This window comes from Phocoena phocoena, chromosome 1, assembly GCF_963924675.1.
Source record: "Phocoena phocoena chromosome 1, mPhoPho1.1, whole genome shotgun sequence".
Lineage (NCBI taxonomy): Eukaryota > Metazoa > Chordata > Mammalia > Artiodactyla > Phocoenidae > Phocoena > Phocoena phocoena.
This window is the reverse complement of record NC_089219.1, coordinates 96,935,708-97,006,051: the sequence shown is the minus strand read 5'-3', so window position 1 is coordinate 97,006,051 and position 70,344 is coordinate 96,935,708. Positions and strand designations below refer to the sequence as shown.

The 70,344-nt window shown below is 51.6% G+C and overlaps 1 protein-coding gene across 3 annotated transcripts; it reads right to left on the bottom strand.

The window, feature by feature from the left end:
* Nucleotides 1-10,470: 10,470 nt before the first annotated feature.
* CSF1 (colony stimulating factor 1) lies at nt 10,471-24,697 on the bottom strand. 3 transcript variants are annotated; one of them, XM_065876141.1, is made up of 9 exons: nt 24,491-24,529; nt 21,231-21,353; nt 19,901-19,963; nt 18,164-18,334; nt 13,669-13,816; nt 11,915-12,460; nt 11,439-11,569; nt 10,867-10,919; nt 10,480-10,525 (listed from the first exon to the last, which is right to left on the bottom strand). In XM_065876141.1, exons 1-9 carry the CDS (start codon nt 24,527-24,529, stop codon nt 10,480-10,482), a joined length of 1,320 nt encoding a protein of 439 aa, XP_065732213.1. The 3 variants fall into 3 exon arrangements, with proteins under 3 accessions (XP_065732222.1, XP_065732213.1, XP_065732205.1); XM_065876150.1 differs by lacking the exon at nt 11,915-12,460 and having other exon boundaries at nt 10,471-10,525; nt 24,491-24,697; XM_065876133.1 differs by having other exon boundaries at nt 11,439-12,460.
* Nucleotides 24,698-70,344: the final 45,647 nt, after the last annotated feature.

The following is a 70,344-nucleotide window of genomic DNA, read 5'->3' as shown; positions in this document are numbered from 1 at the left end:
ACATAGGGCCCATACTTTCTTGTATTTTTACATGCCTTGTAATTTTTTTATTGTTGTTAAAACTAGACAGTTAAAATGACATAATACAGCAACTCTGGAAATCAGATTTCTACCCCTTCCCCAGGATGTTTTTGCTGTTGCTGCTATAGAAAAATACTCTGAATATAACACAGGCCTTGGGCCAAATTCCCTTCAAGCCTGAAGCTCTTCTTCGGGTAAGTAGACTGTCAGAGTGGGCTTCTTGCCTATGGGCATGGAGCTCATTTTAGGAAAACCAGCACAGATTGAGCACCTCAGTGCACTCTGATCATGATGCCTCTTTGAGGCTCCCCCAGACATCACACTCGGGGGGGGGGCTCCTGCTCCTTCCACTCCTCAGCCTTTGGCTTGTCTCTCCAGAATCACTAGAGTGTGTTGAACCTGTAGATGTCACATTCAGTGGTCCTGATCCAGCCTTGCCCACACAATCCTAGCCAGGCCTGGATGACCTCCCCTGGGTGTCTGACTGGGTGTGAGGAGAACAAATTTCCAGCCTCGTCATCTGAGAAGGTCACATCAGGCAAAATAAAAATGATGCTAAAAAGACTGTTACCAGCTAGAGTGATCAGTGCCCAGATGTCTCCTGGGCCAATAATTAACCAGGGGCCTGGGAGATGCCCAAAAGGCAGGCATGGAGAAAACATATGGGTTACAAAGGGTCCAGGACAAAGGAAGCCAATGGCAGGACTGGTAGTCAAGAAGGGCCGTTCCCAGAGGCCCAGATGGTGGGCACATTGCCCAGGAGGGGCCTTCCTCCTTTCATGGTGGATTCAGGGTTAGGAACAGGGTCAAGAGAGTAGAAATCTGTCATAGGCACACCCGCTCTCCAGTGCCAGACTAAACAGTCCTTCTGAGGGGAATAAGGCAGAGGATGCTAAGGCCCTGGGGACCTTCAACCCCAGGCTGGCACAAGCTGTTTGCGCAACAAGTATCTGTCACTAGGGTGTGATGTGACAAGAGTGTGGGCTTTGAAAACACACAGACCTGGGTTCAAATCCAGACTCTGCCACTTACCAGCTGCTGTGACCTTGGCCAAATTTTATGCTTCTCTAAGAAAAAAAAAGAGGATGTTAGCACCTAGCTCATGGGGTTGTTGTAGGGTTGAGTGAAATTGCATTTTTATAGAGTACCTCACACATAACGGGTAGCTGATCAATGAAAACTGTTTATCCTTGTTGGCGGCATTGAATAAGGGAGAGGAATAGACCATGCCACACTGCTTGAAACCATCCTATGGCTTCTTCTGCCTTAATCATTCTGAAGGCCTGCAAGGCCCTGCATCCTGGGTCAGGCCCCCTATTAGAAGCTCTCACAGCACTCGTATCTTCCTACCTCTATTTACATTTTATGATTAGATACTTATTTGTGTGGTTGTTTGGATAATACCTGTCTCCCCCACTGGCTCTTCTGCTCACCATTCTGTGCTCAGTGTCTAGCAATCAATGGGGAAATGAATGAGTGGATGAGGATGAGGCTCCAGCCCTCACAGACCTCACTAGGTGCACACATGCAAAGAGAGGCTGGGGCAGGAGTCCAGGACCTCAGGGTAGTGATGGGGCCTGTGGGCCAGAGAGGCTGGAGTCCAACATGGAATTCTCACCCAGCCATCCTCCAGAAATTCACCCGACAACTCCCTTGACCCAGCCTCCTCCACTCCCCAATCCATAACATCTTCTGCCCCACGGCCACCCAGTCCCGGAGCTGCATCCATGTGGACTCTACACAGGGCCATGGGGGTCAACCTGTGGGCTTCCCTGTGGTCCCAGACCAGGGGTGGGACCACAGCTGCCACAGCCCCGGCAGGGCTTTGGGAGCGAGCGTCTCTGCAGTTCCTTACTTTGCCAGGGGGCCTTCGAGGCTGGCACAGTCCTCTTTGTTCCCTCAGCAGTCCCAGCATCCAGGGCGGCAGAGCCTGGTCATCCCCCTTCCCAGAAACTGGCCCAGGAAACCAGGGGACAAAAGTGCTGCTCTGGTAGAGGGTGCCTTCACTGGGGGCTGGGGACCCTTGTCGGGAAACATGGTCTCTTTCCGCAGGGCTGCCCTGCAGCTGACCTGGGCCTCAGGCTGCCTAGTCACTGCCCACCCCCTAATGACTTTAGCTCCTCATTCAGGGGGTCATCAGATACCCACCCAGGCCCTGCCCAGACCCTAGGCCACCCCAACCCCTTCCTTGCCATGGCCTGCAGTCTGCATGAGGTTAACCTCAGGCTTCTTCCTGGTTGTCTCTGATTCAGTTTCCTGGCTCTGGACGGATAATGGTTTGGGGTTTGGCTGGGCCCTTCTGCTTGCATACTCAAAGCCAGAGTTCCTGACCCTGCCTGTTAACAGGCACCCGCTATGTCCCAGGGCCATTTCCTGCTCAGTCTCCCTTCAGCCCCACATCCTTGAGCTACAAGGTATCTGAATCCTCATCCCAGCTGGAAGCGCCTGGCTCTGCCACCTTCTGCTGAGTACAGCCAGGCTCTGGCAGCATCCCGGGTCCCCAGTGCCTGCCCAGAGTGGAGCTGTGTTTGGCTTGGGCACCATGGGACCAGCTGGCAGGGGCAGCATCAGAACACACTTTATCTGAGGGCAGCCTTTAGAGTCCACAAGGTGCTTTGGGGTTTGTCCCTGCATTTGAACCTCAGGCCAGGTATACCTGGCTTGTATTCTTAAGCCAGTTCTAAAGATGAGGAGAAACCTGAGGTTCAAAGGGATTAAACACTTCCCCAAGTTCACACAGCAGGAAGAGATCCAAGCCAATGGCTTAAGTTCTTTGGCCCTGAATCCAAAGTTGATGTCGTTCCACAGATACGACACTTCTGAAGCAGCACCTGTAGCACATGAAGCCCAGGAAAGGCTACTGAGATTCTCTGGCATTTCTTCCTGGATACCTCCTGGGGTACCTCCTGGGGCCTCCTGGGATACCTCCTGGGGCCTCTGGAAAGGCAAGTGAGGGGCAGGGGCATTTGTTTGTTTGCCGATCCTTGCTTAAAGTCCTTGAAATTACATTCCATCCACTGCCCAGTGATCAGTTAGGGTTCTAACCTAGCCCCATCTCCAACAGAAGCCAGGGAGACCTGCTGAAAATACCTCCTCGACTAATGAATTGTAGTTATTAGATATATATTCCACTGGTTAATATCAAGTAAGGCCCTAGAAAAGGCCACCATTAAATCTGGTCAGAATTTGCCTTACTATACCTTTGTTCATGTATTCAGTATTAACCTTTTGATGCACATTTATTGGGCACTTACTGTGTGCCAGATACTCTCAGGTACTGGGATGCAAGGAGGGATACAGAACAGTTCCTGCCATAGTCAGTGGCCTGGTGGGACAGACAAATAAACAGGCTCTCAGTCTGTGGGAGAACAGGGGAGGAAGGAATTGAGCTAGGGTGGGCCTCCGGGACCTGGGTCAGGCTGGGAAGGCTTCTCAGAGGAGGCAACTTTTAAGTTGTGACTTGAAGCTTTTGATAGAAAGGGAAGAGCTAGCTTAAGGGAAATGATGAGAGACAGGGTGGTAGTGGGGGCTCAGGGCACAGAGAGGGGTAACTGAGATACCTGGGTACTTAGTTCCAGGCATGTTTGCTTGGTGCCCACTCTGACCCTGTAACCTTGGTCTCCTAAGTCTGGGGACACAAACTTTTGTGCAGCGCTGTCCACTATGATTTCAGAGATGATGCAAATGTTCTGTTTCTGTGTTATCCAACATGGTAGCCACACGTGGCTATTGAACTTTGAAGTGTGGCTAGTACTACTGAAAAACTGAATGTTTACTTTTATTCCATTTTAATTAATTTAAACCCAAATAACTTCCATATCAGACAGTGGAGCTCTACATGCTTCTCATCCAGGATCACATCTGAATCACTTGAAATGTCTTGAAAAACTTCTGATGCCTGGTGTCTGAGCCTCACGCCTGAGATTCTCATTTTGTTGATCTAGGGTGGGGCTTGGGTAGCAGTATTTTTTGAAACAACCTAAGTTAGTTTCAGGTGAGCCAGGGTTGAGAACCACTGATGCAAAACTTTGTCCACCACATTCTTAGCGGTGGGGAGGCCCCTTTTATCCCAGCCTTGCCCAGGGTGTGCGTTTGGGCTATGCTGGGCCTTCAATCACTCTGAACCTTCCGAACACCCCTCTGCCCCTGGAAGTCTGCATCCTTGGTCTCCTCTCCACTCCCAGAAGGAAGATCAGGGCTTAAGGCCACTCACAGAGCTTGCTGGCTCTCCCTCTGCCAGCCTCCCCTAGTTCCCAGTCCAGAGACAGTGCTCATTCACCTCAGAGCCTGCGAGGACCCGGACAGCAGGGGTCAGTGGTCAAGGAGCCTCATCCTTACAGGCCCCTTGGGCCCTTGGACAGAGCCCAACCAGCCATGCTGGGCTAGGCTGGGCTGGGGCAGGGGCTGGTGGGCAGGCCTGACGTTTGGCTGGTTTCTGTCCGTTTTCCTGTTAAACAGATATACAGATGAATGTGTTTGGGACAGCGATAATGCAGGAGGTTTTGGTAACAAGACTGGAAGTTGGAGAGAACCCTCCTTCCCCACGTACCTTGAAAAATGCTTTCTGAGCTGGGTCTCCCCCAGCAGCTACCGCTCACCCCTCCGACTCCATTTTCGCCATTCACACACCAAAAGCAACTTTTCCCATGACTCACACGTGGCAGCTTGCGCACTTCTTTTATTATTAAATATATAAGCAGCTTCCTATTTTTTAAATAGATATTTAAATGACTTCATATAAAATTCACCACTTCCAAGTATAAAAACAATATCTCACAGTGTGTGAGCCAATGTTCCCTCTCGGCTTTCTCAGAGAAAAGAAGGGTTCCTGTTCAGGTAGCTGGGGAGCCACCCAGAGGGGGCTCTGAGGCCCCTCCCACTCCTGTGTCACCAAGAGCCCACAAAGAGTTTCTGTGATGGATTGGACTTGCTTTCACGACCTTTAAAACACCATACGTTTAAGGGGTGGGGAGTGAGGGAGGAATGCTTTTTCTGCGGGGTTTTTTTCCTTCCACTTTTAAATATATATTTTTTCGTATCAAATATAGAGTCTGTGACTAGGAAAAGGGACCCGAAGGGGAAAGTTCTCCACTGCCCTTCCCTCAGCTGACAGCAACAGGGCAGGGGAGGCAGGGACCAGCGGACCCTCACTTTTAAGGGCAGGAAGGGAAGCTCCTAGGCCCCAGTCCAGTGGCCAGGTAGGGCAGGGTCTCTCAGTGGAGGGCCCAGGGCGGCAGGAGAGGAGGGACACAGTAGCACAAAGGGACTGAGGGTAATCAACAGCCCTGTCACCTGCTGCTCAACTCTCAGAGCCACAGCCATGGGCTGACCCAAGGAAGCTGAGGCCCTCAGGCAGACTTGGAAGCAGATGCCTGGATTCTCCAAGTCCCTCTCTCACCCTGGCTTGCCTGGTCAGAGAGATGGTGCTAGCAAGGGGTGGGATGAGAGCTGGAGGGTGTCACTGCCTCCCGGGCTCCTACCAGGGACAACCACTCACCCCAGGTGCCAGCCAGCAGCAGCCTTGGGGTTGTGGTTGGGGCAGGGGCCTGGTACAGGGCAAGAGCACAGGCTGGGGGGTCAGGGGTGCAGACCCCTTCCCCCACCTCAGGGCCATGCCCTTAACTTCAAAGACCTATTTTCCATCAGAGCTCACCCTGCAGCCTCTCTCTGTGTCTGTCCCTGCCCTCCTTTTCTCCCTCCCACTAGTCACTTCCCTCTCGGGAATGTCAAAGTGCAAGATGCAGAAACCTGGGCGAACAACGCAGCCTGAAGACCAGCTCTGGCTGGTGGCCCGGGCAGTCCTCCCACCCTAATCCACCGCAGGGATTCAGAGCCAGGTCAGCAGAAGGTCGGGGCTCAGGGGCTCCCTCAGTCGACGGGCGAGGCCGGCTCGGGCACTCAGTGCAGGAAGCTGGGGACAGAGGCTGGAGGGGTGGGAGGACGGATAGGTGTTTGCTCTCGGGGATGGATGGGGCAGGCTGTTCAGCAGGCGGGTTCAGTATTCACAGTGCAATGGCTTCCTTCAAGAGGAGAGCCTCTGCGCGGCCTCCTGGAGAAGCTCTGGCGGGGCTGGGGGGACGCTGGGGCCGAGGCCAGAGCTTGGTCTTGCCCTTGGCATCACGAGCCAAGCCAGGCAGGTCCTGAGGGTAGGGCTGGCATCCCCTCTCCGCCTGGCCACCAGCAGAGGGCAGTTAGGCAAGTGGAGGGTGCAGACCCGCTCTGGGCTGTCAGTGCAGACCAGCAGGCCCGGAAGCCTTCTCTTCTCGTCTTTCGGGCTACACACCTTTACGGGAAATCCAGTGACACTGTCCTGCCCTGCGAATCTCATGCTTCTCTCTCTGGAGACGAGTCCCTGCTTGTCGGTGTTGGGATCCCTTGGCACCAGGCGGGTCCTCGGGCACAAGGGCTCTTCCATTCCTCAGCGCCCACCCTGCTCTCCCATGTCCCATGGGCTTCTGGGTCCCTGGCCCAGGTGTTGGCTTGGAGGGGAATGGGAGGAGGACACAGCCCCTGAGGGGAAGAGGGTCCTCAGCCGGGCTTCCCAGCCTTCCTCAAGCGGATGGGAGCCTCCAGGGCCCCCGATAAATAGCAGCGTGGGGGGCACCTCCAGCCCTCTCTTAGTCAGTCCAGAGTCTGAGGGTCGAGGGCTGAGGGCCCCAGCCTCGCTGCTCTGGTCCAGTCTTGCTCTCCTGAGTCCAGGAGCTCTCATGGTAGGCAGGCCACATTCCCAGGAGAATGGCTGGGGAGGGGTGGTGGTGGATGTCCCCATAATGTCTCCTCGCATGGAGAGACTGTCCTGTGCGCCCAGCTGTAGGGGAGAGACAGAAAGGCTGGTCAGCCGGGTGGGAGTGAAGGGAGGGGTCGCCGAGGACATGGGTGGGCGAGGTAGAGCATTCCTGTGGGCCGTTGGTGGTGCTGCAGACAGGACTCCCCCCATCCTTTCCCTCGCCTTCCCAGCCATCCCAGACACCACAAGGGGCCGGGCAGCTTTCTCTGGCAGCAGCCCAAGCCACTGGGCAGACTGGCCTCACCTCCTACCTCCTCCTGGGGAACCAGGGACCATAGCGGGAGGTAACAGGGCCTGGTAGAGGTCTCAGCAGGGCTGGGGTAGGGGGCATTGCTCAAGTGGAGGGGTCTGACAGGGACGGAAGGGGGCACTTGCATGTCCTTAGACCCCTCCTCAGGGAAGACCATCTCACTGTCCTTGGTCTAAAAAAATCAAAAGTGAATCCTGCTAACTCTAGCAAAGAAGAACTGCTCACTCCCACCTCCTCACCGCTTATCACAGAGGGTCATCACACATGATATTCAGGACAGCAGGGCAGAGGTATCTGAAGGGGAAGAACCGGAGGCAGTTCTGGACAAGGAAACTCCCACCCTGCCATTTGGCGTGCTAACCCCTAAGCAAGCCAGCCTCCTGCCGGACGGACCAAGGGACTTGCCTCCCTGCATCATCCGTAAGAGTCAGGGCCCTGCTCTCTCCAAGCCCTCCCCCATCCTTGTCCTCAGAACGCTTTGTTCCCAGAGCAGAAATCCCCTGGACTCCATCCAACAGTTTGACTTTGGACCCAGTGTGGAGCTTCCCTCCCGGACTGTCCATGGGCCCTACTAGCAAAACCCGTGATGGGTAAGGAGGAAGGATAGGACCACAGCTTCTGGCTCCCAGCCCATTCCCATGTTCTGGAAGGGGAAGAAGGGAGGACCATAAACTGGACATGAGCCATGCTGGGTGCAGCCAGGCCACAGGCCCTGCTGGGGCCAGGAGGGAAGGAGAACCAAATGGGCAACCTCCAGCCCATTGCCCCTATGTCTTGGTTCCTTGGAGTGGAGGGTCTGGTGTCCATGTTTCCTTTCTGAGGGTCCCTCTCTCGGACCTCTGCCTCTGTGTTTCCCCCTGTCATTTCTCTCCCTAGAGCAGCAGTAAGTCTTGAGGCTGGTCCTGAGTCTCCCTGAGGCTCCTGCCACCTGGCCTGGAGACCACTTTAGGGCTGGATCCAAGTGGAGGTCTGGATGTGGCCCCCGCCCCGGGTTCCTCTCTAAGTGAAATTTTAAGGGGAGGAAGAGGAAAGCTTGGGAGGGCCTGAGATTAGGCAGGCAGAGGCCAAGACCAAGGGGGGAGGCAGGGGACCAGTCAGAGGGTGGTACAGCATTGAGCTGTGAAGTCCCTAGGGACCTTGGTCCATCCTCTACTTGCCAGTCCTGACGGGATATGAGTCATTCTCGCAGCCCTGCCAGTGTCCCATCAGACCCATCTTCGTTTACCCTACCAACAAGGTGACCCCAGGATTCCAGATGTGTTACTTCTTGCTGTTTTCTAAATAGGCTCCCCTGGTTTTCGGCATTTGGCAGATCCCCTATCTCGCTAGGAGCGGCCCAGACACATGAGAAGGCCCTGAAGTGCTGGCTTGCATTTGGCATGGGATGTGGCTGGAAACTTGAATGGGTTCACTCTAGCTAGTCAGCCAGCCTGCCAATGAGCAACTCAGGCAGGCAGCCAGCCAGTCAGTTAGCCAATCAGCTCACCAAGCGACTAGCCAGTTAGGCAGTTACTAGCTAGTAAGTGGTCAGAGTCACCCAGCCGACTGGTCAGCCGGTCAGAGTCAATTAGTTAGCTGGTTAACTGGTCAACCAGAAGGCTGGACAGTTAGAGACAGCCAGCCAGGGCCAATCGGCCCGTCAGCCCTGAAGCCAATCAGTCAGCATTTACTGAGTTCTTAGCGAGGATGAAGAAGCCCTCTCTGTTTAGGACTCAGCATAGAAAAAGAGATGCAAAAAAAGTAGAAGACACAGTCCCTGCCCTCAAGGGGCTTACAGACTTCTTAGGGGTACGGAACGTACACGTATGCATCAAGTAAGATTTTAAAATGTATAAAAACAAACAATAACCAAGTAAGTGCAAATCGATATAGTATTAACCGAATACAAAAGAGCAGAGGAGTACGAGCTAAAAGAGAAACCAGAGGGTGATGGAGACCGTCAGGAAGGGCTGATTCCTGCAGCCTGACTGCGGTCTGAGGGGAAGGAAGGGAGGAGGGCCGTGGGCTGCCTGGAGTTGGGGAGCCCAGGGTGAGGAGTGATAAGAGTCACACGTTTATCAAAAAGGTGTGCGAGGACAACAGAAGGCACTCATCTGTCTCCTGTGTGCAGGAGACACAACTGGGAGGGCTGTGAAGACAGAATTAGGATTTAAAACAGTTTCAGTAGGCTCGGATGACAGGCCTGAGCCCACAAGGTGGTTTTAACAAGGACGAATATAAATTCCCGCACACTGGTAAAAACATTAAATTCTCCAAGTACAGGATAGAGTCTGGCTTGACAGAGGTTTATGGGAAATGGAACTAGGGGCTTTAAATAGACCACAAGCTCAACATATGACAACAGAATGATGTGGTTGTTCAAGAAACAAACAGACACGAATGCAATCTTAATCTGTACGAATAGAAGAACACTGTCCAGATCAAGGAAGGCAACAGTCCCACTGTGCTCTGAGCTGGTCAGACATCTGGAGCACTGTGTCCGGGGCTGGGCGCCACATTTTCAGAGGGACATTGACAAACGAGTGTGTCCAAAGGAGGGCGAACAGGATGGTGAGGGGTCTGAAAACCATATCATATAAGGAATGTTTGAGGGACTTGGCCACACTTAGCTTAGGGAATTCTTAAAGGGGATATGGATAACTGACTTTAAATACTGGAGGGCTCTCGTGAGGGAGGATGGGGAGGGGGCAGGGAAGCCAGTTATGCCTCTAGTGAGGAAGGACTTCCCTACAGTGCTACTGGGAGAGGGCAGGGAGCGTGCCTGTGACTGAGAGTGTGTGACCAGAAGCTGGCTGACTCCCCATCTGGGATGCAGAGACACTAGGCCAAATGACCTCTGAGAGCCCTTCTAAGACTAAGCCTCTATGGCTCCTTGCATCTAAAAGCAGGGAAGTAGAAATGATCTTGGTTGGGAAGAAGGGTCAAATCAGGGCGCAGACAGAGAGGAAGCTGGCAAGAGGCGCGTGTTAGGAGCAGCTGCTGGAGGAGCTTGGGTACCAAGCTGAGAATGTTGGGTTTGAAGTAGTTGGTGATACAGAGCTGCTGAAAGTCCCCAAGAGGCTAAAGACCTTACATAAGAACAATTTGGTTGCTCTGCGATGGAAGGTGGCAGCAAAAGTAGAAGCCCAGTGCAGAAATAATAGCCCGACACAGAATTAACAGTGCCTGGCCTCAAATGGGGTGGAGGGAATGAAGGGGCAGTGGGAGGCCTGAGGACTCAGGGAGAAGAGGGTTGGCCAGACCTGGCGATAGATGGAAAAGGGAGTAGGAGAGAGAGAGAGAGAGAGAAGGGAGTCAAGTGTGGGTGCCTCCGGGTAGTTGGTGGTACCACAAACAAGTTAGGGTGACTGGAAAATTTGGGTGTAACTAATTTTAAGGGGTTGTGAGAGATCCAGATCAGAGTCTTACCTTAGAATTCCCTCTACACTGGCAGTTCCACCTGTCTGTCCTCATCCTGGGTCAGGGGGCTGCGGGCAGAGCACAGGCTGGCATAAGACTTCAGCAGAGGCCAGGGAGTGAGGGGATCCCCTAAGTTTGCCCCCCAAGCCCGCACACACGTGCTCCAGCCCTCCCAGATTTAGAAGACCCAGAACTGCCTAACCCTAAGAAGAAACTAGGAAAAGTCCCAGATAGCTAGGAAAGAAGAGACACCCTTCCTTCTCCCCACCCACCCCGGAATCCTGTTCCGAACCTCATCTCCTTAGAGCAAGTGGGAGAACGTCTCCTCCAAATCTAGATGGGAAACAGATGCCAAGACAGGCCCCCCCGTGCCTATCAGAGCCCACCCCCCCCAAAAAAAACCTCTCACCTGCCCTCCGGTTGTTCCACGGGAGAATCTACTGTCTGAGGCTCTCGATGGCTCTGGGGACAGAAAAGAGCAGGCTCACTGAGGAGCTGAGGGAGCGTGGGGACGCCGTGGCCCCATCCTCAGGCAGGGCTGCTCAGGGACTCTATGAGAGAGTTGCCAAGCTTCCCCACTCTGGATCAGCCAGAGGGCCAGGGGGCTTCCAGAGGCCTCTCCTATCCTCATACCCCAGCTCTGCAGAGCTCCCAGGCAATGCCCTGCCCTGACCTCACACGCATCACTTTCCTCCTCCATCTCCCCTCCCATCTGGGTTCTCATCCTGCTTTAGTCCAAGCACAGTGTCTCCTACTCTTCTGCCCCAGTCCCTACCGGTTCTTCGTGTAAGCCTGAGCCTTCCCTGTTCTTGAAGAAACCCTCCATTTCAACCTCCCATCCCCTGTGCTCAGTCAGCCTCCTGTCTCTCAGCGCCTGAAGAACCCAGTCTGAGCCCAAGTCGTCCTCCGACCTGCTCCTCCAGCCAGGCTGTGCCCTGTCCCCATGCGGAGCCCTTCTCTCCCGCATCGGGCTCTTCTTACCCGCCGCCTCCGCCTGTAGAACAGGAGGCCACCGACAGCCAGCAGGACCAGGATGATGCTGGGCACCAGCAGGCGGAAGACAAAGCCGGGGAGCTGGGGGTCGGAGGGTTCCTTGTGTTGCCTCTCATGGCCTGCGTCAGTCAAAGGAACGGAGTTAAAACGGGCTGGGGGCTTGGCCGCCCCCTCACTTGCTTGTCCTCCTTCCAGCTCTGCGGTGCTCCTCCGGTCCCTGGTGCTCCTCTTGCCTTCCAGCTCCCCAAGGGGCAGCACGTTGCCCCGGGAATGGCTTCTGGGAAGCCTTGGCTGAGAAGAGGGGGCAGAGGGACTGCCGAGGCCGTGCGGGCGCAGTGCTGGGGTCCCGGCAGAGCCTGGCTCCTGGTGGCCTCTGGGCGAGGCAGATGAATGGTCTGCATTCTCAGGTGTGTGACTCCATGCCTCAGTGGCTCTCACGGGGCCCACTGTGGGCAGTGGTGTGCTAGTTACATCCGCTGGCTGCCAGTCCTTTCCTGACCCAGAGAGTGGTGAAGGTGCTGAGAGGAGACGGCTGGTCCTGGCAGTCTCTGCCTGGACGCTGCCTCTCCACAACGTGCGGGAGGCAAGCTCTGTCCCTTGGGGTATAAGACCCTCGCTAGCCTCTCCGGAGGCCTCTTCCAGGTCCAAGTTAGTGCCCAGCACAGAGTCAAGAATGTCTTCCATCCCAGTGACAGGAGCTCCGACAGAGGGCTGGGGCTGAGGTGAACCTCCAGTGGGGTGGCCCTCGACGCCCAGGGTCTCTGGTGACTCAAAGCTCTGGCAGGTGCTCCTGGGTGGTCGCTGTTTGGCACTGCCCGGGTCCACTGTGCGAAGGGCCTGCTCTCTGGGCAAGAGGGAGCTGCCCTCTGTCCCCTCAGAGTCAGCCCAGGTCAAGCCAGCCATAGGGGCCATGGAGGGGGCGAGGGGCTGCTGAGGGGAGACAGAGGCCGGGTCACTGCTAGGGGTGGCTTTGGGGTACAGGCAGTTGCAATCAGGCTTGGTCACCACATCTGAAAGAACCACAGAGAGAGGGAGAGAGAAGGAGGGGGAGGAGATAGAGTCACCAGCCTCCAGCACAGCTTTCCCAGAGGGATGGAGAGGGGTATGTGGGTCTGGGGGTCCCCTCATGCCCTAACTCAGCCCTGGGGCTGAGGAGAGGACAGGACTGGAGCCAATGCTCATGACACAGGCCTTAGACAGGGAAGGTGCAAACTGCAGGAAGGTTCTTTGCAGGAGAGAGCAAAAAGTGGGGTTTAGACACACAGATTGGGGGTTGGGGTCAGGCAAGAGCAGAGAACAGCCCTTCCTGGAGTTCCAGCTGGCCAGACGCCAAGCCAGGGGTGACAACAGCCAGCCAGGAGGTTGAGTAGTGGCCTCCAGGACTAACACAAGACACCCTCAAGCCCCAAAGACACTGTTGGTTGGAAAGCAGCAAGGCGGTTTCATGCACAGCAAGGGGCTGAACAGTCACGGCCACAGGCGGGAACAGGCTGGGGCTGGAATGTGGCCAAGGCTTGAGGCCTTGGGATTGAAGCAACGAGACTGGACTTGGCCATTGGCAGGTCGCAGGGCCTCAGCCCCTGCCTCGGGGAGCAAGGTTGAATGTAGGTGGGCACACGTGGCACAGGACGCAGAGACGAGGACAACGCAGGGTAGACATGTGTGCAGCCGGGCCAGCACTGGGAGAGTTTGAATGACGCTCAGACTTCAAATCCAGCCTTGTCCCTTGAGGGGACACTCAAGGCATCCTGGGGGCTTCTGGAGCCAGGGTATCCTGGTGATTCGCAGCAGGGCTCCCGGAGCAAGGGCCCTGAATCCCCGATGGAGCCTCTGCTCTCTCCACGGTACCCCCCATACGTTCAGCCAGCCTGCAGAGCCGGTGGGAAAGCCTCCATGCCTACAGGGCTCTCTGAGAGGGCCCCCTTTTCCACTCCCTGATCTCACAGCCACCAGCATGATCCTTCTTGATGCCTCAACATGCAAACATATGTAGGTGTGCATGCACACACATGTCAGGAAAGGCATGGGCCTAGGACCACCCAGAGGTACACGAAGCCACATATGTACACAAAACAAGCACGTCTACACACACAGGAGCACGAGTAGCAATCAGGCTGCCTCCCAGGGGTCCCTCCAGCCCCATGCGTCACCTCCCAACGCAGCTCTGTTCCACATGCCCTTCCCCATCCCCACACTTGCTGGCCCCTTCTGTGCTCACCTTGGCTGGAGCATTTAGCAAAACTATTGTTGCAGTCCTTGCTGAAAATGTTCCAGTTCTTTTTAAGGAGATTCTTTGTTTCATTAAAGACATTCTTGATCTTCTCCAGCAACTGGAGAGGCGTCTCATAGAAAGTTCGGACACAGGCCTAGAAGGAGAGCAGAGACCCCCTCGATGAGGATGAGCATTGGTCCCACGTCTCTAGCTTGTTTGTCAAACTCCCTTGGCCTTTCTTTCATCTGTCTTCTTTTTCTCTTGTTTTCTCCCTCCCCTCTACCCTGGTTTGCAGGACCCCTATGTCCTGAGTTGGTGAAATTTATCATTTATTCATGGCTCCATTTAACCCATATTAATGTGCCAGGCATCTGGTAACTACCCGGAAATCACGCAGTGAACAAGAGGGAGGTGGTCCCTGGCCGATTTGGACATTGAGTCCAACAGGGCATCGTTATTAAACATATTGTTACAAGTGTGGTGAGTCCTAAGAAGAATGATCTGGGCTCCCCTGGTGGCGCAGTGGTTGAGAGTCCGCCTGCCGATGCAGGGGACACGGGTTCGTGCCCCGGTCCGGGAGGATCCCACATGCCACGGAGCGGCTGGGCCCGTGAGCCATGGCCGCTGAGCCTGCGCGTCCGGAGCCTGTGCTCCGCAATGGGAGAGGCCACAACGGTGAGAGGCCCACGTACCGCAAAAAAAAAAAAAAAAAAGAAGAATGATCTGAGAGTGTATAACAAGGGGAACTAAATGAGGGCCTGGGGGAGTCCCCAAGGAACTGACCAGACGATGAGCAAGACTTAACCAGGAAAGGAGGCGGGGTTGGAGAGAGCTGTCCAGGTGGTGAGAATAGACTGTGCAAAGGTCCTGACGCAGGAAAGAGCCTGAAATGTTAGAAGATGGAAAAGAAAGCTACAGTGGCTATAGCACAGCCATCTAGGAGGAAAGTGACAAGAGATGCAGCTGAGAGAGGTCAGCAAGGACCAGGTCCTGCCGGGCCTTGTTGGCCATGCCAAGAACCATTAACCTGGGCTTCCCTGGTGGCGCAGTGGTTGAGAATCCACCTGCCAGTGCAGGGGACACGGGTTCGATCCCTGGTCCGGGAAGATCCCACATGCCTCAGCGCAACTAAGCCCATGCGCTACAGCTACTGAGCCTGCGCTCTAGAGCCCGCGAGCCACAACTACTGAGCCCGCGTGCCTAGAGCCCGTGCTCCGCAAGAAGAGAAGCCACCAGAATGAGAAGCCCGCGCGCTGCAACGAAGAGTAGCCCCCACTCGCCGCTACCAGAGAAAAGTCCGCGTGCAGCAACAAAGACCCGATGCAGCCAGAAACAATAAATAAATAAAATAAAATAAATAAATTTATTTTTTAAAAAAAAGAACCATTAACCTTATCCACAGAGCAAAGAGAACTGAGGGGATGTTGGGGAGGTGAGTGGAGCATAAGATTCCAGTCTTTTAGAGAGATCATCCTGTGTGGTGAGGAGAATGGCCTGGAGGAGGCCACGGGGCTGTGGGTCCTTCTCTGGCACTGGTGTATCTTGGAAGGAGAGCCAAGGCTGCCCCAGCTATGTCTGTTGAGCTGCTCTTTTCTCTTCTGCTCGTGGGACCCAGGCTCCCCACACCCACTGGAGCTCTGAGAAACTTCACGCACTCCTGGTTTTCCTCCCACCCCTTGAGCTGCTCCATCTCAGTCTCCTTACCAGGCTGCCCCCCTCCACCTGACTTCCATAGGCTGGCACTCCTCAGGGCTCAGTCCTGGGCCCACCCCTACTCTCACCCCAGACACTGTGCCCAGGGCTTCATCACATCTATGGCCCACCTGCTGATGACTCCCAAGTCCTTCCTTAAACTGACCTGCCTGGGGAAGAACTACGGGCTTTACTAGGTGCTGAAGTCCTTGAAGGCATCACTGGATGCCCAGGGACCGTGCATAGTAGGCCCTTAGTAGATGTTTACCAGATACAGGAGAGAATGAATGCGGGAATGGGAAGACCTGGACTTGGCTGCATCACTCCCCAGCTCAGCAACGCTGGCCAAATGAACTTTCCAGCTTGGGCTCATCTCTTCATTTGTAAAGTCAAAACAACAATCCCTGCCTGCCTCCCGCCCAGGGCAATTGTAAGGAACAGGAAAGTGGCTTCTTCTCATCTTTCTTATAAAATCTCTGTGTCCTTCATACCTCACCTCATACTTCATAGAGAAAACAAGGACAGAAGGTCCCGATGTCTACCTGTCTCAGCAGAGTCTGTGTCTTCTTGCCTCCCGAGCTCTGAATCCCTGCCCTGCCGGCTCCTCAGGAGACCAGCTCCTCCAGCTTCACTGGCTCCCCGCTCCTGAAGTCTGCCCCCCTGCCCCCAGCATCCCATACAGTGTGCAGGGTGGGTGGCTTGCTAAAATGCAGATTCCAAGGCCCACCCACAGACCCAGTGAATCAGACTTTCTAGGGGTGCATACTGGGAATCTGCATTAAAACTTTTTTTTATTAAAAAATGTTTTTTGAGTTTTTATTTAAAAGGAAGGTGTTTTCTTTGGAATCTGCATTTTTTAAAATGAAGACTTCCTTTTTATTTATTTTTTGGCCACGCAGCATGCGGGATCTTAGTTCCCCAACCAGGGATCAAACCCGCACCCCCTGAAGTGGAAGCGTGGAGTCTTAACCACTGGACCACCAGGGAAGTTCTGGGAATCTGCATTTTAAACAAGCTCCCAGGTGATTCCTACGAACCTCAACATTGGAAAACCACAGATCTAATACCTCTCTTATTTAAAAGTCTTCCCTCCCTCCATCCCACGCTCACTCCAGCTACCTCTCTTTTTCTGCGGTTCTTTGGGGCCAGGTTCTTCCACAGTGTCGCCTCTACTTCCTCACTTTCTGTTCACTGATTGGGCACCTGCCTCCAACAGCGACCTCCACGTTGCCAAATCCATTGGACACTTTTCAGCCCTTCTCTTGCTTGGCTTCTCAAACCCCGTGTGATAAAGTTGACTACTCTTCCCATCTGGAAATACTCTTTTTCATGTGCTCAGGGATCCCACACTCTCCTGGGTTCCCTCCCACCCCTTAGACCGCTCCTCAGCCTCCTTGCCAGGCCCCCTCCGGTGCCTGACTTCTAAATAAATGCTGGGTTTCCTGGGCCTGTTTCTCTTCTCACAGTGGGCAGTGTCATACAGTCCCCTGGCTTCACCGATGACCTACAGACCAACACCACCTACGTCTGTCTATCACCAGCCAAACTCAAGACCCATACGTCCAGCGGCCTGCTCGACATCTCCACTCGGCCATTTCACGAACATCTCAAGTGTAATGTACCCCAACCTGAACTCCTGCCCTTCCCCCAAACCTGCTCTGCCCCATTTCAGCATCACGGGAACTCCACGTGCTGGAGACAAAACCATCACGACCCTTCCCTTCCCTCAACAACTCACAGCCGCTGCATTACCAAGTGCTCGGGTTCTTTCTCTAAACTCAGGAATGCGTCCCCTTGTGTCACCTTCACTGCACAACCCTAGTCCAAGCCGCCTGGACTTGCACCTCCTGCTGGCCGCCCAGCCTCCATCCCTGCTCCCTACATACCATGGCCCGCACAGCAGCCAGAATGGTCTCCCAGCGCAAGTTAGACTGGGTCCCTCGCTCTTTAGACAAAATCCCCCATCTTTAAGACCCCAGATGATCTGGCTCCCACCTCCCTGGCTCTCTCCCCTTCACTCCCCTGCCTTGGCCGTGCTGACCCTACCTGGGGGCCGAATGTGCACTTTCCCGCTCACCTAGGGCTTTGTGCCCAGCGTTCTCTGTTCTGGAATGCTCTGACCAGCCTGATTTCTTCCTCTTACTCATCTTTGGACCTCAAGTGAATATTTTCTTACTCAGAAGCCTTCCCTGTCTCTTCTTTCCCACTGCCTTTTAAATCCAAGTCCTGTTTCTCTCTCCCGGAGCCCCACGTACTTCTTCCTTCCTGGCTCACTCCCTCACCTGCCTGCTTCAGGTCTTCCCTCTCTGGTTTTCTTTCTGCAATGCAGTTATTGACACTTTACTTATGTATTTCGTTAACTGTCTCACCACCCCTACATGTAACCTCCATGAATGTGGGGAATTTTGTTTGATCACAGCTGTATCCCAGAGTCTAGAACAATACCTGGTATGCAATAAGCACTCATTAACTATTTGTTGAATGAATGGATAGTCCTCATGGGTTAAAATTCTATTTACTTGTGTCATTGTTTGTTTAATGGCTGCCAACCTCACTTAACTATAAGCTCTTAGAGGGTGGGAACCATGTAGTGCTTGCTCTTGAGACATCGTCAAGGCTTAGCACTGTGCCTCCTGCACGGTGAGTCCTCGGCAAAGATTTATGGGATGAATACGTGAGTGAGAGAGCCAGTGAGCAATGACATGGGTGAGGCCAGTGAGTGCCTCTGTGCCTATGGGTAGGGATGGTACCACCGCAGCTGCCCTCTGCCCTCCCCCACTCAGTGCTCCTGGCTCCAGGGCCCTCCTACCTTGTCCTGCCCTTCATAGTCCCTGGTGAAGCAGCTCCTCAACCGCAGAGAGAGTTCCTGGAGATTGACAATGACAATGGCATTGGGGGTGTTGTCTTTGAAGCGCATGGTGTCCTCCATTATGTCTTGCACCAGGAGAAATGCCTTCTTAAGGTAGCACACGGGGTCGTTCTGAAAAGTAGAACCTGGAGTTGACGACCCGGCTGATGCCACTTGGGAGCCCAAGCTCTGTGCTGGATGCCCTCATCCCAGGCAGATGGAGGGCTGCAGCCTGCCCTACCCTTACTCCTGAGGACAGGGGCCACCCCCTCCAGTAAGAAGGAGAATGCTGCCCTCAGCTGGCTTTCATTCTCCCTTGTTGCAATCTGGTGCTGCTGGGAATTGTGGTAGAGGGAAGGAAATGTGGATTCTGACCAGAGAGATCCTCAGATTTCTGAAAGATGAGGCTTTAATCAGGATGAAGGCGTACAGGTAGAGTGGGTTCTGAGGAACTTCTGTTTCTCTGTCTCTGACCCTCTTTTGGCTTGCTTTCACACAAAGCCCTTTACCATATGGCTCCTTCTAATCCTCCAGGCCACAGGGATACTGGAGACTACCTCAGGGTCCAAAGAATGACCTCAGTGTTTTGTCTCCCTAAAGAGATGGTGGGTGCCTCAATGAAGACTCGGCTTTTAGCTCTGTATTCCTAGCACCTGGTACAATAGGTTCCTAGTAGTAAATGCTTGGTAAGGTGTGAGTGAGTGAGTGCGTGGAACACCAAGGTTACCCCTTGGACCATGAGGTGGTCTCCAGTTCTAATAGAAATGTGTACGGGTCAGGCGCGTAGAAGCTCAGAGATGGGAGCAAATTCTGGGCATGATGGTGATTTTCTAGGAGGCACAAAGAAGAACAGACGTGGAATAAAGGCTGGGGTGGGAGCAGCTGGAAAGGCATTACGGGCATCAGAAAGAGCTTGTGCAAAGGCTTGGAGGCAGGAAGAAACAGGGAATGGGAGTAGTGGGTTGGGCCGTGTGATAGAGACTGGAGCTTGTAAACCCCAGGCTGAACAACCTAGGCTTTCTCCTGGAGTGAGGGGTCTCCAGGTTTGGGGGAGGTGGTGAAGATAACAGGCTGTGGTTCAGAGAGCTCCCCCACTAGTGGTGGGGTGAGGGGTGCACTGGATGCAGGAAGGCCATTTAGGAGGCTTTTGAAATCGTCCAAGCAACTGATGGGGTGAGGCCCCAGGAGCCGGAGATGCTGGGAGGTAGAACCAGCAGCACACAGTTGGGTGTGGGATAGGAGGAATAGGGAAAGGGCTGGACTGATTCCCTCGTTGCTGGTCTGTCTGCTGGATGGAGGTGACATCCTTAAGCAAAACATTTGACCCAGAAGAAGTACTGGTTTGCCTTAGGCCTTAGAGCCAGCCTGCCCGCGTTCAAATCACTTACTACCTATGTTCTCTCCCTTAACCTCTCATGAACAAGAAGAGTGAACCACATAGTCAGGATCAAAAGTGCCTGGCACATAGTAAGACCTTGACATGTGCCAGGCCAGCAGAAGGGAGCAGCAGGGGACTTGAGGCCTGGGCCCTGCCCAGCTCAGCCCTGGACCCTGGCACCCCAGACTTGAGTACCAGGGATCCTTACACCATACCCTGCCCAGCTCTAGGACTTCTCCTACCTTCATGCTCCCACATACACCCACCCTGGGAAGTTCATACATGCTGGCACGTGGGCCTTGTAAACAGCCATAACTCACCAACTGCTCCTGGTCTACAAACTCGAAGGCAATTTGGCACGAGGTCTCCATCTGACTGTCAATCTGTAAAAGAGAGCAGGCCAGTGGTGGCAGGGTGTCTGCACTCGACTGAGCTTGCCTAAGAACGGGGACTCGAGTTTCTGGATGGATCAGGGTTTGATCCTCATCCATCTCCCCCCAACCACACCTGGAAAGACAGAGCCAAGGCTAGGGGAAGACCTGTGCCCTCCACATGCCCAGGGGAGGGTTATAGAAGAACAAGAAGTCTCTGTCTTGTACCTCCCACTCTGAAATCTCACAGATGCCAGCTTGTTATAAGGAAGAACTATCTAATGTAGGACATAACCTCCCGTGGGAGGTAGTGAGCTCCCTGTCCTGGAAGGAATTCAAGCAGAGGCTAGACAAGCTCTGGGGATTCAGGATCTGTAGGGACTGAGGCTAGATGCCCTTAAAGCCCTTACTGGCCCTCAGAGCAGTGGTTCTGTGATTCTAAGCCTCAGAGAATGTGGTGGCTCTTGGTCTACCTTGGATTGCTGCAGGAGCTACATACAGGAGGAAGAGTGTAGGGGGTAATAGAGGCAGGAGGCCCAGCCTATGGGCTCCAAGCTCAGGGCCCTGGAGCTGGCCTCAGCCTGTGGTGCTCTCCACTGCCTGGCTGGCTAGAGGGATGGTAAATTCTCTTCTGAGCAGGACAGCAGCCATGACAGCAACCTGATTCTGCCGGGCTGAACCACGTTTGAAATCGTTGACGACTCTGCTGGCACGATTAGAGTGAGGCACGGGCTCCTTCGTGGCCTGGGTGATCAGGCCATCCCAGCCCCAGGGCTCAGGCAAGAGCCAGGGAAGTGAGGGGGGAGGGCTGGGAGTTAGGCGGGAGCCTCCCTTCCAAATCTGGCTGAGGCCCTGGTGCCAGGCTGGCGGCACATCTGGGAGTCCAGGAGCTAGAGGCAACATCTGGACACAGCAGGCAGACTGGGCTGGCTCCTCAGAGGAAGCATCCCACCGAGGGAGAGCGGGCTTTACAAACTTTTTCAGAGTCCACGTTTGACATTCCAGGCAATCATTAACCTAGGCAACCAGCTAGAAGTCCACCCTGTCCACCGCCTGCAGGGGAGTGGGAGAGGGCTTCAGGATTGAGGGGGGGGCTCAGAGGCATTGACCTTTAGAAGGTCAGTGAGAAGAACATCCGTGGAGCTAGTGGAAGCCACGAGCCACATCCTGCATGGCCGTATTTCTCTGCCTACAACCACTCTCTTTGGCCCTGCTCCCTGACTCCTGCCTCCGTTTCCCCAGTGGGGAGAAGGTAAGGTAGGCAGGACCACACACTCACCAGCCGCTGCAGTAACTGCAGGTGTCCGTTCCCAATCATGTGGCTACAGTTCTCCGACACCTCCTCGGTAGTACTCCTGTTCACGAGGAGACAGGCCAGCAGCAGCAGGCGGCCCAGCCATGTCTGTGACAGAGAGGGCATAATTTCTCCCCCGCTCTCACACTCCCCAGGAACCCCCACGCCCTGCTGAGGGTGGAAAAGCAAGGACCTCAGACCCACAATGCTACAGACCTGCCCCTCATTCCAGAATGCAGCATTCCCCAAACCCACCTTACTCAGGATTTCCTAGCAGCCACGCACAACCCTGCTCTCCCTCGCTAACAATCCAAATGTCGTCTCCTCCAAGAAGCCTTCCCAGATTAACCCAGGCCAAGCCTTACTACACACTGAACTTCTAATGAGGACATGGGAGGTATGCCTACCAGTCTAAATGTCAATTACACAGGAAACTCCTTGAATGCAGGACTTGCATCTACCCATTATTCTGTCTCTGCCATATCACACACTGAGCCAGGCATCTTGTGAGCTGCCCACTCCTCTCAAGTTCATGTTCTTGCACTGGCTGGCTTCCAGACTTGGAGCCAGAGGTATTTGCCTGGGCCCAGCCCTTCCTCCTACCTGATTCCACACAGGTCTGGCTCTGCTACTGGAAAAACCAGGGGCCCAAATTCAGTTTCACTGGGAACCTATCCCGCACCACAGACCTTTGGAGCCCTGGGTATGTGTGTCAAAAAGAGCCCAACCAATTAATCAGAGGCAGCAGTGGCAGCTCTAGACCATCCCTGGCTGGCACCTGCCTATCGGAATCCCATCAGGCTCTGCATCCAGCCAGTCAGCTCTTAGCATTGCAGGAATGTTTTCTGAGATCTCTCCCCTCTTTCAGCACCCACCTGGCCCAGTAGCTGCTTACCCCCAGAGTGATGGGACAGGCTCCTGACACCCTGTTGTTCCCCTTCCCTCCTTCTTGCCAAGGTCCCCTTAGCCCTCTCCCTGGCTCTAGGTCTCCCCTTCTCCGGCCAGAGGCAGAGAAAGACCCTTGGGCTTTCTTTCCGAAGCTGGATATTGCCTCCTGGCAGATTCAAGGAAATGCTGTCAGGATGGGGTGCGGGCTGGCACCTTGCTGGGTTCTGGGCTCTGGGCTCTGCCTCAGTAATTCAGATGACGAGACAAATACTGCAAACAAGTAGCACATTGGAGGCTATGAAACAGTCCACAACAACATGCTGATTTACATATAACTAAAAGCCCAAATGTTTGTCAGCTCTTACTAGGGAGGAGAGGCCCTGGCTGGGCTCCAGGGAGGTTGCAGGGAGGAGGGGCCACAGTGAGGCCTTGAAAGATGGGGAGAAGTTGATGGCAGAGAGAGGGAAGGAGAGGCCTGGAGGAAAGAGGCACAAGATGGCCCAGTGCCATTCAGCCCAGGGAAATGGTGAGGGTCCTGGTCTGACCTGGGGGAGGGAGACTGTGGAAGAGGGAGAGCAGTCATGGAGGAAACACTGGGCTCTTTTGCATGGCTGAGGAGGTAGCTCTGGGTGGGAATAGCTGCCCAGGCCCTCAGGAACCTGCAATTCAGGACCCATGGGAGGAAACTGGGCCATGCAGAAGGTATGTCTCTGCCCCAGGCTGGCTGCCCCTGAGGCTCTGAGCCCCAGGTGTCAGTGGTATGGAGGAAAGGGCCTATGGGGAAGGGGATGCTCAGGAAGACAGCCTTGCCACACGCATTTCAAGATATTGATGTTTGAGGACAGCAAGGAGAGAGCAATGCTTAACCCCAAGGGCTGCCTGGCTTTTGGAGTTATTTCAGGCACCATGTGGGAGGCTGACTTCGAAGGTAGCCAAAGGGGCCACCCTGCACCTGGGGCCCTGATTTGGCCTCAGAGGAGGATCTGGACAGGCACCAAAGGGTTAACACTCTAGCTTGCATCCGGCTGGGCCGGCTCTTCTCCCCGATTCTTTCTTCCTCCCACCCACAAGCCTTGGCCTCTGGGGTAACCACAGGAATCTTTTCAGTCTCAGAGAGATGCTGGGACATCTCAGCCCAGCTATCCATCCTCACCTGCCTCCTATCTTGTTCTATCTTCCCCATTAACAAGGTCCCTGAAGAGATCTTAGCATGAGTGGACCCTTGGGCTGCCCCTGTCTAAAACCAACCTCTTTCTTTCCACCTTTCCTTTCCTCCTCTTTCCTCATGGTCTCACTTCCAGCCCCTGTTTGTCTTGTTGCCTATCACCTCACCCTTCCTGATTTCCCCTCCTAACCCCATCTCTTCTCTCTCAGTTGGGCTCCTCCTCCCCTGTGGAAGGGCTCTTCCCTCTTACCCTACCTGCAACCCCCTCCCTTATCCTCCAAATATTTTTCTGCTTCTCTCCCCACTGGGTTTCTCCTCTAGGATTCCTCAGAAGCAAACCCACTGGAAGACCACTTACTGTCCATTAACGGTGCCACCCTGCGCCATCTAGGAGCTGCCCCACGGTTGGGGCAGGACAGTCCCCATGCAGTCCTGAGCAGCCCGCTGTCCCTGTCCACAGTTCTGCAACCCCAAACCTTCCTTCCACCTCCTCTACCACCACTAAGCCCAGGATCTCCCCAACGGACTGAACCAGGTTTGGCAGGAAGATTCAGAGCTGGCCCCATGCAACTCTGGGACGCGGCCCCCCCACAAAACATACTTGATCCAGCCACCCAAGTGCCCAACAGCTTCTGTCTGTGAACCGGAACAAGTAGTGGCTTGCCCTGCACCTTCCTTTTGCCTTGGCATTCTATAAGCTGGATGGCCCCTGAACTTTCCCCATGCAGAAGCGCCCGCTCTCCAGCAGGACCTAGAAGCATGTGTATGGCCCATGAGGAATGCCCGCTGGGAAGGCACCACCCTCAGCGCACAGCCACTCCGCCTGTCCCTTGGCGGTGGCTGATCAGAAGGGAGAGAGTCAGGGACGCAGCCTCTGCCCCGTGGCTTCGAGCCCCTTTCTCTTGCCAGCGGGTGGCTCAGTGTGCCTCTCCATGCAATGGGGGTGAGCAGCCTTCCCTTTCCCGAGGGAGTGCCGCAGCCCCAAGAGTAGCTGCAGGGCCGTCTCGGGTCCCAGCCAGAGCGCGAGGGGCCTCGCGCAGTCCGTGCGCAAAGATGGGATGGAAACCGGAGCCCGCTGCCGGGGCGGAAGAGCCTCGGCAGTCGGCGCGCCCGGGCAGCGGGCTCCCAGGGGCCGCGCCGCCGAGCTCCCACCCCAGCCCGGCCAGGGCCCCGCGCCACGGCCGTCGCTTACCGTGGGAGGGCAGCGCCCGGCGGCGCCCCGCGCGGTCATACGGGCAGCTGGGTCCCGGCCGGGCGCGTCGGCCGCCCTCGCTCTCTCGTTCGCTCGCTCGCTGGCCGCTGCAGAGTCCACGCCCCGGCCGAGGGCCGCGCTGCTGTCCCAGGAGTGAGGAGGGACTCGCGGCGGCGCAGAGAGCCCCCTGGAAAACTTTCACTTTCCCCGAGCCGGGCTCCACTGGCCAGCTCCTCGGCACAGCCTTTTAAGCGGACTTGTGAGGCATGTGGTTTATGGGAAATCACCTTGGACAGGCGCCAGATGCACACACGCACACACACACACACACGCACACACACACACACACGCGCGCGCGCACTGACACAGACACACAAACTCCAGAGGCCCACTGAACCGCCTCCCCGCCCCCACCCCGAGGGCTGGTCTTCTCCGCTCGTCTTCCAGTCGCCTTGTTTGCTGTGCTCAACGCCAAAGCCTTCGAGAAAGTAACGCGGGCTTCACCACTTCCCTCCCTCCAGCGCGCCGGCTTTGGACAGAGCCTCGCCTTTCCTTCCGCGCTCTCCAGGCGGATCCGGTGTTCTCTCTCTCTTTCTAATATTCCTTTCAAGGGACTTTCCCTCTAGGCCTGAAAATTCCCAAATCTGAGCAGGAAATGGCCTGAGAGCAGGGGCAAACACTGGAGACTGGGGCCTCCCCGGCTGCGCTTCCTGCAGCACCTTGTGGAACCCGAGTCAGCAGGTTTGGAGGCAGCCCTCTCCTTCTTATGCAGCCCCCAAGCCGCCCGCCCAGCCTCTGTCTCCTGTTCTGGTGTCAGGGTAGAGGCAGGGAGGCTAACTACCTGGCCAGAAGGGGATGAGTTGTGTCCTGTGACGGGGAGCTGGGAGGCTCTGCTGTGTGCTAGGAGATGCCCCCAGCACCTGACCTGCAGGTGATGTAAATGCTGGCTGGTACCCATGCTCCCTTCTGAGCCTCCAGACCTGAGGAGATTGGCACCTGGGCCCTAGATTCCCCTTGATGCTTTTGGAAATGCATTTACTGAGATGATTAATCACATTTCGTCTCTACATGAGAATGAATCTAAATGAGGCCTAATAGGAGGAGCCTATTAATCATAATACCAAATTCAGGAGCTTTCTCTTTCTTCAATTCACTATGGTTCAATGTTTCAATCTCTCTGTGACTCCACCCAGCCCCAGCCCCTTGGAAATACATGATATACAGCCGGGTCTGGAAGGGGCATCTCTTGTCACTTGCTCCAGCCCCAAGAAGTAATTTTACACCTGCATGCTCTTGTTCATACTGGTTCCTCTGCTTAGAATTATCCTTTCCCCACTTGTCCTTAAGGCAAACATCTCACACTTCAAGGCTGAAATCACACCACATCCTTCACCAGCAAAGCCTTCTTTGACTCCTCAGGCAGATCAATGTTTCCTTTTCCTGCGGTCTCACTGAATTTGGCTCCTTTCTCTGTGGTCTCCCTGAGTTGTTTGTCTTTCATTCATTCATTCTCCACATTATTCTAAAAAGTATTTCAGGTGGTGCCGATAGTTAGATTCTGGATCATCAGACTGAAACTTCACCCCCACCCTGGACTGAGAGTTCCTCCAAGCTGGTCCCATGTTTACCTCCAAATCGAAAGTGCCCAGCACATAATAGGTACCCGGTTGATAGTGATCAAATGAGGCCATTAGAGAAAAATTCATTCATTTAACAAGTGTGCACCGTGTGTCTACTATGTGCCAGGCACTGAGCTAGGCCTGGGAATGTGATGGACATGTCGGCATATCCCTGCTTTCATGGGTTTGGGAGTAGTCAGAGCTTAAAGGGTGTGGGGCAGGCCTGGATGTTCAGAAACTTGAGGAAGGAAGGCCAGAGACAGAGTCCAGCCAGAGGAAGGAGTCTGAGGGCTTACTTCCCCTGGGCATTGTCAAGTGGTCCCAGTACAAAATGATTTAAGATAACATGTTGACACCACTTGTTCTGAGGACTGATATGAGGTTAGAGGAAGTGATGTGAGGAGATAAACCTCTTGACTTGTTGAACTGGGAGTAAAATTTTACCTGCTCCCTCCTTCACCTGACCCGATGCTGTGGGCTCACTGAAGCCAGTGTCAGGACATAGCTCTGCCTCTGGAAGTCAGCCTTCCTCTGTCAGCACAAGCCTTGGCTTCTTGTTTCCCCTAACGGAAATTCTTTACACCCCCAGATCTGAACCCTGATTCCACTACTTACAAGCTACTTGACCTTGCAACTCTGCCCAGTCATTTGTTGTATGACTTGGGACAAACCTCTCTTAGCCTCAGTGTCTTCATCTATAAAATGGGGACATTTATATTTCTCACCAAAGTGTTGAGGATTTCGTAGGATGATGCTTGTGAAGTGTTCAGCCCAGGACCTGAAGGTAGTAAGTGCTATCGGTATTAGCATCAGCATTGGTATTCGTATTATCTGTCCACTCACACGTGTCTTAAGCAATGACACCACAGTAGTGCAGTAAACTTGCAAGTCCCAACGCCAGACTTTAGTCCCAGCTCTGCCATTCATTTTCTGTGTGACTTTAGACAAAGCCTTTATTCCTTTTGAGCCCCTCTTTCTTCATTTGACAATGGCGACGATAAGCCCTTTCCCCAAGGAGTCGATGAGAGGTCAAATGGGTGACAAATGGGAGTCTCTAGGGCAATGAACAGCACAGAATAAGTGCTTGGTTATGAAAGAACACTTTGGAATTGTAGGCTATGGGATGCTGGGAGACTCTGCCTGTGTGGAGCTGCAGAGGGATGAGCAAGGTCCTGGGTAACTGTGACTCCACAGTGGGACTTGCAGCTGTCTCGTCTCTGTTACCTTAAAAGGAGAGGTTGTGAACCTGCTTGGCCTCAGGCAAGCTTTACCACCAGACATGGAGAAATTGAGGCTGGAAGAACTTATGGTGTGCCTGGTAGGGCTCCCCTGGACAGCATCTCCTGGGCTCTCTCCCGCACTGGGCGGATACTCCAGCCCCTGCCTGTCTGGCTGGGAGACCTGGGGCAGGCAGGTTCTGGCTGCATCTCAGGGCCAAGCCAGCAGGATGGTTTCCATCTGCACGTGGCTCCTTAGCTGTTTACACCTGTGCAAGCCTGTGTGTGCCCATTGGTGGTCACAGACCTGACCTAGAAGCTGTTCCACCCATATTTTGCCTCAAATGAGCAAACAGAGTCTCAGACAGGCGAAGCCACCTCCTCCAAAGTCACACGTGATTGGTGCAGTGTGGGGTGGGCTCCTCAGGACCGAGGCCTGGACTGACCCAACTCTGGATCCCCTGTGTTCTCCCTGGTCAGAGTAGCTGCTGTTCTCCCTGCTGACTACTGTTGGAGTCATGTCCAGAGCAGGGTCCTGGGAGAGGCATAGAGGAATTTGGAACAATCCAAGATTTGGGGTTTCAATGACTTCCTAATGTAGCATCATCAAGGAGGCAGTGCTCAGCTGACCCTGGAGGAGGGCAGAAGGGAGCACCAGAGGGACCCTGCTTGTCAGGGGAATGAAGCAAGGGTGGGAGGAGAGAGACAGAAAAGAGAGAAATGGAGACGGATGGCAGGAAGTGGGAGGAAAGCTTCATTTGCTAGTTATCAAAATGTCATTTCTTTGAAATTATTTGATAGGCAATTTCCCCTTGAGGTCTTTTCTAGGGAGTTGACTTCTATCTATCACAAAGGACTCCTTTCTTTCTCTTTCATTTTCTTTCTTCCTTCCTTCCTTCCTTTCTTCCTTCCTTCCTTCCTTCTTTCCTTCTTTTCTTTCTTTATTCCTTCCTTTCTTTCTTCCTTTCTTTCTTTCTTTCTTTCCTTCTCTGCCCCACTCTCTTTCTCTCTTTTTTCCTCCCCCTCTTTATTTCTTTCTTTCCCCCTTTATTTCATTCCCCATTCATTCCTTTCACTTTCCTTCCCTCCTCTCTCCCGCCTCCTCTTCCTCTTCCTCCTTCGTTTTCTTCTCTCTCTCTTTCTTCTTTCCACTAAAGTGGCCCAGGGCTCTTTAAGAAGTGGACTGGGGCTGGATAGCGTAGCCTTGGAAGCTTGGGGCTGCAGAGGAAATGCCGCTTTCCTGTCCCTGTGCTCCTGGCAAGGTGCTGCAGAGATGGCCAGAGTGTGCTGAGACGCCCCAACTAACCCATCTCCTGTGCTGCCCCACCCAGGTCTATTACTCTGTGGGCTGCCCTTCTAGTCATGCCTTCTCCCTTTTTATAGGGCAGTGGTGGGCAGGGTTGGGGGGCAGCAACGGCCATAATGGAGGGACCCTTGGACTGGGCTTCTCATCAATTAAATGGGAATGGTTGGGACTTCCCTGGTGGCTCACCGGTTAAGAATCCGCCTGCCAATGCAGGGGAAAAAGAGATCGATCCCTGGTCCAGGAAGATCCCACATGCCGCGGAGCAACTAAGCCCATGCACCACAACTACTGAGCCTGTGCTCTAGAGCCCGTGAGCCACAACAAGAGAAGTTGCCGCGATGAGTAGCCCATGCATTGCAACGAAGAGTAGCCCCCGCTCACCGCAACTAGAGAAAGCCCGCACCCAGCAACGAAGACCCTAACACAGCCAAAAATAAATTTAAATAAATAATAAATGGGAATGATAGCTCCCAGCCAGTTGGCTTTCCAGGGCTGCTGTGAAGACCTTGTATTTGGTAAACTACCAAGAACCAATATTTGATACTTTGGAAAATGACTGATAGAATTGTTGAGACCAGATCTTCCCCTTGGAGGACAGCCAGCTATACCCCTTGTCCCTGCAGGTACAAAAACACTTGTGCTGGCTTCAGTGCCATGCCACCAGGAGTCTTGCCTCTGAAGGGCAGGCATTCTGGGAGGCTATCTGTATCAGGGCCCCAGGTCTTTCTTCTGCCTGAGCTTCCTGCCAACACCAGGAGGCTGGGCACCATCTTCTAGACCTGTACAGGCTCTCTCAGGTGCTCATGAAGTCCTCAGTCTAACCTAGAAGTGAAGAAAAAATTTATTTGCATGAATTTTGGCTTCCCGAGTACCCTCCCTACCTGCTAGAGTTATAACTCCTTAGCTGAGGACCCTTCTAGAATGAAAGTTTGTCCTAACCGTCATTGGAAAAAAAGAATCATGAAGAGGATCATGTGTCTGCTGGTTTCCAAGTAACAGACAAGCGTACTTCCTATCTTTGGCCCTGTGTGACTTCAGAGCAAATAAGGCAGAGAATTACCTGGAAACAGGAAGTGAAAATCTATGCCATCTGTAATCATGTGTTAATGCAATAGGCATTTCTGAATGTCTGCTGTGTGCTGGGCCCTGCGTTCATCTTCATCAGTTGCATTACGTGCCCTCCCTGCTCACAGCCTGCCAGGGAGACAGACGCCTCAGGGACAGTCCAACTTGAGGCAGTGAGTGTGATGATGGGGAAATGTATGAAGTGTGCCAGGAGCCACTTGGTTTCTGGAAGTCACTGAAGGGAGCCAGAAACCTGGAGCAGAGAAGAGCCTGAGGGTTGCAAGGGTTCTAGTCCCAGATACGGCTGGGGGACAGACCCTTTTCTCCCACCTCTTGTGATTTAAGGCTATTCCTTGACTTGGTTCTTTATGTTGGTTTGCCCAATGCCAACTGGGAAGTCCAAAAGGAGGCTTCCTCACGAGAGTGCCCAGCTAGTTGGCATGGGGAGGCCCAGAGCACAGATATGAGTCAGGAGGTAAGACTTTCCAGAGTTGCCCTATGTGAGGGGAGGAGAGGCAAGAGTGACGCCCACTCCAGTCTGCAGCACTCATCTCTGTGGCTGCCCTAAGCCCCGGGCCAGGGTCCTAGCCCAGCCCCAGGCCCTTCAGCCAGATGGCAAATCTCCTTTCCACCAGCTGGTGCTGTGCACTTTTCCCCAAGGAGTAGGAAGAGTCCAAGCAGCCCTCATGGGTGGAGCAGTGAAGTGTGGTAAGAGCATTAGCTCTGCGGCCATAATGCTTGGGTTGAAATCCCAGCTCTGCCTCTTGCTAGCTCTGTGTTCCTGGGTAGGTTACTTAACCTTTCTGTGCCTCAGCTTCCTCATCCGTAAAATGGAGATAATAACGGCATCTTCCTCATAGGGCTTCTGTAAAGTTGAGTTATTATGTATAAAATGCTTAGGACATTGGTTGGAATATAATGGGTGCCATATAAGGGGAAGAGCTATCATTATTAAGGAATAGTGAGACTGAGAGGGCACTGTGCCTGTTGTCCAGTCGGTGCTACTTGAGACTCCATTAAAAGAGGACTCCAGAGCGGCTGTGCTATTGCCTCCTCAGCAGTGCCCTAGCCAGGCAACAATGGGGGCAGGGTGGAGGCGGCACACGGCCAAGGCTGCTTGCACGCCAGAAAAGCCCCTCTCCTACTGTGAACATTCCTCTGGATCCTGCTGTGGAGAGAGCCCTGCTCTGGGGGCCAGGAGGGTGCGGGGTTGTTGAGGGGCAGGCTTCATCCTGGAGCCAAGGGGGTGGACAGGGTCTGTGCTCCCAGCTCCCACTTGGAGTTGCTGTCAGAAACAGGAATGCAGTGTTCCTTGGGAGCCTCTTTCCTTCCCCTAACCACAATTGGCCCACAGAACCACAACTACCAATCGGTCCATTCATTAGAAAGCCTCCTGAATGTCCAGCCGGTACAGCTCCCGCCTTCTCCCTCACATTCCATCTCCCAGGCGTGGGGCTGCTAGCCCCCAGAGCAGCCTGGTCATCAGGCCTGGAGCTCCCTTCCCTTCTCCCCTCCCAGGAACAGGAGTCTGGGACAGAATCCAGGCAGTCCTACGACGATACCTGGGGGCTCTTTGGGGCTGTTAGGTTAGAATTCTGTTCCTGGGAATTCCCTGGTAGTCCAGTGGTTAGGACTCCACGCTTCCATTGCAGGGGGCCTGGGTTCGATCCCTGGATGGGGAACTAAGATCCCACAAGCCACACGGTGCGGCCAAAAGAAAAGAAAAGAAAAGAATTCCGTTCCCGGAATGAATTCCTTCTAAGAGACTACATTGCCCAGCTCTGTGCTAGAAGGCAGCAGAGGCCAAAACTACATGCTCCAGTCCTCAGTGTGGTGTTGCAGGATTTGGCTTCACCTCAGACAGGGACTTTGGAAACTTGCTGGAACCCTCTGCACCTCAGTTTCTTCATCTGTAAAATGAGGATTATAACAATTGTGAACTCCCGTGAGTAGTGTTAGTATTAAATTAGAAATTTCCTAGAAAATACTCTGTCCTCTTGGAAGACTCCTGCAGATGTTGGCCATCACTAGTAAAGGACTTTGGGTTTGAAATTGGGTTTCAGATCCAGATCTGCTTTCCAGCTGCGAAACCCCTGGAGCAACGTAGGAACCTCTTTTGAGGCCCAGATTCCTCATCTGTTAAGTGGAAATGATACTACCTGCCTTAGAGAGTTTATAAAAAGTCAGTACCAGAGATAACCAGACCCTTGTTGCAGAGAAGATGTTCAATGAATATTAATTACAATCATTCATAGAAGTAGTAGTGATGATATGGCCGGAGGGAACTGGCCACGCAAAGTAAACCAGGTTCACACACATTTTCCCTTCTACTCAGCTGCAGCTCCCCATGCTGTAATCACTCAATAAATATTTGCTGATTGATTGAGGACGACTGACTCCAGACTCTGGTGCCAATATTCCTGCATCAGGCCCAGGGCCTTCTTCAGGGGACGTGGAACTGTCTTGCCTGGAGCCCCTCTCCCCTCCCTTTGTCCCTGCTTTATGTCAGATATTTGCTTCCCTTAAAGCTATTTCATAAATAATAAATAAATAGGTCATAAAACACTATTTCACTTATACAAGAAGACTGTCATGCCAAAGCTATTTTATTATGAAGAAAGCAGAAAACCATAGAAAAAATATTTTTAGAACACAGCAGTAGAACTCATGTTCTGGTTCTTCCTTGAATTTGAAAAATAAGGTCATGGACTATATGCCTAATTTTTAAGCCAACTTCAAATAGGGGTCTTTCTAGAGCTGAGTTTTGGGGGGTCCTAAACTGTGGACTCATGCCATCTTAGACACTCTGGGCCCCAAGGGAGTTTCACCCCTTCTTGCAGGTGGGAGCCAGGACTCAAGAGGAAAATTAGACATGTACCTCTGAAAATACTGGCACTTCTTCAGACATTAATTAACTTGTTCACTTAATGAACATCGAGCACCTACCAATTGCCCGGCCCCAGTCACTAGGGCTAAAATCATTGAAGAAGACCCATCCCTGCCCTCAAGGAGCTCTCGGGCTTGTGAACACACTGCTCCCACACAAAGCAGCAGTGCTGGATGGCATTTGAAGCAGGTGAGTGGGTGGTGAGTCAGGAGGGCTTCTAGGAGGAGGAGACCTCGGAGCTGCATTGAGAGCAATAGTACACCAGGTACAGAAATGGGGAAGGGAATTCCAGAGAGAGGGAACAGCATACACAGAGGCCAGGAGAGGTAAGTGACAGTGTAGTGGGCTCTGGGCAGTATGTTCTGGAATGATTGGAGCTGAGGAGGAAGTATAGAAGTGGGAGAGAAGCCTGGAGGTCATACACACAACATTTGACTTTACCACGAGGAGTTGCTGAGGAAGCTGGAGGGTGACAGGATCAGATCTATCCATTCAGTGCATGTTTTTTGAGCTTAGGGCCCCTTCCTTAGGTTCTGAGGGGCACGTGAAGAGATGCATATGGTACTGAATGGACTCTTGTCCTTGGGAAATGCAGCATCTAATCAGGAAGTGAGGGGGTTTGGGGTGCCAGAGACTTAACTACATTTATCAGCTAAAGGGAAGTTGCCCAGAGAGAAAGAGGCTAAACAGATGGAGAGACAGAGGTCACTGAAGGAGCGGGATCCTAGGGGTGGGTGGGGGTAGCATCAAGGATGCAAGGAAAGATTTGTGGGGTCAGGAGAAGAGGTGTTTTGCCTTTGAGGTCAATGGTGTGGGTTTCAGAAGAAAAGGGGTTCGGGAGACTAAGTGCTGTTGAGAGTTCAGGTGATTGGTGGTGGGTCCTGGTGGGGAGGGAAGGAGGAGGGGCCAGGGGAAGTTCACTGCCTCAATCAGCAAACAAGACACATGATTACTGAGCACAGCTGAGGACCAGGGACAGAACCAAACCGCGTGGCTCCCTCCCCCAGGAGCTCACGGCCTTCTTCTGCCTGGCCTGCTGTCCCTTCCTACCGCTCCCAAGTCCTCCTGTGGAAATCGTGTCTTTTAAGGACCTCCTGAAATGGCCCTGCTCAGGAAGCCTTCCCATTGCTCTCAGCAGGAATGCTTTTTCCCTCCTCTGGATTCCATGGTGCTTTGGTCTCTGCCTCTCTTTTGTTTGTGTCTTCCTTTGCATGTATATTTCTTACCTTTCTACCAACTAAACCATGAGCTTCTAGAGATAGCTTTTGGTCTCCCACAGGACTCAAATATACTAGGTGCTCAATTAAAGTTTGTTGAATGAATGAGTGAACGAATGGACTTCAAGAACTCAAGTCATTCCCCCTGCTGGGAACGACCTCTCCTCCCCTGTTCCTAAGATGAGCTCCTCACTTCCATCCCACGGTGGCCTATCCCAGGGCCGGCTGCTGCGTCACATGCTTGTCACAGGTCCTCTGCACTTGGTTGGGGTCATGGGCTCTGACAGGATGCCAGAGCTGCAGGGTTTGAACTCAGTCTGTCCGTGAGTCAAGGTGTGAGCAGAACCTTGGGGGCCTGTGCAGGCTCACTGAAGGCTCCGGGCACCTGTGTGCTTACCAGGATGCTGGAGCAAGCCTTCCTCCCTCGTGGCCTCTCATTTCTTTGCTCTAGCCCTCGTGTCCCCGCAGGGCAGTCCTGGCAGTGGCCACCGCCAGCCACCATGGCTCACTGAGTGCTCCAAGGGCTCCATGCACCTCCGCTTGTTTGATGGCAGGACCTTCCTCTGGTTGGGCCTAGCTTTCTGCTTCACACTCATCTTCTATTATCTACCCGTAGGCCCCCCAAAATTGGATACACCTCCACTCAATAAATCTATGTTGAATGTCTCCTATGGCCCAGCTCAAGATTAGTTGCTGGAATTTCCAAAATACATAAAAGACAGTCTGCACTCCAGGAGCTCACAGTCCAGCAGGGCTAGAGGTGGTTGGACAAATAAGTAGCCTACTATAGCGCCCCAGCCCGCAGTTAGTGCCACGGGCAGGAAGCCCAGGTTGGGACATCTAGGAGAGGGTCGGGGAGTCGGGGGAGTGGCGAGCCAAGGGAAGAAGAGAAGGGAGGGGAGGGGCATTCTGGGTAGGCAGGCAGAGACGAGTGTGGTTTGGGGTGGCTGGGTGTGGGCGACACAGGGTTTGATGGGGAGAGGACTGGTGAGGCCAGAGACCTGTCATTAGAACCCCATCCCCAGCCGAGGAAGTAAACCTCTCCTTAAAGCCCTCTCAGCTGTCCCCTTCTCTAAGAATTCCTATTTCCCCAACTTGTGTGGTTTCATCAGAAGCCTATGGCATTTTGTCTTCCTCTGGGGGCCCCTTTCCATGTTCCAGTTTATTTTAGGCATATGTGTGTACCTGCTCTGTCACCTCCACTGGACTGGGAGCTCCTCCAGAGCAGGGACATGTCATTTCAATACTCTCCACAAATATTGAGAGACGACATAATGTGGGCCAGGTTTTGGGTACTGGGAATGCAGCCAAGACTTAGATGGACACATTGAATTAAAACACCAAAGTGTCCACCCATATCCCCTCTGTCCTTTTATCAGGCTCTCCAGTGAGTCATCGGGAGGTTACTTAATAAGCAAGGAATTCATCCAAATGGAGGGGAGCTGTCTGGTGCCACTTGCTGTGTGACATTTAACAAATCTTGTAGTATCTCTGACAGGGATGAAATAAACTCCTCTCTCAGGACATTGTCATGAGAAAATGCAGTAACAACTGTGGAGGGGCTGGGCTAACTTTGCAGCAGCCTCCAGAGGCCAGAAGTTTGAGGGTGGTGTGCTCTTCCACTGCTCCCGCCAGAGTACACCTTCCAAGAGATACTCCCTCTGCATCTGGACTCCCTGCCTGGACAAGGTCCACAGGCTCAGCTCGGCTCAGCTCAGGGCTCCTCTCCAGTTTGCCCAGAGTCTTTTTTTTTTTTTTTTTTAATCAGTAAGGAAAAGCTTCTCGTACTACTAGGAGATCTCATGCGTGGGAGTGTGATTTCCAAGACTGCAGTTTATCCTCTGATTCTAGAGGATCTGCTTCTTGGTTCCTTTAACCTCTGGGTTGAGTTGCATCCAAATTTCAATATCAGGGGAATGGAAGGTTCTCAAACATGTTCACATGGTGGAGCCTCTGGAAGCCAGCACTTTTGTGGAACTCACACACACACAAAAGTAGTATGTGCAACCTCCAATCACCCTTACTTGTGCTAAATCAGAGACCCCTGGATCCTTGATTCTCATGGAGATAAACAGTAGCAGGGGCCAAGGTTTAAGAAGAATGTTAGGATCTCCTGTCCGAAGTGGAGAATATTTCACACTCGGTCTTCAGATTGAAGGAAGGGGATCTTTATTTATGTTTAGGGGTGGGACTCTTACTCCAGGGAACAGAATTTGAGAGCTCTGGGTCTCAAAATTGAGCCAAACCTCAAAAGCAATGGCCCAGGGTCCTAAGGGCTCCACTGACCTCCTGGCTGCCCTAGCTTTCTCTATTTTCCATTTTCCTTTCCTTTTTTTTTTTTTTTTTTTTTTGCGGTACGCGGGCCTCTCACTGTTGTGACCTCTTCCGTGGCGGAGCACAGGCTCCGGACTCGCAGGCTCAGCGGCCGTGGCTCACGGGCCCAGCCGCTCCGCGGCATGTGGGATCTTCCCGGACCAGGGCACGAACGCGCGTCCCCTGCATTGGCAGGCAGACTCCCAACCACTGCACCACCAGGGAAGCCCCCTTTCCTTTATAATAGGCTACACCCAAATGCCTCTGACCTCCTGACTTTCCCTCTCTCTTCCTCTCCCTTCCTAGAAAGGTCATGGAATGTGGCAGCTACTAAATAGGAACGTGGGCCTTGGAGCAAGACTGCCTGGGTTCAGTATTTACCGTGTGACCTGGGACAAGCCTTCTGTGCCTCAGGTGCCCTATTTGTAAAATGGTGGGGATAATAATAAACTGGCCTCACTGTCATTGGTGAGGAGTAAGTGAGTTAACACAGGGCTCAGCAGACCTGTTCTGTAAAGGGCCAGATGGTAAGTATTTTTGGTTTACTGTCCATACTGTCTCTGTCATCACTATTCAGCTCTGCGGTCGTATCTCGGAGGCAGCCATAGACAGTACATACATCAATGGGCATGGGGACCAATAAAATTTTGTTTATAAAAATAGGCAGAGAGGGCTTCCCTGGTGGCGCAGTGATTGAGAGTCCGCCTGCCGATGCAGGGGACATGGGTTCGTGCCCCGGTCCGGGAAAATCCCACATGCCACGGAGCGGCTGGGCCCGTGAGCCATGGCCGCTGAGCCTGCGCGTCCGGAGCCTGTGCTCCGCAACAGGAGAGGCCACAACAGTGAGAGGCCCGCGTACCACAAAATAAGAAAAAAAAAAAAAAAAAAAAAGAACAAAAAAAAAAAAAAAAAAAAATAGGCAGGGAGCTGGATTTGCCCTGAGGCTCACAGTTTGCTCTACCAAGTTCATATGCGAAGAAAGTGCTGGCTTGTTGTAAGCACTCAATAAATGTTAGCAATTATTATTCATTTATGAATAAACTAAATATTTGAGCACCCTTTCTGTGCCGGGCACTGTCCTCACAGCCAAGAGCAACATAGACAAGGTCCCTGAGCTGGTGGAGCTTACGTTATGGATGGGGGACAGGAGTAAATGAGGAAACAAATGACAGAAAATCACAGATGGTGGTAAGAACTGCTGTGAGAATGATCTAGGGGCTGGGATACTGATTTCAGGGTGGCCTCCATTAGAGGTGCGGTCAAGGACGCCCTCTTAGAGGCTGTCATGTTTCAGCCAAGACCGTGACAAGGACCCAGCTCTGTGGCAACTCTGAGAAGAGAATTCCAGGCAGAGGGACAGACTAGCTCTGGCTCCCACTTACGAACCAGCTGCAGGGTCTGCAGTGCTGGGAAGACTGGGAGATGGGAAGGGAGAAGGAGGAAGGATAGGACAGAAAGGAAAACTGGGGTCCCTTCTGATCTGCAACCCAGGGTGCTGCAATGGCTGTGGGAGGGCCCCTCTTGCCCCGCAACCCCTCTCCCGGGATATGTTCCTTTCCCCGAGGTCCCACCCCTCAGCCCAGCTCCGCTCTCACCTTCTCTCCTGCTGCTGCCTGCCTCAAAGCCCTCAGCCCAGGCCTGGCACCCACATCTGCTCTTCACATCTGTCTCTGGAGCCCAGGCTTGCTGAAGCCAGCTACTCACCACTGCAGCCAGAGATGTCCCCTTCCCACCATCCAGCAGGTGAGCAGCAGGGTCTGGATTCTGCCTCCTTCTGTGCAGGGAAGAGTGGAACTCCAGACACAGGAGATGGAGTGGGTTTCACTGGAGCCGCTCCCAGACACAGAGCCTGGAAGAGAACTGGAACTGAACTGGAGGAGAACTCAGAAGTCCTGCCCTCTGGCTCATGGTTCCCACAATCTTTGGTGTGCGTATGGGTTCCAGACCCTGCTCCAAGTTTCCTCTCTTCTGTACTTCCACACCCAAACTTGCAACTTGCTCTCTCTCTCTCTCTCTTTTTTTTTTTTAACATTTTTATCCGAGTATAATTGCTTTACAATGGTGTGTTAGTTTCTGCTTTATAACAAAGTGAATCAGCTATACATATACATATATCCCCATATCTCTTCCCTCTTGCATCTCCCTCCCTCCCACCCTCCCTATCCCACCCATCTAGGTGGTCACAAAGCACCAAGCTGATCTTCCTGTGCTATGCGGCTGCTTCCCACTAGCTATTTTACATTCGGTAGTGTATATATGTCAATGCTGCTCTCTCACTTTGTCCCAGCTTACCCTTCCCACTGCCCATGTCCTCAAGTCCATTCTCTAATAGGTCTGCATCTTTATTCCCATCTTGCCCCTAGGTTCTTCATGACCTTTTTTTTTAGATTCCATATATACGTGTTAGCATATGGTATTTGTTTTTCTCTTTCTGACTTACTTCACTCTGTATGACAGACTCTAGGTCCATCTCTACAAATAACTCAATTTCGTTTCTTTTTATGGCTGAGTAATATCCCATTGTATATATGTGCCACATCTTCTTTATCCATTCATCTGTTGATGGACACTTTTAGGTTGCCTCCATGTCCTGGCTATTGTAAGTAGAGCTGCAATGAACATTTTGGTACATGACTCTTTTTGAATTATGGTTTTCTCAGAGTATATGCCCAGTAGTGAGATTTCTGGGTCATATGGTAGTTCTAATTTTAGTTTTTTAAGGAACCTCCACCCTGTTCTCCATAGTGGCTGTATCAATTTACATTCCCAACTTGCTCTCTCTTTCTCTCTCTCTCTCAACATCTGTATTGAGGTGTAAATGATATACAAACAACTGTACAAATTTAATGTACACAATTTGCTGAGTTTGGACAGACACATATACGCATGAAACCAACACCACAACCGAGGTAGTGGACATATCCATCACCTCCAAAAGTCTCCTTGTGTCCCTTTGTGTTTTGTTTTGCTTTGCTTTGTTTTTGTGGTAAGAACACTTACCAGGAGACCTACCCTCTTAACCAAATTGTAAGTGCATGATACTGCATCATTAACTATAGGCACTTTAGTTTTCTCTTACTAAACATTCTGGCTCCCATAGAATTCTGTGGGATGGTCTAGCCAAGGAACTAGGCCACCACATGTGGCGTCCCTCTTCTATAGAGAACAAATTCTAAACTGCAACAATTTGGGGGTTGGAGCCAGCCTGCCTTGGTAACTGCCACAGTGAGTTAATTCTTGCCAGCTTCTATGTCAGAGGGTCCAGGTCTAGTTGACCTGGTCCCAGTCCCAGGATACACACTTCTGGGAGCCTGCAACCCTCTGCCTCCTCCTTCAGTTCTCACTTCCTTAAGAAACCTTGCCGGATTTTGTCCCCATTCTGATGTCCTCACTGGCTCCAGTGTCCTCCTGAGAGCCAGAGCTGGCTGGTGTGACCCCTTCCCCCCGACCAGCCTACAAGGGCTGGAATGGCGCTGTGGACCTCACACCTCCCCAGCTGACAGTGAGAGGGTTTCCAGGGCTGCCTGACTCAACGACAACTGGTGCTGTCAGGCTGGCTGTCATGTGACACCGTGGGTCCTGGGTGGGTGGGCGGGTAACGTGGGTTGGGTGGGCATGCTCCCAGCTCATTCAGGGGTTCCCTCCCCACTCTTTGCTGTCCTGTGTTGTTGTCTTGGTGTCCAGGAAGCCTCCGGGGAAGGGAAAGTCTGACCCCTCTTCCTGTCAACAATGACTTTCTGCTCAGAGCTGACCCTCCGGGGTGAGTCACCAGGGAGGGCAATCAGGCCCTGTGGTGGAGAAGGAAAGCCGGGGGTAGGAGGTTTCCTTCCATGGCCCAAGGCTGCTAGAGGTCTGAGGCTAGATTGGGGTGTTCCAGCTGAAAGAGGGGCTTGGAACAGGCCCCCTGGGGCCCTCCAAGTGGGAGTGTTCTCCAAACTCCTCCTCTATCCCCCTGCAGGCCACGCCAGAGTGATGTTCTTTTTTTTTTTTTTTTAATATCTTTATTGGAGTATAATTGCTATACAATGGTGCTTTATAACAAAGTGAATCAGTTATACATATACATATGTTCCCATATCTCCTCCCTCTTGCGTCTCCCTCCCTCTCACCCTCCCGATCCCACCCCTCCAGGCGGTCACAAAGCACCGAGCTGAGAGTGATGTTCTTAAACATGGCTTTGGCGATGTCGCAGCTTTCTTGTAATCTTTGGTGGCTCCTTACTAGCTCTGGGATAAAGTTTGAATGCCTTAGCTTAGCCCAACCTCCCTCTTAACCTCATCACCCTTCACCCCACTCCTGCCCTCCACTCCCATCAGGTGGCCTCCTCTGCCCCTGAACGTGACACACCCATCCCCCCACCTTTGCCTTTGCCATGCCCCTTCTCCATCACTCTCTGTGATGCCGTTTCCTTCCTAGATGCACCCATACTCTAAACCACATTTCCATCCCCACATCATCCATTCACTCAAAAAATATTTGTTGAGCACCTTTTACTAGAATGCCAAGCCCTGTGCCAAGAGCTGAGGTTTTGACCACCAACGAGCTAGACGAGGTAAGCGCTAACAGACCTGCCAGGCTTGTGGATGAGACAGACATAAACAGGCACTTGCAATGGAGCAAAGTGAGCTCAGGGTGCTAGGGTGACACCTGGCAGGTGCACCTCACCCAGCCTTGAGAAGATCATAGAGGGCTTCCTGAAGGAGGTGATGCTGCTGATTTCTTGAGGCGTGAGTAGGAGTTAGGTAGGCAAGGGAATCAGGGAGGGAAGGGGGCAGCAAGGATGCTGGGACCAGAGGAAGCAGAAAGTAGGAGAGCCTAAGGCAAGAGACAGTCATTCTAGGAACTGAAAGTTGATCATAAAGTTTGGAGTAGAGGGTGTGAGAGGGAGTCGCAAGAGGAGAGGCTGAGAGTTACCCAGGGGCCCTGCAGAGTTTAAACTTTATCCTAAGAGCCATGAGAAGCCAATGAGAAGTTTATAGCAGAGGCTTACAATGAGCAGATTTGCACCTTAGCTGGTCCAGAGTGACCAGAGTGTAGCCCATGAATGGGAGGAGGGCAAGCGGCAGGTTCAGAGACCTATTAGGAGGTGATTTACATGGTCTGGGCAGGAGGAAGTGGTGGCTTGAACCGAGTGATGGCTGGGGAGCTGAGGCCAAGAAGAAGGGGTCCAAAGTTCTTAACAGCTAACAGGACTTGGTGATTGCCTAGGCATAGGGGTGGAGGGGAGAGGAGTCAAGCGTGGCTCCCAGGTTTCTGATTAAGCAGATGGGCAATGAGGCTATTTTACTGAGGGGATCAGGTCTGCGGGCAGGGGATGATGAGTGCAAACTTGGACGTGTTCAGTTTGAGCTCCTGGAGGGGCTGCTCAGCGCAGGCAAGTGCTAGAGAGGGTAGGCAAGGCTAGATTTCTGGAGAGAGTTCTGTGTTGGAGGGATAGACTTGGGGGCCCAGGTGTACGTGGTCATTGAACTGGGAGAGGACGAGCTTTCCTCTTCCATGAAGCCTGCCCTGCTTCCTCCAGTTGACTGCACCCAGCCCTAGCTCCCTCTCTACGTAGTACATGCTGCTTTGTGCTATTGAGCTTTTCTCCAGGTATGGACCATCTTTCTGTTCAGAGAATTATCAGAGTTAGCTTTTATAATATCCTCATCACAGGGGTGGGAGCCTGATCCAGAAAAAGAGGAAACAGATACAAGAAATATTTTTAAATGGGGTTTAATGGACTTGTGATTGGCTGGGTGTGTGGGGTAAGGGGCCAGGAGCCGTCACAGCTACTCCCAGCTTACCAACATGGGGGATGGTTTAGTCCAGAGGACAAGAAGAGGAATAGGTTTCTGGAGGAAGAACACGAGTTAAATTTTGGATCCACTGAATTTGTGGTGATGCCTGTAGAAGCTCTAGCTGGGAAAGTCCAGAAAGACAGAGGAATTGGAGTCTGACGTGGAGTCTGGAGTTATATGTGAGGCAGCCTCAGCCACCACCCCTCCCCCTGCTCCAGCCACAGTAGCCTTCTTTACAAGCTCATTTCTCACCTCAGGACCTTTGCACTTGCTTTTTCCTCTGCCTGAAACACTCTCTTCTCAGACATCCACATGGTTTGTGCACTTAATTAATTCAGGTTGCTATCTGGAGTAGCCCTTTACCCCATCGCTCTCTATCTGCTTACCCTGCTCTAATTTTCATCATAGCATTAATCACTCCACAACATTCCATTGTAAAGTTGTTTACATGTTCTTCTGTCTCCACCACTGGAATGTGACTTCCCTCAGGGCAGGGGTTCAGTCTGTCTGGTTCACCTTCACCTGGAAGGCACCTGAGGAGATCCCAGAGCGGGCAGCTGGTGAACACTGGGGATGGAATGACTCACCAGGGAGTGTGACAGCTATGCCAGCAGCAGGGGCAGGAGGGGGTCACAGCCGGATGCAGGCAGAGTGGAAGGAGAAGGGGCCTGGGGCAGAACCCGGGAGGGACCTCAGGGCAACACTGAAGCCTAGGGCCAGGGAGAGGGGCCCCCAGAGGACGGATGAAGGATGTCGAGGGTGGACCTTGTATAGGCATTTGTATTTTGTACCTCAGACGGGGGCCCCAGATAGTACATGCAGGGCCAAGATGCCCTGGCAATGGAGAGTCCCAGCAGGAGGAGAGGCTAAGATCACGAAATGCCTCAGAGAGGTCTCCTCTGAGAAAGACCCTTGGAGTGGGCCACTGGTGGCAGCTTCTGTAGCATGTGGGGACAGACTCCAGATATAGTAAAGAGTAAACAAGGAGAGTAGCAGAGGAGAGGAGCTAGGCACAGTGTGCCAGGCTCTGGAATGCTAACTGGGGAGGGGGATGGAGATAGGGGAGGGGGGATCATTTGTGATGACTGATGACCACAGCCTCCTAACTGCTCTCCTGGTCCCACTTTGGCAGTGAACTCCCCAAACAGAGTAATCTTAAAAGCATACATCAGATCAGTTCACTCCCCTGCTCAAAACCATCACTTAGAATAAAACCAAACTCCTCAACTTGATAAACAAGGCCCCCAGTCCTGCCCTGCCTTCTCCTCTGACCTCATCCCCCGCCACAGCCCCTGTTCGCTCCACTCTAGCCACGCAGTCTCCAGGCTGGTCCTTGAGCCAAGCATCTCCCTGCCTCAGAGCGTTGGCACTGCTGTTCCCTCCGCTTAGAACGCTCTCCCCCACATTGTGGCCTGGCCCTCTCCCTTACCATACTCAGGTCTCTGTCCAAAAGTCACTTCCTCCGAGAAACTTTTCCTGAGCATCCTGAGATGGTACTATCCCACCTTATGTCACCTTGTCCTTACAGAGAAGAAAATCATATTTATTGTATATTAAATGTTTACTCATTTGCTGTTTAGTTTCTTGTTCGTCTTCCTCACTAAAGTGTAAGCTCCAGGAGGACAGGGGGTTTTGTCTGTTTTGCTCATTGCTACATCCTTAGCAATGCAAGGTTGCCTGACACATAGTCGGCATTGATGAGTACTGCGTGGAATGATGCGTGAATCAATGAATAGCTGTGTGTCTAAAGCAAATGTGCAAACAGCCCTTATACACAATGGCTCTTCAAGCAGCTTTGCAAAGGGACATCCTCATTTTACAGAAGAACAAGCTTAGGCTTGGAGCAGCTGAGTGACTTGCCCAGACAGAGCCCGAGTCCATGGCTGCTGCAGGCAGGGGAGCACAGACCAGACCCCAAGTTATTCTCACCATGCCCTGCAGACCCTCTACAGGGATGCAAACCTAGGCCCTCTCTTGGCTTTCTCCTGGTCCAGCGGGAAAATGAGAGGAAGACTGAGGGGAATAAAGAAATGCCAGGAGGAGCATTGGGAGGGGTGGGGAGGGAGGGGAAAGGCTTGGGGTGGGGCAGCCCACGTACCATGGGAACTGAACACCTTGCATCCCAGCCTTGAAGGGGCACCTTTGATCCCAACAGCCCACTTTTACCTCCAGGAGATAAGCAGGGACTTCCCTCAGGAGGGGTTGCCCTTGCTAATGAAGCCCTGACCCCATTTGGCAGCCCTCCAGCCCTCCCCACAAGCTGCTGGGAATCTCCCACTTCCTGGTAGGAACTGTGGAGTCCTGGGGGGATTTTCCTCAGCCCAGGAATTCAGGACATTGTCCAACTTTTCTCATAACTTCTTCACCCTCTGCATACCACCCCACACTCACCGACGCAGAAATTGGAGGAGGGTTAGAGAGGGGGAGGGCACAGTCTCCTGGAAACCTCTGCACTTGATCCCAGAGCAGGCACTTCCTCCCCACAACTCCCCAAGCCCTTTGTCGGGTCATTTTGAAGCCACCCTTAGGGAACGGGCCCCCCCTGTCCTCTTCATAATGTGGGTGACTCGATGGCTGACACCACAACTGCTGAACACACAGCCCCTCAAACCAAGATGGGGCCCAATCCACAGTGATAGGGGGAAGGGCAGGGGGGAGGTTCTGGGAGTGCCTCTCAGGCCGCTTCTCTGCTGTTGCTGTGAATCACTCCAGCCTGGTCCCCGTACCTCCTGACGCCGCCATGATGGCTAGAAGGGCCCTTCCCTGCATCTGGCCACGTGCAGGAGAGAGTGGCTACAGGGTGGGCAGGTGCTGGGAGGCCTTGGTCAGTCAGCCAGCCTCGGGGAGCCCCACCGGGATGAGTAGCGATCCACTGGTGCCTGGGTCGAGACAGCAGTCCCGTGAATCACGAGAGCTTGTCTGGTCTGAGACTCTTCCCAGGCCAACTGTTTACTCACAGGTCCCCAGAACACCCGCTACTTCCCAGCAACTCTTTCCCTTAATTCATTTCAGCAAACACTGACTCTACCAGGACTAGAACAAGGCACTGGAAGAGGGAAGAATAAAAGAATGAGGGAGACACAGCTCCTGTCTTCTGGGAGCCTGAGCTTCATCCTAAACTTTTACGACCACATGGTGCTTTTACGACCTGACAGGGTCTGCGGCAGGGGTGTGGGGACTTTTAGAGATAAGGATAGCATCTTTCTGAACTCAGGGAACTTCTGTTCTAGCTGGGGAGATGGATACAAACCTGTAATTCCACTCCCTGGTGGAATTATCAGTCCTTGGCCGTTCTCAGAATGCACCACGAGCCTTTGTCGTCGCCCGTCAGCTCGCCAAGCACCCCAGCGCTCCCACTAGAATATGAGCACCTCCAAGGTAGGACCTCTTCTCTCTTTGTATCCTCAGTGGCTCATACAGCTAAGCACATTTGCAGTGTACGTGTTACGTGAACGACTTCTAAACCGCTCACAAAACTAAAAATACGTGCTGAATAGAGACGCCGGCACAGCCTTCTGGCTTTGCTGTAGAGGAAGGGCTGATTAGTTCTGAACGGTGAGGATCAGCTAAGGCACCAGGAAGAAGGTGTGATCGTAGCTAAGCCCTACGGGATGCAGGTGGAGAACGGAAAGAGGGACATCTCAGGCTGAGGGGACAGCAGATTCAAATCCCCAGAGTCAGGAAAGAATATCGCTTATTTCAGCGAATGTAAAACAACCCAGAGGGGCTGGCACCCAGTACGTGGAGGAAGGAATAGGAGATCTGGGTGACAAGGAACATGGGTCCAGGTCAAGAGGAGTCTTGAATACTATGCTGAGAAGTTTGATCTTTGTTCTGTAGACACAGAGATCCCCTGAGAAATTCTGTGGATGGGAATCATGTAAACTATGCAGCATCTTAGGAAGATTATATAATGGCTGAGTAAAGGGTCTATTTGGAGAAAGCAATGCTAGGAGTGTCCTCTCTCTGGCCTTGGCCTCTTGGGAAGAGGGAGAAGCCGGGGAAAACTGGGGGGAGGGTGTGGTAGGAGGGAAGCAGAGAAATCATTTAGGAAGCAACTGTAATGTGAGGAGACATGACAATGATATGAATAAGAGCAGGGCCAGTGGGAATAGAAAGAGGTAAAGTTAGTGCCAATTGGATATGGAAGTGAGACTGAACTTTCTCGCCAGAGTAGCTGAAAGAAGACAAGAGACGGGGCAGGCTCTGGGAGCTGGGGGTAAAAAGGTGAGGCATACCACCATGTGTTATTACCAGTATACTAGTTCCTTCTGCTTCCAGAGTAACATTGAGAAGAGAAAGAATCTTAGATTTTCTCAGTCTTGATGAATATTGATGACAGACTGTGGGTAGACTGTAGGAAGACTCAGTGGAATCCATTTTGTTCCAAGGTTACACAGAATCTCTTTCCACTATTGAAACATTTCACAGTCCCCTCCCAGTGTGAGCCACTACCAGCTCTCCTCTTCCCGCCCACCACCATAGCGAGCCCTGTGGCCTGACAAACAGGTAAGTGTTACCAGGAGAGGTAAGACATGTGGAGGACACAGGGAGGCCCTGCCACCACCATGGGTGACTTCAGTGTCCAGGAGAGTGACCCAGCCTCTTGGTTGCTTGATTTCTCCATCTCTGACGACCTCTGTCCCACTGTCTTGGCCATCCACTCCCATCACCACTCCCCAGACTGAGTCACTACCAGAACTCTCCCATCTATGAAATCACTAATTCTGACATCCTTCTAGCCTCTCAACTTATTCACTCGATCAGTCGGCCTACACCTGTCCTCTGAACCCCTCAGGAGCACCTGTCCCCGACCCTTTTCCCCCTCTCCCTATCCAACAGCCCTCTTTTTTCTTCACCCCCCCTTCACACCTTAGCTTGCACAGCTCAGAATTTTATTCACTCTTGCCTTTAATACAAACTGCCCTTTATCACACCACCCAGCAAAACCCCAGCTGTGGAAGGACTAGCTCTCCTTTCCCTCTGAACTGTACCTGTGCGGTGGGTGATGTCTGTTGGAGAAGAATCACCACACCAGCCAGCTGACTGGAGCCACCATCACTGGCGCTCACTGAGCACCATTCAAATCAGGCAAGCAAGGTTGTCCTCAGCACCGCCCACTATGTTTTCCCTAGCCTACATCTATTCAACGCCTTGTACAACCACTTTATTTATTTATTTTTTTGCGGTACGCGGGCCTCTCACTGCCGTGGCCTCTCCCGTTGCGGAGCACAGTCTCCGGACACGCAGGCTCAGCGGCCGTGGCTCACGGGCCCAGCCGCTCTGCGGCATGTGGGATCCTCCCGGACCGGGCCACGAACCTGCGTCCCCTGCATCGGCAGGCGGACTCTCAACCACTGCGCCACGAGGGAAGCCCCACTTTTTAAAACTTATACCCTGTTCTCAAAACTTCAACTTATTTTACTTGCATTTTAATTCTCGGCAGACGATATCACCACCCCCTTCAAAGATAAAATAGGAACCTGCAGGCCGGAAATCATTCACCATACTGCCATCCTCCCACCAATCTGCCTGGATCCTTCCTTTCCACTTTGCCTCCTGGCTTGATGGAAGATGTATATCCTTCTATCTAATCTTGCCACTTATGTTCTGGATCCCAGCCCTAGCGCCGTCTCAGGGACCTTGCACGTTTCCTCTTCCTTCATCTTCAACTTCTCTCTCTCTGTTCATGGCTTCTCATCAACATTTAAACAAGTTCAAGTCTCTAATACTAAATCAAGCCCGCCTCTGAGCCCACCTCTTCTTCCAGCTCCTACCTTCTCCTTCGTGGGAAAACATCTCAAGCCCTCCCGTTTAGTCCTCAACTCACTGTGATGTATTTTCCCCCATCACAAAACATAAATAAACTGCTGTCACCAAGACCACTAATGACTCCTCCATCCTTCCCGTGAATGCTTTTAGCCCTTGTGTGTTTCATTTTTCTGCTGAGGGTCATTTCTTCTTTCTACTACTGTCAGCTTCTGTGGTGCTCCCCTGTTTTTCCTCCTCCTTTCTCCACTACCCGAGCCCTAAACTTTGGAGTTAATCAGACCCTGTTCTAGGCTTTGTCTCCTCCTTAGATTGACCCTAAGCCATCCCTACATGGCTGCTGCTGCTGCTCTATACTGACATGGTCTAGACCTCTGTCTTGTGTTTCAGATCCAGGTACACAATTGCCCGTTTGTCAGATTTAGCAAATAGAAATACAAGATGCCCAGTCCACTTTGAATTTCAGGTAAACACTGAAAAAAAATTTAATATGACCATGGCCCACGTAATGTTTAGGACAGATTTATACTAAGAAATTATTTTTTGTTTATCTGAAATTCAAATTGAACTGGGCACCCTTATTGCATCTGGCAAAGCCTGCATGACTTGATCTCTTTCTTCAAGGCCCCAGAGGCATCTCCACTTCGTGGATCCACGACCAAACTTCCCATGGAATGAACTTGACCACGCAGGGGGTTATACAAGTGAAAAAAGCAAAGTTGTCCTTGACTCCTCTGCTCTTCTTTAGCTCCTGAATCCTTCAAAATATCCTTAAAATCTGACTGCTCGGCTCCAGCAAAAGCCATCTCCCTAATCCAGGCTGCCACCGTCTTGTACCCGCTGCAGTGTCCTCTGTGGGCCTTGGGATGTGATTGCTACACGGCAGTCCCGAATATCTTATTTAAATGCACATTTTCTCATGGCCTTCACTGATTTAAATTCCAGAGTCTGAAATCCTGACCATGGCCCCCCAGGTCATGTGTGACATGGCCCATGCCCACCTCTCCCTCCTCTTTAAGGGTCACTTTCTCAGCATTCCACAGCCACTCTGAGCTTTTCTCAGGTCCTCCAAAGTGTTGAGCCCACCTTGCCCTGGGCCCTCCCATGGGCTCTGCCCTCTGCCTGGAACAATCTTGTCTCTCACTTCTCCTCTTAGCTCTTAATAATTCTTTGGGTCTCAGCCCCTGTCCTTCACTCCCCCTCCATCCCATGCTTCTCTTTCGGGGCACTCATCAATTTCTAATCACCTGCTCGGTGCCCAGTCCTCTGGTAGACTTTGAGCTCCCCGAGAGCAGGACCTTGTCTGTCTTTTCCATTGTATCCTGAGCCCCTAACACAGTCCCTAGCCCAGCGGAGAAACTCAATTAATATTTCAGGGATGAATGAGAGAGTAACGTTCTTCGCCAGTCAGCCTGGGAGGTCTCCTCTTATCTTCCCGTGAGCTCTCAGCACAGAGCACTCCCCAGAACTGGAATGGTTTCCAGATGGATTTAGAATTTACCCACCACTCTGTTCCCCAGTGGGGTACCTCAGCCTTCCAGGTCCAACATCAGTGACTCAGACCCTGTCACTGTCTGAGTCAGGAGGCAGAGTGACCAGAGACTAGAGGGAGGGCAGGCAGCCTCCTGCAGGATGATGGCGGGCCTGGTGCTGGTGACCTGAGGCAAAGGCCTGGCCACCAGGGCAGCCTGTCTCCAGGCTTGGCTCCCCCCAAGTCTCATGGAAGCTCTCCAACAATGGATGTGTTGTACCTGGGGATTGTGGAGGGCTTCCAACTACACCTGTCCAGCAGACTCTTGCAAATGAGGGCCTAGAATTGAAGGAGTGATCAGGGCTATAGAGTCACCAACAAGCAAGTTGACCATCAAAGCTGAGACTAGTGGAGGGGGTCCCCAGGGAGACCATGGAGATGTCCAGGAGAAGAGGCCAGTGGCAGAATTTTGGAGACACCTGGCTTAAGGGATTCAGGAAGAAGAGTAAACTACACAGAAGTAGAGAAAGAACTAGAGCTGTAGAGGGAGAACCATGAAGGTGCAAAGGCTGGAAGCCCAGGCAATAAGGTTTAAAGAAGCAAAGATTGAACAACAGCTGCCCCAAGAGGGTGAGCGCTAAGTGGAAGCTGGGGTTGGAAAATGGGACATCAGTGGTGACCTTTGAAGAGAAAAATTAGCTTATGTCTCTGTTACCAGACCCTTCTACCTTCACTCGGATGGCCCCTCCATGGGCAGGGAGAATGCTGTCCCCTCCCTGCCCCTTTCTTTAAGTGGGAGAGCTGTTTATGATTTGGGAAATGGTTGGGAAAAAGGAGAAAGTCAATCCTAGTTCAGCAAGGTCATGGCTAGGTGTCCAGTCTCCAGAGTCTGGGACTATGGGCTGAGGAAGTTGGGGGTGTGGTCCCCACCCTCTAGCGGCTGGTGGTCTAATGGTGGTGTCCAGGCGCTGCTGCTCAGCTCTGCCCCTTCTCAGGCTGGGGGGCTTCCTGGCTGACCCCTTTTGTCTCTGTGCCCCTCCTTGCCACCACGCCCTCTTTTGCTTGGAGTGTTATGGGGTCTGACAGCTCTCCAAAGCCCTTCCAGCTCTGCGTGATTCCTAGTCTCCTCTCCTTATCCCTCCCAGGAGCCTCCATGGGCCTTGACCTCAGGAATTTGATCCTGAGAGTAAAACATCTTTCTCCTTTCCACCCCAGATATGCAGGACCCCCCTCCTAGTGCCCCCATCTTCAGTGGGTCCTCTGTCCTGTGGAGCCATTGGAGCCATTTTGCAGAGCTTCCGACCCATTCAGGAATATCCCAATGGGAGGCATTCTCTCCCAGAAGACACAGGACAGATTAATTTTTCATAATAATATTTTATAAATAACATTTTCATCATAACACTCCCATGCTCTAAAACCTTCAGTGGCTCCCTGTGGCCTGGGAGCTGAGTGGGAAGCCTTTCGCTGGTGCCCAGTGAGCCCGGGAGGGCTCCAGGGGGAGGAGTGACTTCCTTTGCGGGGAGAGGGGTGAGAGGAAGTCCACCTTGGAGGTCCCGCCGAACCAGGACATGCCCTCTCCCCAGCACTGCCCCACTGTGGGCTTCCTGAGCAACGGGAGTTTGGAAAAGGAGGAGAGAAGGTGGGCTGGGGTAGAGAGTGAGCTCAGAAGACCTTTGCCTTGGGCTCCTACGCGGCCGGCTCCAGATCGTAAAGGATTAGGTACAAGCTCAGCAGCTGGGCAGCCAAAACCCTTCTGAACAGCTGGCCCTAGCATATGACCCAGCAGTCAGGAGGCCTGAGCACCAACACCTTTGCCAGGTACTCCCACAGACCTCGGACAAGTACTAGTAGCCTCGGACTCTGTAAGTGAAAATGTGGGAATTGGTTCCTCCGGTCCGTTCAGGTCTGCCATCCTGCAACTCCACGACTCTGCCTTTCTTCCCCACTCCTCCACACACAGCGTCCTGCTCCAGCCTCATCCATTTTCTCAGGTCTCAGAGGCCCCTTTCTCTAAGCCAGAAAGGGCCACTACACTTATTCCCACATTAACCAGCTGGTGATGGCAGCATGGAGAAGGAGTCTGCACTCAGGGTTGGCGGGAAGCAGCATAACCATCAGTCAACAGTGTCATCCACCGACAAGCGATAGCAGAGCGGTGTCATGTGTGCCGTCTATTTGCCAAGTTTGATCTACCCTCTTCCACCCTTTTTTTTTCAATTGTTTTTTTTTTTTTTTTTTTTTTGACTACGTTGGGTCTTTGTTGCTGTGCGCGGGCTTTCTCTAGTTGCGGTGAACAGGGGCTACTCTTCGTCGTGGTGCGCGGGCTTCTCATTGTGGTGGCTTCTCTTGTTGCGGAGCACGGGCTCTAGGTGTGTGGGCTTCAGTAGTTGTGGCACGTGGGCTCAGTAGTTGTGGCACACGGGCTCTAGAGCGCAGGGTCAGTAGTTGTGGCGCACAGGCTTAGTTGTTCCGCGGCATGTGGGATCTTCCCGGACCAGGGATCGAACCCGTTTTCCCCTGTATTGGAAGGTGGATTCTTAACCAGTGAGCCACCAGGGAAGCCCTTCTTCCACCCTTTGACTCAAGCAATTCCCCCTTCCTGAATTCCCTCCCTTCCTCTCTACCTGTCCAGTTCTTTCAAGACCCAGCTTCTTCAAGAAGCTGGGGGCAGTTTTCCAGCCCTCAGAAACCTCTTCCTCCTCTGAGCCTTTTAAAGTGATTTGGGGGGGACATTTGGTTTGTTTCTAGAGCTGCTGTAAACAAAAATAAACAAATAAGGGCTTTCCTGGTGGCGCAGTGGTTGGGAGTCTGCCTGCCGATGCAGGGGACGCGGGTTTGTGCCCCGGTCCGGGAGGATCCCGTGTGCTGCGGAGCAGCTGGGCCCGTGAGCCATGGCCGCTGAGCCTGCGCGTCCGGAGCCTGTGCTCCACAACGGGAGAGGCCACAGCGGTGAGAGGCCCGCATACCGCAAAAAAATAAATAAATAAACAAAACAAAACAAAACAAAAAAGGTGATGACTCTTCCGCTCATTTGACATTGAATCCAGGCTGCCTCGCGAGGTTAAGTTCACGCTGGTGGGTTTATGTGTTCTCACCCTAAGGAGGTGGTGAGCTTCTGTGCGGCAAGGCCTAGCTTGTCCCACTTTGCCTGCAGCTGACATAGCCCAGAGCCCGGCCTCGAACTGATGCTCCGGAGAGTTTAATGAGTGGAAAAACTGCTTATACGAAAGACAGACCAGGCAGTCAGATCCTGGCCCCTCTGGACTGACAGTTGGGTGCTTGACTTGAATACAGAGAGGGGGCAGATGCGATGGCCTGAGTCAGATGTGGGACCTGGTGACTGTTTCCCTGGAAGTCACTTTCAAAATAGGGGAGGGACATGTTGGGTGCGAGGAGGTGGGGAAGTTCCAGCTGTGGGGAAAGAGTGAAGGTTCAAAAGTGGGAACCAAAGCATCCGCTCTGGGAAGTCTCACTGAAGAACGATTCTAATCCTTTCCCTTCCTTGTACATGAGGCTGTTTGCCCTTTGCCAAGTTGCTCTGTTTTTTCCTGCCTGTGTGCCATCTTTCCCCTAGCCATGTGTACTGGCTGCTCGCACGTCGATAATCAGTCCATCGGTCAATAAATTTAAGATGTTGGTGGTGTCCTGGGGTGGGTGGTCAGCAGTGTGAGTACTCTGAGAGCTGTAAATTCAGGACTGGAGCTGGGGTGTCGCCAAGGCCTCATAGAGTTATGATTTATGGGAAGTTATTCTCTAGCCTTCACTGCTGGCCTTGTTATGTAGAGACGCTGCGTGTGTGTGTGTGTGTGTGTGTGTGTGTGTGTGTGTGTGTGTGTGGGAGTGGGAGGATGGTAGAAGGAAAGAAAGGAAATAAAAGAGCAGATGCCTGACGTTTACGCGCAGTGGAGAGCACCCTCCCCCCAGTCTCCTATTGTATTTGGTCACCCATGGTTTGCTACTTAACCATTCTAACCATGATCTGATTTGTATGTGCTTGTTTGCTCTCCCCGACTATCTCACAGGCCCCCCGAAGGCAGACACTGGCTTCTCTTTCTGGTGCCTGCCTCCCCACCCCTCCCAGGCTCCTAGCACCACACTGGGCTCATGGGAAAGCTGGATACACACTGGGCCGATTGGCTGGCTGAGTGGCGAGTAGCAGGGCTTAATTAATCCTGGTAGGAAGACCTCCCAGAAGAGTCCCACTGCCTGTTCCCTGAGGGCCGACAAACCTCTCCCTGGCACCCTCTGCCAGCTCGATGTCTTCTGTGCCTGATCCTGCCGTCTCCGCCTGGCCTGTCCCCTTTGGCCTCTCTGGGGAGACGTCGCTGGCTTTCAGTTTGGAGTATTTCAGCTGGTTCTGTGAGCAGAGCCTGCTCCGAGGCCAATCTGAATGAATTTGGCCACCTCCCTGTTTTACAAGTCCCTGTTCCTACAAACATTTCCTCTTCCTTCCTGCACAATTCATTGCTCTGTTCCCTCTGAGGGGAAAAAGCCTGACGTTCTGAGCCTGGTTCTTCTCCAGGCCTGCACACATCCCCTCTCTCATTGAGCAGGGATTTGCTGGGCCCTGGTTCTGGGCCTGGGTGGGGCAGTGACCTGGGCAGCGGTCAGGAAAGCACGGAAGGCCCCTGCCCTCCTGCAGCTCCAAGTCCAATGGGGTAAGCAGACCGCAAGGCTCATTGCGAAACCCTGCGAGGCAACGCTTGCTTGATAATCACCACATGTGTGCAGAAGACTGCTTATCCCAGCCAAGCCTGGGCTCTCTTGGGTGGGTTGGGGTCTGGGAAGGACCAAGATGAAAAAGTGCAAAGAGGAGTCTTCCAAGAGTGTGGAAAGTCAACCAGTTCAGTGACACATCAGCTGTGTGACTTTGGGCAAGTCACTTCACCTCTCAGGATTTGGGTTCTTTATCCATACACCAAGGCTCCCTGATCCTCCAAGATTCAGACTGTGCGTAGCACAGAGCTGCAGCCCAGTTGCTAGACAGAGAAGGGCCTTGAGAACTCGCTGAGGTGGAGGTGGAGGCCCAGGACAATAGGGATGGGTGTGGGGCCCACCCATGACCACTAGGTAAGAGGGGTCACACCTCAGAGGCCATAGGGGCCAGAACCACAACCTCTTCTGGGAACCTCGGTCCTGGGCCTCACCTCTCCCCTGCCCCTGCCCACCCAACCCCAGTTCCAAGGCTGCAGTGGGCAAGAAAAGGAGAACTGGGGCGTTAGGGGCTGCAGGATCTACATCAGCACCAACCAGGACAAAGATGAGCTGTTCCCCCTCAGCCTGAGGTTGTTTATTTGAAAGCAACGGGGTTTGCACTGGTCACTGTTCTCAGCCTCCCAGGCCAACAGAGGCTGTCTGTGTGCCGGCCCCACCCCTTCCCGGGCTCTGTCTCTGGCCTCCACCAGGGCCCACTGCACGTGCAAATCCCCCGGCTCTTCACGGCAGCTCCCCACAGATGGAATCTGAGCAGACTCTGCTCCAGACCGATGGAGTTGTCAGGGACAGTTTAGGAAGAAATGTAGAAGTGGGGACACGCAGCTTTGGGGAGAGCCAGCCACATGTTAAGCAGGGAAGGTGTTTGTCTTGCCACATCCCAGAGGCCCGATCTGACCACGCTTAGTGTCTCCACCCCCATACCAAATCTCAGGGTGTCTACGGCCATACCACCCTGAACGCACCCGATCTTGTCCAAATCTCAGCGCCAAGGCTTAGAGATGGCCCTGGTCATCATCCACCAGTGCTGGGAATTTAGGGATCCAAGCACCTCTGAACTGGCCTTCCGAGGTCCTGAAACCATGAGTCGAGGAGATCAAATCTGCCTGAACTTTTGGCAAAGTCAAGGGGCAGGCTCTGTACAGAGTGTCCCTGCGTGAGATCAGACAGCACCGTTCTAGCAATTCCATCCTTTGGGATAAGCACCTTCTATATAGGGCCTCATCAAGCAGGCAACTACCTTTGGGATGTGTGGCACATCAACCCCACAACGAAACAAAATGTGTTTCTCCTCTGATGGGAGAAACTGACCTAAGATGCTGGGTAGGGTCCAGGGGCCTGGCCAGAGGGGAGACACTCAGGGCAAGTGGGAAAAGAGTCTCAGCAGTGGGGCCGGAAAACACAACCAGTGTCCCCCTTGCTGAAAGAGAGCCCTGGGAGACAAATGCCTTGCTTGGGCGCAGAGGCTTGGGGGTGAGACGGGGAGAGAATAGGTCTCAGGATATCGGAGGGAATAAAGGTCACTGCACTGAGCCCCAGGACCACCTTCTAAGGAGAGAGATGCCCCTTCCTTGCCCACATGCCCAGTCCTTATCTGCTCTCTGCCCCAAAGGACAGGGAAGTCAGAAAAATTCCAAAGATGTGTCAGCACAACCCCCTCCCTTCCCATTCCCAAGGCTTAGGCCATCCCTGCAGGCTTACCCCCATCCCTGGACTGGCGGGGAGGCTCCAGAGAGGGTAAGGCCTCTGGTGAGAAAGCCAGATTGACCCAGAACTGCTCCTCAGCAGACTTGTGGGCCCAGAAAGGAGGGGGATTTGAGGAGGGCTGAGGTATGGGTGCTGGAGATGTCAAATACCTTGGGCCTCAGGAACTTTGAAGTCAGGCATCTGAGGGTACAATCGGGAACTCCAGCTGTGTGACCTCTGAACCTCTCTTGACCTCTCTGAGCTTCGGTTTTGTCCAAGTGGGGATGATCCCTACTCCATAGTCAGGAGAATGTGTGTGTGTGTGTGTGTGAAAGCACCTGGCATAAAGTGCTTTTACATGTTTAAGGCCTCCTTTGTGACTCGGGCAGGTGGCAGGGTTTTATATCCAACTTCTTAGCACAACTTTAGCAAGGAACCCAGAATCCATCCAGGAACCCCTAGTCTGGGCTCCTTGCAAAATTGGCTCTTAGCAGCCTCTTGCTGAAACTTTTGCACAGGGCCTGGTCCTGGATGGGCAGAGCTCTGCTCTGATATGTAGGAGAAGCCCCTCTGTGTCCTTCTTGAAGTCGCCCTTGAAAGGAGGTCCAGGATGTGCCTGCTAGGATGGTGGTGTTCAGACTCCTGAAATCATGCTGTGCTGGTAGATTTCCACTCTTCCAATCCCCCCCCCCAGACACATATGCACAAGCACACACACGCATGCATGCACGCACTGCCCCTGTATCTGAGTGCAGTCAGGGTCAACCCTCTGAGTCCACATGTTTTGCCTGTAAACTGTGAATCTGGTGATCTAGAAGGGCAGAGAAATCCTGAGGGTGACAAAGCAGCCCCTCCAGTGTAGGCGCTGTGATGGTGAGGAAGGGTGTTTCAGAGATGACTGTGTTTACAAGAATCCCACATTTTTGTTGAGACAGCTGCTGAGTCCCCTTGCGCTCTCTCCCACCTGTCACTTCCCCGACTCATGGACCACCTGTCAGCCCAAGGCCTCTGAGGAAGTTCCCAAACATCCTAGTTTTGGCCACCCCCCGACTTAATTTCAGATATCCAAGTAAGGAGTTTTAAAGTGTGTCCAGGAGAAGTCCCCAGCATACATAAAACATCAGGGCTTGGGAGCTCTGTCACTCTGAGACAGCTTGATGTAGGGGAAAGAGGGAGTCAAGTACAAGGCCAGCCAAGGTCAGGCGAGGCAAGGGAACTGGTATTCTGGGGACGGGATGTGCACATCCACCCCGTGAGATCAGACCAGCCTGGGGCATCCAGGATCTGCCTCTTACTTACTGAGTGACGTGGTCAGTGAGGTACCTTCTCTGGGCTGAAGGGACTAATTCCTACCTCATGGGGTTGTAAGTATTGAACTGGATCAGAGAGCAAAGTAGATGACCCGGGACCTAGCCTAGAGTAGGTGGTCAGTAGCTATACTAACAGGCATGATCTCAGTTAATGGCAACTCCATCCTTCCAGGAGTCATCTCCTGGAAGAGAAACTGTGGAGTCATCCTTGACTCCTCTTTCTCTCACATCCCCCACCAAAACTATTAGCAAATCCTGTCGTTTCTCCCTTTATCTAGTGCCTCACTTCCTCTCATCACCTCCTATCACTGCACCCAGGTCCAAGCTGCCATGACCCCTCCCTTGGCATATTCCATTGGCTTCCCATCATGTCTCTCATTAGACCCTTCACTCTTTTCTCAGCACAGTAGCTAGAGGGATCAAGCCATCCATAGCTCACTATTTCACTCACCCAAGTCTGCGATGGCCAGCAAGCAGCTCGTGATCTGCCCACTCCCTCACCCCTCTGACCTCTGCTCCCACCACTCTCCCCCTCACTCTCCCAGCCCCAGCCTCACTGAACAACCCCTGTTCCTCAGCACTCAGTGCCTGGTCTCCCCCTGCCTGGGGTACACATTCCCTGACACCCCTGCAACTCAATCTCCCCTTCCCTATGAGGCCTGCCTTGACCACTGCAGTTGGCATCGCTACCCCAACAAATCCAGTACGCCCTCACCCTTTACCCTGCTCCCACAGTACTTAACACCTTCTAGCATACCATGTAATTTACTGATTTCTTGTTTAATGTCGGCATTCCATCTCCTCTCGTTAGAATATAAACTGTACAAGTGTTCCCTGATGCATCCCAGGCACCTAGACCTCAATGAATACTTGTCACGTGAATGATGGAATCTCACAACAACCTTATGAGGTGGTTAAGGAAACCAACTTCATCTAATGACAAGAAAAACCCAGGTTTTCTATAGTTAAGTTCTGATCTTCTGCGGGTGCCTGGGGTCAGGGTAGGGATGACAGTGAAAAAAATGGTTCCCCCGTGCCCTCAACCCTCTCTCCCTTTTATGATTCTCTTGCCCTGGGTTGCTGTCCCTTTCAACATTCTGGCACAAGCACAGGTACAAACCCCATTCCTTTGGCTTCCCTCTGCACAGCTGAGGTCACCTGGAACTTTCTTGAGGTTTTACTATTTCCTACTATGTGAGAAAATTAACACAGAAAACATACGAATTATAAAAATGGTCTGGTTTATGAAGTGCAGGCTTCTGATTAGAGGGTGTAGGTGCTGTCTTGCTTCCAGTTCCTTCTGAGATGTCTGGCCTAGGTTCCCTCCTTCCTGGGTCCTAACCTCCCACTCTCTGCCTGACTCCCTCCTTCTGCCCCTGGAGCTAGAAATGTGACCCCCTATTTCCCAGCCATGACCTTGAGAAGGTCACTTCTCAGGGACAGTCTCCTCTTCCGTAAAATGGGAAGGCTTATGCTTTGGCCCTCAAGTCCTATTGGGAGGCACAGATGAAATAACGGCGTGATGGGGCTCGGAGAACTTTTGAACCTGACACAAACCTAAGGTAGATGGGAGGTGTGCATATAGAGTCAGGGCCACCCCAGAGCCAGGATGACAAAGGAACCTGAAATAGGGGGCAGTGGGGCTGTTGAAACAGCTGGTGTCTGCAAAAGTCACCCTCCCCAGGTCAGGTCACCCTTGCCAGGAGACCTGCATTCTCATCACAGACAGAGGAGCTTTAATTACAAGCAAGGACCCTTTGGTCTCCTGACTCTCTGGTTGTAGATGAGGCTGACAGTGGGAGAGCCGGAACCCAGGGAAACTGAGGCTCTAAGTGGGGCCGGGCTGAGGTCTCATCAAATCTGAAGGGGATCCCAGGGGAGCTCATGTCCTGGGAGGAGCACCTTTGGGGGCAGTATCCTTGTACCCCCTTGGGAAACTTTGCTTGGCATAATGAAGTCCATAAAGTACCTACTACATATCAAATACCGTGCTTAGTATTGGGGATACAACAGTGAACACGACAGACAGGGCTCTTGCCCTCAAGGGACATGGTGTCTATCAATGAGACAGATGTGAAGCAAATACTCGAATAATTATTATTAACCACAGAGGCCAGAGCTCTGAAGGAGAGGCACAGGGTGCCATGAAAGTGTATAACAGGGAAACTTCATTTCGTGCATGTGATGGTGGTGGGGCGATGCGGGGGGAGAGCGGGGGCGGGGCAGGAAGGCTTCCCTGAAGGTTCTGTTTGCGCTAAGAACTAGTTGCAAGACATCAGTGGATTATCTCAACCAAGCCAAAACTGGGCTCTCCACGTGTCCCTGCAGGCCCCAGGAAGCTGGACAGAGTGTAGCCCTGAGGCCCTTGACGGAGGTTGGGCGCCGGGGTAGGGGATAGGACCTGGCAGTGAAGGGGCAGGGCGGTCCTGAGGGGTGCAGCCTGGGCTCTGCTCCTCAGTCTTTCCAGACCCCACCCAGCCCCTGGCACATCCAGCCAGCACCGACTGCAAGATCCCGGCTGCTCGGCCACTGACGGATGGACGCAGCGGGGCAGGGCTCCATGACCTCACTGTAATGGTGTCCTTATAGCCCCGCCAGCAGGAGGAGAAAACAAACACTGAAAAGTCCCCCAGTGCTCCCAGATGCCTGCTCAGGAAGACTCAGGGCTCCAGGCTGTGGGCAGTGTGCCCAGCTCAGGAGGCCAGAATGGAATTCGAAAGTGCTTGTTTCTCTCTGAAAAATTCCAAAGATTGCTCAACATTCCTTTGACCCCAGGAGCTGGCGTTTTGCAGGAGGTGCTGAGAGCTGAGGATCCGGAGCCTTGTGTGCCTGCCCTGTGGCTCAGGACTGTCAGGGAATAGCCCCTCTGTCCTGCTTCCCGGCAGGCAGAGGGAAGGAGGCAGTGGAGGGCTCTGGAGACACCTCCCCTTGTCTGGACACAGGGGTGCTGATGGTGGAGTGGACTTTATAGGTCTGGAAGGAGGATGGGGAAACTAGCAGCCTTCAGTAGAGGGGAGAGGACACTCCTGTCCCTTGATGAGAGCTGCCATGTTCCCAAGAGGCCCTGACACCGGGGGGCCCAGATTCTCATGCTCTGGTGCAAAGGCCACTGGAGTAGCTCACTGAGATCAACTCTCTGTGACCACTGGGAAGATCAGCTCTCTTGCCAGCTGTGTATCTAAGGACGTTGGCTCAAATGCCCCCTCCTCCAGGCAGCCTGCTCCTTGCCTGGATTTGAATCTTCTCCTCTGATAAGGCACTAACCACACTGTGTCTCACATTGCAGTTGTTTCTCTAAGTGTCTGCTCTCCTCTACAAAGGAGGAAATGTCCTGGAAGACAGGAGCTGTTTTGGCTCAGGCCTGTATAATTCTGCAGGACCCAGCTGGCATAGAGATGTAGATACCAAGATGTCCACCGCAGCATTGTTTACAATAGTGGGAAATGGCAAGTTCTCTAAGTGTTCAAGAATGGGGTTTGATTAAATAAGTCGGAGTGCATCCATATGGTGGAATGCTAAGCAGCTATTGACAGCTACATTAAAAAAAAATATTTAAAGATACAGGAGTATGTTAAAATCAACAGACTTCATCCTGCAGAGTTAGCCACTATTAACATTTTGGTGTGTTTACCTATTTTTTTCCCTATTAGATATACAAATGCATTAAAATCCCACCAAAATGGGATTACGTGTGGGGATAAAAGTTCAATTGTGTTAAGTGTGGGGTTGCATTCTTGTGAGAATAACGGAAGACAGCAACTGCAGGGGAGTCTATATTGTCACAGGATGTACAGTATGAAGATGTTGAAAATTATACTGTACTCAGAATTCTGTACACTGAATTAGAAAAGCCTCAAATGACTTTGAGGCTGTCACTTCCTAACCACACCCACCTCATTCTCAGAAGGGACCCGTGGTGGGCCGTGGTTTGAGAATGAGGGTGGAAGGAATGAAAGCCTATAGATCATATCAAATTTTGCATAATCACTGAATCTGACATATATTTTAATGACATTAGAATCATACTGTGTACAAATATGTTTCATATCGTTTCTTATTTAACATTATATCTTAAGCAACACTCCATGTTATTAAATATTATTTTAAAACATGTCATTGTACATGTTCTCGCTTTCTAAAAATGTCTTTGTTCTTATCTTTTACCACCACCCCCTTCTTCATAGGGTGCAACTGCTGAGTCAAAAGTATCAATAGAACTATTTTAAAGATTATTGAAATACATTTCCAAATTCCCCTCCAGAAAATTACACTGAGCAGCAAATGAGACAGTTGCCTGGAGCCCTGTCATTGGGTGGGTTAATCATTGTTAAAGTGAATAGATGGATCTGAGAGGTACTTCCACAGGCAGGATTGATGGGATTTGATGGCTGCGCGGTGCTGGGGGCATGAAATCAAAAGCAGAAGGAGTTGACGATACTGAAGTCCTTGGCTTGGGTGTGCGTAAAGATGAGGAAGCCTTCGGTGGAGAAAGGGAGAAAAGAAAGAGGATTGGGATCAGGAGAATAGAAATTTGGTTTGAGAATACTGCATATTTAAAAGAAACAAACAAAAAAATATATAAGACCCAGAAGATAAATAAACAAAGACGTTTCCCCCAAAGAAAATATGCAAATACTTCAAGAATAATAAAGTGTCAATCTTATCATTCCATTAACTAAGATTCATTTGGCTGAAAATAGTAGAAATTTAAGTTTTAAAAGTTTAGTTAAAGTGGAGAATTTAGGGAAGATTCATAAAAGATCGGACGAGCAGAGATACAACTAGGACCCGATCGTTCTTACACATTGACAGGATTCTCTCTCTCTCTCTTTCATCTTTGTTTTTCTCTACAGAACAACCTTACTCTCTCTCAGACTGGCATTGTCCACGTGGCAGGAAGCATGGCTTTTGAGAGCACCTGTGGCTCACCTCTCACAGCTTTGCTTCTAGGACCTGCTCTCTCTGGTCTCAAGGTCAAAACTCTCAAGGAAAGGCTCTTATTCACCCAACATGGTGCCTCAGCTGAGGCCTAGAGTGAGCTGTTACGATAGGTCACCTTAACTCAAGGACCCTTCCCTGGGCTAATAAACAGTGTTTGGGAGCAGGCTTTAGAAGAGAATGGAGCGCGCATGTGAACCAAAGGGTTAGAAAGGACAGACTGCTGCTCAGAAGAGGTGTGCAAAATAATTGATAGTCTTCCCCGCATACCCACATAATTTTCTTTCCATACACAAAATACCCCCAAGTGTCCTCTCTTATTGTAATACAGCCATCCTCTTATCAGTGGGATGTAACTCAAAGTCATCCAGCTACTGCTTCTCTCTCCAAGTCCAGAATCCTCTAGATGGACGATCTCTTTCCTCTAGTAGTTTTCAAGATTTTCTTGTTTCACTCTTGACATTCTACAGCTGTAGACCAGCATGTACAAGTGGATTTATTATTTATTCTACTCAACATTCAGTGGGCACTTTCTGTCTGAAGATTCTGGAGAATTTTTCACCATTATCTCTTCAGTCTTCTCTACCATTTGCTCTATTCCTTTCTTTTGAATCTTCTCTTGGATGGAGCTTCTCAAACTCTTTTCCCTGTCTCAGAATTACCATTTCACCATTTTCGATTTTTAAAAAATCCTCTGCGCTGAGTTCTGGGTGAATTCCTCAGCTCCATCTTCCAAAGCTCTAATTATTTATTCAATTATATTTGGTCCAGACCTTCCCCCATCTGTTCAGTTTTTATTTCAAGTACTAGATTTTTCCAGTTCCAGGATTTCTAGTTGTTCCTCTTCCATATCCACTTATTCTTGTTCATTTTTTCCCTCATCTTTTGAGAATTCTCAACTTGCTTGTTTTACAATCGTTTTCATCTGGTTCTACTACCTTCTTTTCCTCTGAAAGGAGTTTATCTCCTGCTGATTGCTTTTGTTGGCAGCCTTTCTTCACATTAGTCTTCTTATTTCCTTTCTGTTTCCTATCCATGGACATGTTTATCTTCTTTTGAAATGTGACTGTGTCCTTTTATTTTCCTCTCTCTCACATGTTTTTCTTTCACTGGAGAGGCAGTGTAGAGTAATATTAAGAGCTCAGGTTCTGGAGACTGCCTGTGTTCAGATCTTGGCCCCATGACTTAAGAGCTGTACGATTTGGGGCAGGTTTCTTGATCCTCATCTGTAAATTGAGGGATAATAAGAATAACCCCTACCTAATCGGGTTTGGGGGAGGCCTTAGTGAGCTGTTGCACACAAGGCACTTCCACAGTGCCTAGAACACAGTGAGTGTTTAGTACATGTTACATATTTTCCCACATATTTAGAAAATTAGTGCATCCAGGTGTGGATAGGAATGGTGCTCAAAGGACGAACTTAGAGGGTCACTTGACAGCAAGTTCAAGTCCAGGATTCCTGAGTGTGTCTATTCCTCTTGGTCAAGCCTTCTCATCGCTCCCCGTGATCTTGCCCACACTGGCTTTGTGATTACTACCAACCACCTCCCACACTCCTCATGTACAATGCTGGTGGGAAACAGGGCAACTGTTATAAATGCTACTGTTGAAAATGGGTGAAAAGGAGGCAACACACAGTGGTCGCATTTGAACCACATCCAGCTGGACAGGGATGGTGAGGTCAGGGCTGTGGCTGGTGAATATCACTGCATCTTGGCAAAGACTGAGTTCTCTGGTCGCCTGTCTGACTCTCCAGGTTTTGCCTGTTGGGAGCATTGCCCTTGCCCACATGCACAGAACCTTTCACGAGCAGGGTGGTGGAGAGGTTTCCTCCACTCAGGGCTGTACTGCCTTACGAAACACTTCCTATTGGTCTAGCTACCTAGGAATTACCTCATGATAGATTTTCCCAAATCTTTGGGATGATAGAAATCTCCCAGGGAATTTGATGAAAATTCTCAATCACACCTCAGATCCACTGACTCTCCAGGAGGAGCATCTTGGGAATCTACATTTTTTAACAATCATCTCAGGTGATTCTTATCATCAGGAAAGTTCGAAAAAGTAATACTACCTCAGTGGTTGAGCAATCGCACACCTCAGTTTGGCAGACTTGGGCTATTTTAGCATTTCAACGTTGAAAACTATGATCATCTGACTGTGACTTTCATTTTGGGGGTCTCTGTTGGCCAGTTTCCAACTCCAGAAAGTTGTATGGCATGAGAGGTGTATCGGACTCTGCTCACACGACTCCAGCCTCTTACTACAGATCTGGAGGCTCTGCTCTTCTCCTGGGGCTCAGCGGGAAATGTGGAGAGGGAAGCCACGGCTGGCCTGCCCTCAATATTGTCCCTGTTCTGCGACTTTCACGTCACACTGGGGTGGGGTGGGAAGAGGATGCGATTCCTCATGAGTCAGGGAGTGCACAACATGAGGTGCTTGGCTGGTTGTGGTCCTTTCCAGGTATCACCATTCCAACTTCCAGGATCCTGTGGCTTCTTAATCAGTGCAGAACCTTTGGTGTGGGGCAAAGCATTCAGCTTTTGCAGTTGAGCAAATGGTATAACTCTGTGACCTTGGCCATTTGGGACTGCTGGCTACCAACAGAAAGACCTCTCTTAAAGCTGCTATCTCTCTGTCTAGCAGCTCCCTGGATGTTTGCTGCTTCCAGGTCTTCTCTTTCTCTCACAGCACCCTACCTAAGGCTGCGAGAAATTACTGACACATTCTATCATCCTGATATTTCATACCATGTCTCCCAAGTGTAAGTCTGAATGGCACATGGTCTGAGTCCCAAGAGCCACTGGAAAATAGTCTAACCAACTGCCTTGATAACGTAAAAATAGGGAAGGCAATTTTCCCAGCCTAGGATCTGTGGACGCTCGCGGCACGCCAACCAACCTTGATTCAGTCATCTGGGGGTTCCGCAATTTCCACACCCCAGTTCATGTTCCAGTTTCTGTATTAAGTTTCTTTTAGTGGTAAGGGACAGAAACACAACTCAAACTAATTTCTGCAAAAGAGACATCTATTGGAAGGGTCACACAGTGGAAAAGAGCAGGGGCTGTAACTGACTTCAGCAACCCAAACCACTGAGACTTTCTCCCTGCCCCTCTTTCTTGCTTTCCTCTGCATGTCAGCGTTGTTCACTCTGACAGGTTTTGTGTGGATGGCAGAGACATGCCCTTGGCAGCTGCTGTGACTCACCTCTCCTCTGCACCAGTGCAGAAGGATGGGGCTTGTTTTCTCTAATCATAATTTTTTTTTTTTTTTTTTTTTTGGTACGCGGGCCTCTCACTGTTGTGGCCTCTCCCGCTGCGGAGCACAGGCTCCGGGTGCGCAGGATCAGCGGCCATGGCTCACGGGCCCAGCCGCTCCGCGGCATGTGGGATCTTCCCGGACTGGGGCACGAACCCGCGTCCTCTGCATCGGCAGGCGGACTCTCAACCACTGCGCCACCAGGGAAGCCCCCATAAATTTTTTAATTACAAAGAAAGGCTCTGAATGGCTTAGCTTGGCTCAGGTACCAGCTTGATCTTGGACCACATGTTTAGAAGGAGGACTAGGAGCACTTCCCAGAAGAGTCTTTTCTGGGTGGACAGAACGAAAGCTGTGCTCTACCCCAAATAGCAAAGAAATACAAATTAAAACAGCCATTAGGGCTTCCCTGGTGGCGCAGTGGTTGAGAGCCCGTCTGCCGATGCAGGGGACACGGGTTCGTGCCCCGGTCTGGGAAGGTCCCACGTGCCGCGGAGCGGCTGGGCCCGTGAGCCATGGCCGCTGAGTCTGCGTGTCCGGAGCCTGTGCTCCGCAATGGGAGAGGCCACAACAGTGAGAGGCCCGCGTACCGCAAAACAAACAAACAAACAAAAAAAAACAGCCATTAAATGCCATTGGAAGGAAACAAAATGAAGATACCCAATACAGTTTTCTATTGCTGCAGCAACAAATGACCACAAATTTAGTGGCCTAAAACAGCCCAAACATAGTCTCTTACAGCTCTGTAGTCAGAAGTCCCACACAGTCTCACGGGCCTAAGGTCACAGTGTCAGCAGGGCTGTGTTGCTTCTGGAGGCTCTGGGGGAGAATCCATTTCCTTGCCTTTTCCAGCTTCTAGACATCCCCTACATTCCCTGGCTCATGGCCCCTTCCTCCTTTTTCAAAACCAGAAACATGGGCCTGGGTGATTCTCACACAGCTGCCTTTCTGGTTCTCTTCTGTCTTCCTCTTAAGGACCCTTGTGATTACATTTGGGCCCATCTAGATAATCCAGGATAATCTCCCCAACTCAAGATCAGCTGATTAGCAACCTTAATACCCCTTTGCCATGTAAGGTCACCTCTACATAGGTTCCAGGGATTAGGACCTATTAGGGGGTGGAGGCTCTTAGTATGTCCACCACAGCTGGTAAGAGGGCAGTGAGTAGATCCTCTCAAATTCTTCTGGTCAAGGTGTAAATTTGCATAAAATTTCTGGAAAATAAGTTGGTAGTTTGGCAAATCGGTCTTTAAACGTTCATATTTGTTCATTCAATAACTCTAATAATCTGTCCTTAAAAATAATGCTAAGGGGTCTTCCCTGGTGGCGCAGTGGTTGAGAATCTGCCTGCTAATGCAGGGGACACGGGTTCAAGCCCTGGTCTGGGAGGATCACACGTGCCGTGGAGTGACTAGGCCCGTGAGCCACAACTACTGAGCCTGCACGTCTGGAGCTTGTGCTCCGCACCAAGAGAGGCCGCGATAGTGAGAGGCCCGCGCACTGCAATGATGAGTGGCCCCCGCTTGCCACAACTAGAGAAAGCCCTCGCACAGAAACGAAGACCCGACACAGCAAAAATAAATTAATTAATTAATGTCAAAAAATAATAATAATGGCTTTCAAAAAAAGAAAAAAGATCATGCACATGGCTATTGAGGTAAAGGGAAAAATAATCACTTACAGACTTCTGGGTACAGTTTAAAAAAAATAAAAAATAATAATGCTAAGTATGTATGTGTGGCGGGGTGGAATTTATGCACTAAAATGTTCATCACTACTTTATTTATACCACCAAAAAATGGGAAACAACCCTAGTGACCAGTGGTGGTAGGCTAAGTAAACCACATTATATCCGTTTAAGGAAACATTATGTTGACAGTAAAAACTTTTGTTCCTGAGAAACTTAATGAAATGAAAACATGTATATCCCCTAATGTTAAGTAAAAAGAGAAGGATATCTGTACATTCTGCTCAATTTTGCTGTGAACCTAAAACTGCTCTAAAAACAGTTAATTGTCTATTAATTTTTTAAAAAGAGGAGGATACAAAAAATTACGGTTACAATATAATGTAAAAAAAAAAAAAGATGTACAAAAACGCCTGGGAAGGGAAATGTTAACAGTGGGTGGTGGGATCATTTGCAGGTGATTTTTTTCCCCTCTAAATATACATTTAAATTTATTTTTAAATTGGCCCTCAGGTGCACAGAATTGGGTTAACCATAATCCCTATTTCATAACACACTCTTATCATTATTCCAGGCATGGCCACTTCTATTTGTTTAGTTGGTTGTTTTGCCAGTCATTTTGACAATGGATTAAAGTACCCAGAAACATAACACTCAAAACAAAAGCCTCCCTAACTATTCCTCCCACACTCACCCTCCCTGTGACCCTCCCTGCTCAAAATAACCATGAGCCCCAATCTCATGTTTATCTTTTCATTGCTTTCCTTTTTATGTAGTTCTATTGTATCTATTGTGGGATTGCCACTCCCTTGCAATGTCTTCCGCTCATTTTTTCCTGAGACTCTTGCAAAGGGGGGAGATGTGTGTTTATTTCTAGACAAAAGAAATTCTTCTTCACTCAAGCAGGGAATGTTGATATAATGGTAACTGACGAAATGCCATTTTAACTATTTTTCATTCAAACCCTCTATGGTCATTCCAGTAATAGCCACACTCAGTTCAGAAGCTGTGATTCAACACCTGAATGTATGGTGGTCAAATCCTGCACTCCCAGTGAAGGGAGGTGTTAAGGCGCCCTTGAGCTTCATTAGGACCCAGGCCTACTTTGGAGGAAGACCCACTTTCCTTGGTCTCATCTTCTGGTTTGTCTCAAGATGTTTCTGGGCCATTTCTGCCTCATGGGACACAGGTGACCCACACAGAGTCCAGGTGAATAAATTGAAGGCCTCTGGCCCAAGCTTCCTCAAGGTCCTACTAATCCCAGGGTCCCCAGGCTGACTTCTGAATTCAGGGATTTCATTTTTATCTCTCAAGCTCCTGGTAAATACCTCACCAAGAGACCTCTTATGAGCATCAGTTGTCTGTCTTCGGACCAGTAGGTCTTAACCAGGGACCTTTATCAGAATCACCTGAGAAGATTTTAAAAAATACGGATGCCTAGAATCAACACCATCCCAAGAGATTCTGTAAGTCTGCTATCAGGAATTTTAAAGCATTCCCCCAAAGACTAGATATATACTTTTGGTTAAGAACCATATCATCAGACAATGCCTGGCCAAGGCCCATGCCTGCCTTTGGTCTTCAGCAAATTCTTCAAGGTAATGTCAGCTCCCGGTTACCTGGCTTTTAGCCCCAGGTTTCAGGAGATGTTCATCTTTTGTTTTCCTCATGCCTCCTAGCAAATTGACAACCACTTTCTGACTATCAGGAAAAGGGCCAACTGTCTTTGAGAGATGTTTCGGCTACTGTGGTTCCCTGCAGACCTTTTAGATCTCTTTCACTCCCTGGTTTTTCTCTGCCTATCTCTCTGTCTCGTTTTATCTCTCTCTCTCTGTCCCTCCCCCATCTCTCATCTCAGTTTACCCTGCAGCTCTGTTCTTTTCTCCATGAAATAGGCACCTGCAGACTTCCATCCTCCACTTCTGACCCAAGAGGCAAAAGGATTTCTCTCTTGAGGACTAGTTTGAAATATCCTGCAGAAAGACCACATTTGAGAGGCAATTCCAGTAATGGCTAAGAGCATGGACTCCAGAGCCAGAGCTCAAATCCTAGCTGTGTGAACAGAGACAAATTAGTCAACCTCTATGTGACTCAGTTTCCCCATCTGTAAAATGAAGATGATAACTGCACCTACTTGGGTTGCTGAGAGGATTTAATGGGCTAAAATGCTCTCAGAGCAGCACCTGGTACGTGGTGAGTGCTATCTAAGTAGGGTGACCACGTGTCCTGCAGACAACCCAAGAATGTTTAATTTGCTTCAACTCTCTAAAAGCAGGAGAAAGAAGGTGAGCTCTTTTCTTGGACCTAACTCTAAAACATGTGTCAATATTGGTGTGATGTAGAAGTGAATGAACCTTGGGAGAAAGAAATCATTTCATCAAGGAGCTCTTTATGGTACAAAGGGACCTGTGCTCATAGGACATGTTTAGTCATGTTCACTTCATTTAGGGAAAGCATTTCAACAAGCTGGGAAATTTGCATGAGTCAGAAACTTTAAAGGAGACTATGGCTAAAGAGGGACAGAAATCTCCAAGGACTACAATCCTTGTTATACAATCAGGATTAACCAAGGAAGCACACTGGCCCCTCCTTCCCCTCTGCTCCTATGTTTCATCCCCTCTCAAGGACCATCCATTATTTATTTATTTTTTCTAAGTATATGTTTTAACATCTTTATTGGAGTATAATTGCATTACAATGCTGTGTTAGTTTCTGCTATATAACAAAGTGAATCAGCTGTACGTATACATATGTCCCCATATCCCCTCCCTCTTCTGTCTCCCTCCCACCCTCCCTATCCCACCCATCTAGGTGGTCGCAAAGCACCGAGCTGATCTCCCTGTGCTATGCGGCTGCTTCCCACTAGCTACGTATTTTACGTTTGGTAGTGTATATAAGTCCACGCCTCTCTCTCACTTTGTCCCAGCGTACCCTTCCCCCTCCCCGTGACGGACTGTCCATTTTCCATCCTCGATTGATCTTGCCTTTCTTCCCATTCTCACATCACCCACTCTTGTCAGGCTGCCTTTATTTTTCAACTGTGCTAGAGCATCCACTTCCCAGCTGGCTTCCTCACATCAGCTCTGGCCCCTTCCAGAGTTCCAATGCATTTTCCACGCTCCACATTGTAGCCAGAGTGATTGCTTTGACATACAAATCTGACTGTATTCCTGCTGTCCCTATCCCACCTCCACATCCCTAAAACCACTCAATGGTTTCCCGGTGCTTTCAGAATTAAGAAAAACTGCTTTATCAACCTGCCAGCCCCTGTAGAGCCTGGCCCTCATCTGTCTCTCCAGTTCCATCAGTTCCACCTAGTTTGCTCTACCCACAGTGGCCTTCCTTCAGTGCTCGTAATCGCCAAGCTTCCCTGTGCCACTGGGCCTTTGTACATGCTAGTTTCTTCCTGGAAGTCTCCTTCTCCCCCCACCCCCCTTTAAAGAAATACTCATAGACTTTATTTTTTACAGCACTTTTAGGTTCACAGCAAAATTGAGCAGAAAGTATAAAGAGTTCCCATATACCCTGTTTCCCACCCTCCCCGCACCCCAACACACACACATACACACACACGGCCTCCCCTACCATGAATATCCCACACCAGTGTGTGCATTT

What these genes read in the sequence shown, in the direction of transcription:
- CSF1 (XM_065876133.1), bottom strand. Translation starts at nt 24,529, where the DNA reads ATGACCGCGCGGGGCGCCGCCGGGCGCTGCCCTCCCACG. An exon ending in TGCAGTTACTGCAGCGGCTG is followed by an intron (nt 19,964 to 21,230) that starts GTGAGTGTGTGG and finishes TCTCTTTTACAG; the next exon opens with ATTGACAGTCAGATGGAGAC. An exon ending in ACTATGAAGGGCAGGACAAG is followed by an intron (nt 13,817 to 18,163) that starts GTAGGAGGGCCC and finishes CTCTCCTTCTAG; the next exon opens with GCCTGTGTCCGAACTTTCTA.